At 43.3% G+C, this 71115-nt stretch overlaps 4 protein-coding genes across 5 annotated transcripts; 3 read left to right on the top strand and 1 right to left on the bottom strand.

Moving 5' to 3' along the window:
* The first annotated feature begins 19090 nt into the window (after positions 1 to 19090).
* On the top strand, positions 19091 to 28675 carry lbh (LBH regulator of WNT signaling pathway). Its single transcript, XM_084569432.1, has 3 exons — positions 19091 to 19257; positions 23833 to 23935; positions 26672 to 28675. The coding sequence occupies exons 1-3, from the start codon at positions 19229 to 19231 to the stop codon at positions 26894 to 26896; spliced, it is 357 nt and encodes a 118-aa protein (XP_084425558.1). The 5' UTR covers positions 19091 to 19228; the 3' UTR covers positions 26897 to 28675.
* A 6234-nt stretch (positions 28676 to 34909) lies between these two features.
* lclat1 (lysocardiolipin acyltransferase 1) lies at positions 34910 to 45681 on the top strand. 2 transcript variants are annotated; one of them, XM_084569812.1, is made up of 6 exons: positions 34910 to 35250; positions 39614 to 39781; positions 40174 to 40372; positions 41009 to 41155; positions 42230 to 42346; positions 43266 to 45681. In XM_084569812.1, exons 2-6 carry the CDS (start codon positions 39614 to 39616, stop codon positions 43790 to 43792), a joined length of 1158 nt encoding a protein of 385 aa, XP_084425938.1. In that variant the 5' UTR covers positions 34910 to 35250; the 3' UTR covers positions 43793 to 45681. The 2 variants fall into 2 exon arrangements, with proteins under 2 accessions (XP_084425938.1, XP_084425937.1); XM_084569811.1 differs by lacking the exon at positions 34910 to 35250 and having other exon boundaries at positions 37570 to 39781.
* Positions 45682 to 47347: 1666 nt separating this feature from the next.
* On the bottom strand, positions 47348 to 51835 carry LOC311505799 (protein yippee-like 5). The gene is made up of 3 exons (XM_084569565.1): positions 51660 to 51835; positions 49934 to 50105; positions 47348 to 49842 (listed from the first exon to the last, which is right to left on the bottom strand). The coding sequence occupies exons 2-3, from the start codon at positions 50072 to 50074 to the stop codon at positions 49618 to 49620; spliced, it is 366 nt and encodes a 121-aa protein (XP_084425691.1). The 5' UTR covers positions 50075 to 50105; positions 51660 to 51835; the 3' UTR covers positions 47348 to 49617.
* Positions 51836 to 56656: 4821 nt separating this feature from the next.
* Positions 56657 to 69744, top strand: plb1 (phospholipase B1; the record flags this gene model as incomplete). The annotated part of the gene is made up of 43 exons (XM_084568510.1): positions 56657 to 56835; positions 57448 to 57491; positions 57616 to 57679; positions 58095 to 58158; positions 58302 to 58336; positions 59033 to 59099; positions 59186 to 59234; positions 59628 to 59693; positions 59776 to 59841; positions 59928 to 59983; positions 60117 to 60183; positions 60265 to 60372; positions 60520 to 60573; positions 60886 to 60954; positions 61037 to 61123; positions 61216 to 61276; positions 61396 to 61454; positions 61664 to 61740; positions 61833 to 61876; positions 62094 to 62202; positions 62320 to 62371; positions 62466 to 62546; positions 63037 to 63102; positions 63218 to 63318; positions 63420 to 63501; positions 64389 to 64493; positions 64588 to 64683; positions 64775 to 64846; positions 64949 to 65026; positions 65116 to 65176; positions 65252 to 65310; positions 66042 to 66109; positions 66216 to 66259; positions 66382 to 66481; positions 66589 to 66640; positions 66779 to 66859; positions 67641 to 67706; positions 67838 to 67932; positions 68688 to 68769; positions 68850 to 68954; positions 69060 to 69155; positions 69283 to 69357; positions 69475 to 69744. Exons 1-43 carry the CDS (start codon positions 56775 to 56777, stop codon positions 69742 to 69744), a joined length of 3294 nt encoding a protein of 1097 aa, XP_084424636.1. The 5' UTR covers positions 56657 to 56774.
* Positions 69745 to 71115: the final 1371 nt, after the last annotated feature.

The following is a 71115-nucleotide window of genomic DNA, read 5'->3' as shown; positions in this document are numbered from 1 at the left end:
ACCGAGACCAGTGCGGCAGTCTGGGATGGGGGTTCAGCCTCAGGGTCAGGCTCTGATATGGGACTGGAAACTTGGAGACCCCCGTGTTAGCATTTATGTACAGGCTGCACATAAACAACCGAGAGCAGCTGTCAAGAGAGTATGCAGCGTCCTAGTGGTACATGTTTATTATCGATGTCCCCGCTGAGCGCTTGACATCATGGTTAAGAATGCGGCTATGAAATAGTTGGCTACCTACACTTTTGTAAATAAATACGTTTCGCATGTAGGTCAGATTACGGACAGGTCATTGGCATTCTAGAGGGAGACTGGGGATTACACTTATTCTCAAATATGCATCAGTGGATGTTTTGTGCTTTGTGTTTCTGTGGGGTCCGTACTTTGTTTTTGTGGTTTTCGCTCGAGGGCTCACCCATACCGGAATTTATTTTCCGACAAAAATCAAAACACTTTAATGGAGCTGTCGGCAAATTCTCTTTTGCATGGTTTTTTTGTAAACACAGTGCCGATTTGCATTGTATTGTGCAGCGCTAACCCTGACCTTTGAGGGAATGCAGATTTGTTCCCACGTCTCCACCTCTCCACCAACAAAACTAGCCACAGTCAATAGTAACCACTGGAATTCAAAGCGTTTTATACATTTATTTGTCTAGGTATGTCCAAGAACAGAGACAAGAGTTTTAGCGTGTCTCCTTCTCAATATGTCATTCCCTCCAGGCGGCGAAGGAGGAGAAAAGGGAGTAATGTTGGCTCAGGTGCCTGATTGTCAGAGCACTCGCTTACATTGTATTTACATGTAGGCTAAGGAGGAAACAAATGTTCAGCGACCACACACACACACGACACAGCATTCACACACACAACCAAGACGTATCGCTCTAATTGTGTAAACAGCAATATTACTCTCAGACCTTCCACCGCACCTCCACTCCCCTTTCCCTCATTGCCATGATGTAATTACCAAGGCACTTAATTAGTCATTGAGAGACTTGGAGCGGACGCGGCTAGAAAATAAGATTTACCACTACACGAGGCGCAGGAACATAGCCCCTCTTTATTTAATGAATGCCAGTCACAACAACAAGAGTTGTTCTGAGGGCTGAAAGCTGTTTAAGTAATACAATATTTGACTTTAAGGCTGCTCAGTGAGACACAGACCAGAGAAAGTAGAGCCCTGCATGGACAATTGCGTTTAAAAAAAGCCTTTCTGAACATCTGTCGGACTTTCCTTTGAGAGCCCCATAAAATTTCACCACAGAGTTTTGTGGTGATTTTCCGAGTTGCGCTATGTATCCCAATAGGGAGGCAGCAGCTTGTCCAGTGAACCGTGCTCAGTTCAAAGCACAGAGAGGAGTTTGAGGAGTGCTGAGGACGATGATGTATAGCAAAGCGGACCACCGGGTCTTAGGCTTTGGTGTGGCCCTTCTGAGTGTGTCACTTCCTCTCACGCCACACATGCGCACCCAGATAAGAACACAAAACAATAATTAATACCGTTGCGTTGTAGCGGATGAATCGGCTTTTGTAACAACCTGGTCATTACTCTCTTAAACTATCATTACATGCTTTAATGCTGGTAAAATAAAAGCCGTACTGAAGATTAGACGAACAATTTGACTATAATTCAGATGACGTTCAAAATTACATCACACCGTCCGTGTAAACCGTGAACCAGAGACCTGTTTCACAAACCAATAAGCTGTGCTGAATAAGTTTTTTTTTTCTGGTTTATGCAACCTGTGCTGAAGGAGTACTGAGTTCAGGAGAAAGTTGAAATTTTATGGAACTGGAGTAGAGTTTAATGGGAAACTCAACAAAGTAATTTTGCACATCCATAAAGTTTGGGGATATAAACAGCGACATTTCCTGTAGGCTGTATACTTTTTGGCCAATTGAACGTGCTGCATTTGCTGGTGGGGCTAGTCAGAGAGCGAGAGAGAGGGAGAGAAATCACTCTGACTGGCTGTTCAGCTTAGTGAATCAGTGTACAAGAAGAGAAATGGAAAAAAGATCTCGTATTTTTAATCTTGAACAAGCATATACTTTCACAACAACGTGGCACTATGGAATGAAGATTCGTTAGAGGCCCACTCTGTATGACGGTTTGTGTAACAGCAGTCCTTGCCTTTCATTGTCTGCCACGAAACTCGTTCATTTCACCAATATTTTGTTATGATACACTAGTGCTATTCCCCGTTGAGTCCGGAATTACCTGTTATCATCATCCAGGGTCTGTAGATTGACCTACTAACCTCTGACCTGGATGATGTCATCTCTGAGCGCCGCGCCAACCCCGCGCGTCTTGTTTACCTGTAATTTTCTGCTGCTTGTTTTTTGCAACATGGCTGAATATTTTTCCAATGCTGAGGTTGTGGACGATGACTTTGTTTATGATGGACGTCCTTACCGTTTTGATACGCTAGTGCTATTCCCCGTTGAGTTCAGAGTTACCTGTTATCTATTCGCTGACGTGCAGCATATTTATAGGCTGCGTTGGGCTGCCCCAGTCACTCCCACTATATGGATATACGCGGCGTTCTGCTGGAGCTAAATATCTTCTGAAGGACTAAAAGTAACACCAAAGTTATATGAGTGAGTAAACGATCGTATTTTATGCCAGAAATAAGGTCCAGGTTGTAAAAAAACAGTAGTTCCCCTTTAAGGCTCATTTAAGGTACTGCGAGACTAGAAGGTAACCATAACCTACGGACCTAGCCTACGTAAAGAACGTTAGTCAGCGCTGTGTCTTTTTTGCCAGTCGGGTTAATTTTTGTTTTTTACTTCCTGCTTAACTTTCAACAATATCGACTGAAACATTCGCTGGAATTTCGCCAAAGACGAGTCATACAAAAGTTTGTATCTCCGAACCTCCTCAGTTAACCTCTCCTCAGTGTGTTCCATCTTTATTGATCCAAAACAATCAATTCGAAAATTGCAGAGATGGAGATGCAGACGGAAATTGGAAACACGCTACTACCAATCGGAACAATCACAGCTCTTGCGGTCTGCGTCACCGTGGCGCATGGTTACATTACTGGGGAAGTGCGCGTCAGCTACGGCGCTGGGGTCTGCGTATGGTCTGCGTATGCTCTGCTCTGACGCCGTAGCTACGTCATCAAATAGACACGAAAGTCTAAACCACCTAATAGATTCCAGTTTTGTGCGTCTCTGCCTTTGGAAATCCCAGTTGAAGTGTTTGAGTTTCTGTAACTCTTTGAACTCGTCTGATTCACCATCTGTGTGACACATAGCTGAAGATGAATATCTTCCAGTAAATACCATCTAAAGATGTGCACCCTTATCCCCGCACTGTCTCTGCGGATCCGTCATTGTGGTCGGCTTGTCACCCTGCCTTTGAGGATGCGTAACAGGAAACTGGACTCAAACACACAACTCAAGACACAGGTGAAAGTCTTTACTTAAAAAAAAAAAAGCAGGCAAAGAGAAGTCCAGAAAAATGACAAGGGATGGAAAAAGCTTACTTGGAAGAGACTAAAACATTTCTGACAGGAAGTACAAAGGGGGAAGGAAACACAGAGACTAAATACAAGGGGAACAATGAGGAACAGGTGAGATACATCAGGGCGGGGCAAACAATCAGGAAATGCCCAAAACGCAGAGATGCAGTTAATCAGGGCATCAGAGCTGGATGTGACAGGATGGTTGTTCAAAACATCCCTCAGCACATTTAATTCCCAATATGGTCATGTTTCATTCAAACTAATTCATTTCTAGCAACGACTAGTTCGTGTGAAACCCCCAAATAGTTCCAAAACATCGCTCACAGACATGATCAGGATCAGGAAACCCCTCTTCAGAGCCGCTGAGAACCTCTCCTCATAAACTGGATTTTATGTGTAAAATTGGTGGCACGCCTCATTTAGGAAGCTACACTTCAACATGATTTGGTGTCATGTGAAACTTTGTGTATACTCACTTTGGCTTTGTTTTGGTCACTTATTTACAATATACGCTAGTGTGGGGATAGATTAAGATTAATGAGGCTGCAGTAATGTAGTGGGGGGAAGAAAAAAAAAAAACGCCGGCCTCGGAACAACAACACAGAGTGAGAAAAGATCAAGGGATGGGATGTGAGGTTTGTCTACTGAAATCAGACCGGCTCATAGGAATCTATCACGAAATGTTTACACGGGGACGTACAAAACAAGGAGCAGAGAAGCTTTACTGTAGAGTCCAAAACCACTGCAACACATTACGTCCTTTTATTTTTTTTCAAAATGTGTCTTTTGACTTTAAGCCAGAATTTTATCGTACAAGAAGAAAACAGCCCAGTTTAGGAAACGTCAGCCTCGAAGTAAACACTCAATGCAACATCACACCCAGTTCCCAGGATGCTTTCATGAGACGTGGTACTTTTGTTGTCTCCTCCTCCTCCTCCTCCTCCTCCCCATGCAGAATCTTGTGTCTGCATGCTCTCGTGTTTTGTGAGCATGCATGTTACTGACTTGTTCGCATGCTGTTGCAGCCCGGACCTATTTTCCCATAAGAGAAAGAGGCGACTCATGCATTCACATCTGCGAGCGCCTGTGGTACTTGGATATTACTGTATGTTTTTGTGTCCTTGTTTGTGTTACATTAACCAGATTAGTGCTGGTCCGTGGGCGTGTTTGCATCCTCGGAGAATATGTGTGTATTGAACTCATTTGTGTGTCTGTGAACTCCCCACGCTTTTCTTTTCTTTCTTTCTCCCTCTAAGCGCTTGTTTGTGTGCGTCTGCTCCTAATGAATACGGCCACAGGATAAACAGCAACATGATAAAACAATTAGAACCGAGAGGCATATGCGATGTGCGGGGCAGAGAGGCGAGAGGTGGGGGGGGGGGGGGGGGGGGGGGGGGGGGGGGGGGGGGGGGGGGGGGGGGGGGAGGGAGAGGATGGGATGCGAAGAAAAATCTGAAGAGATGACAAGACAAAAGAGGAAAAGGTGTGAGAAAGCAGGGAGACGGAAATCTCCTCAGTGGCTCATGTGGGAGACTTGAGGCGCTCCCACGTCCCTCTGCTCTCTCCCTCGGACGACCCTGCTGCTCCCCTCTGTCTGCATTGGGAGAAAGGAAACGGACGAAGGATTTACTGTTGGGTCCTGACTTGTACACATTCCTGGTGTTGTTTTTCTCCCCTCGGCCCCTCGGCCATACCAAAGGCCTCTAAAACAACAGGCTGTCAGGTTGTGACAGCTGGCTTCAAACAGCTCCTACAGCAGCCCTGCACCCAGGTTCCCAGCCTCACCGCGAGGGTGTGCGTGCGTTATTTGTATCTGTGTGTGTATGTGCGTGCAGATGCTTACATGTGAGCGTATTGGCGGTTAAGTGTTTGTTTGGTCTGTACATGCAGATAGATGTATGGCTGCTCGTGTCCGTGTCTGTGTGTATCTATCACTTTAAGATAAGTAGGACTTCAGTCGCTGAGACTTAACATTTAAACCTCTTTTGTGTGTGTGTGTTACGTCCTCTCACACACACAAACACACACATACACCCCTCCTTATTCCCAGCGACGAGCCCAGGTGGCAGAGTGGCTTTGAAGCGCTGTGAGCCCTCTTATGATTCCCCTGGCCATCCAGGTGTGTGTGGGCTGGCCCGCCTGTCTCAGCCAGAGAAGGCCCTTTTTGTCTGGGCTTTGTCAACCAGGAGAGCACCATTGATCCTCGTGACCCCCCTCTCCGTCAGAGCGCTACCACACCTCCAAGATACTCCCCGGCTTCAGATGTGGGAGCTACAGGAGAAACCGAGTCTGTCTGGACGGAAGGGGTTGCGTGGGGGGCGGCGGGGTGGCGCAGGAGGTGTGGGCGGGGATGTGTGCTCCTCAAGGTGAGCAGGAGCGGCACTTAACACTAATGGGATAATTGTTTGCTCTGCACAGGTGCTCGCAGTCCAAATGAGGTCACAGCTCAAGTGTGGCTCTTCAGAAGTAGAGGAAGGTTCGAATATTTTAGCTGAGAACTGGCAGGCAGGGTGCAAATCAAAGAGATGCATTCAGGTTAAATAGACAGTGTGACATTGCTTGCAGACTCTTTAAATAATGCAGTTGATTACGGTGCATGGTTGTTGATCAGCCTGCATATGTGACCTGGAATAGGTTTCTTAATAACGCACTTCAACAAATGATTCTTCTTCTATGGTGAAGGATTTAAAAAAGACCACTTTTATATGATTAGATATCAACACAGAAAAGGGACACACTACTGTAGGATTAAAGCAAAGGTCTGGTCTGTCCCGGTGTTCAAAAATTGTTATTTAAATCCAAAGTTTAGCAAAAAAAAATAGAGGGAGATTACACACTACACTAGAACAAAATACCTCCAATACTGTCTCAGTGCAAAATCTTTCCTCTTAACCTTTATTACGAATCATCACGGGTGAGGTTTTCACATCCCTAGCCATATGGTTCAGTGTTTGTCCAATGAAATACACCTTAGATCACGTTTAAAATAACTTGTCCGTCAGAGTTCACAGATGTAGAAGAGAAAAAAAAATAGAGGGACACCACTGGATGATTTTTAATGTCTTTAGTCTGGACACCAGGACTCAATTATGACAGCAAGGCCACTGGATAAACGATACCACAGATGAGGACGAAAAAAAAGATGTCTGGTGACTGCATGCAGATAAGAATCTCTTCCTCCGAGGAGCTGACACCACCTGCTCCTCCGCTTACATCAATAGCAGCCACACAATGTAAAACTCCCCGTTCGGAAGTAAGCCATGCATTGGTAACTGTAATGCACATCTGCAGGGCGCATGTATGCACTCGCTGAAAGATAAACTCAAAGTAAGATACAACCCCCTCCCCTTCTTCTCTTGTGTCATTGTTCTGTTCCTTTGATGGTCCCATGCAGGTATTTTCCTTGTATTTCCTGTGCTTTTGTGTCCATCCTCCAATAAGTCTTTAGGAAAGCCCCTTGATTGCTCTCTTCATGATCAGGCTTAAATGCTTTAAAAAAAAAGATTCATTCTTTTAAATTTATGTTGTTTAAGGCTTGACCATGGAAGGTCAAGAATTATACAAAGTAACAGCAATCGCGTTTTTGTAAAAAGGTTCCTGTAGAAATGTTTAAATGTTTTGTGAGGTCAGTTTTGGGCACATGAATTAATTAAACACATCCCGGGTAATATTTCACATGTTTCTTCATGCATCTTCAAGCTTTAATAAACTAATACCTAAATACGTTTTATATAAAGCTCAGGAAAAAGTCTTTCTCTTTGATATATGATATCTCCCCACCCAAATTCCTGTCATGTTTACGTAAGACCGACATTAAATAAAGTCATTCTGCCAACAAAACTCTGTACTCGTAGAGATGCTGGAAAGCGTGTCTTTTTGATATGCTTCAAACTATTGTGTATGCCTGGCTTATCTCAAGCATATGGAAGGCATTCGCAGTCTGAAATTACAGCAGTTTGTATTGTAAAGAAAGAGCAGTTATTATCATTATTTTTCATCTTTGTCTGCGATTTTCCCCCTATGGTGTACCCCATGGCTCCCTCCTTGGCCCTCTTTTATTTTCATTATATGTGCTTCCACAGGGGTCTGTCTTTAAGACTTCAGAGTCCATTTGCTGACACACAGCTGTAGGCCACTTCCCTCTGAAATTAATGAAAGAAAAATGAAAGAAAAATAGAAGATCTTTGTACGGGTTCTGAAATTGTCCCTATTGGTATAGGCATGTCTTTGGGATCTATGTCCTATAAATCTAAGCACACAGGCCAGATATAGGGGGCATGATACTGTTATTTATTCATTTTAAACTGTATAGAAATATTTTTGATTAACTGTTGTTTTGTTTTAGTATAGGTTACATGAATAACTTTAAAAGTTATTGAGTTTCTCCAGCAGAAATGGTATTTGAACCAAATATTTTAAGCACTCTGCTCCTTCTTCATGTTGACTATTGAAAACCTGCAACTACTGACAAGTTTTAAGAAGGACACCACAGTCTGCTATGTGAAGGTTTGTGAGGATAGAAAGTTAAGCACTAAACATTTGTCATTATTGGACAAATACTCAAGACAACACTGCTGACAAAATTGTCCTCTATTAAACTTTACTGACTTGGTTTTGATAGGCAGATGATGGTTGTATGTTTTTTTAATTGTGTATAAAAAAAAGTGTTAAGTTTGCTATAAGACTTTCCACAATTAATTATTCCGAAAGGCCTGTAAAAAACTGCTCCACTCCTAAATGTGCACATTAACTGAGCCATTTATCTGCTAATGAAGAGCATGTGACAAATGGGTGTTGATTAGAGATAGAGTTGATGTTGTTTTAAATGGTTATGCGTAGTTTTATGATAATAGTTTAGTATGCCGCAAAAATGGCCTTAAGGAGAAGAGTTTTCACTTTTATCTGAAGTGTGTGAAACTTCACATACTCAGGAAGGGTTGTACTTTTTCTCACTGTCCCTCTTGCCACTGGGGCACTATATGTGCACCTTTGGTGCTTTCAGGTTTGTCTCTTATTGGCCGTTAAGTTGTGAGTGATTTTATGGCTGTTTTGCAGTGCTCTGTTTTCACAACGGAAAATCATATATTAACTCGCTCCCCTGTCCACAGAGAGGTCAAAGTCCCAGATCAGCCACAGATCAGCTTGCCTGGAGCTGAATGGGATTTTGTGTCTTGCTCATTGACACTTCAGCAGGGCATTTAAAGTTCACACAGGAAAAATGGTGCTCTTAAGTGTTTTCTACAGTGATTGTACGTTAAAATGTGTTTAGAGCACTGGAGTGCACTTTGGAAACTATAATGTGGAATTCAAAAACAATCCTTCAGTCCGGTCTCTCATCTGAACGGTACTTTAGGCTCGATGCCACAACGCAGACTGAAGTCACAATGGGAGACATCACAGAGTCACGGCCTGTAAATGTTAGCTTTAGTTTCTTTTACATCAACAGTTTACCCATCTCTAATTGGAACACGGCCCCCCTCCCTTCTCTTTCTATCTAAACACATAGACGCGTGCACACACACACACACACACACATGCACACACGCGCTCACGCGTTCAGATATACACCCCTGCGTGCACATACACATGGAGTTATGGGAACATCTGGAGGAGCTCATCCAATGCACAGACAAACGTTTCCTGGAGAGCACCAAAAGAACCATCAGAGCGGCTTCAAACAGCCCGCCGCTGCTAACACAAACACGCGTGCATACACACACACCTCTTGGCTGCTGAGGTAAATGCCAGATCAGATGAGCAGAGAGAACAAAGAACGTCTCTTTGCACTTGGTGCTATTGCAGCACTTAAGGTTAACTCTCCGAGCACAAGGACTGGCTTTCTTCTCCGCCAGTGTCTCATCTACACATCCTCATATATATATATTTAAATATATACCGCCCTGTCAGGGTCCTAGGCCCACCAGGACACAGAGAAAGCCAAGGGGCACAGGGAGCTACTTGTGAAACAGTTTGAGTATGTCGGGGTCAGGCGTTCTGGCTTCTGACATGCCCCTACAACACTAGCGAGGAGGGATAACTATTACGCTGTATGTGATGTGAATGTGTGATCACAGTAGCTGTTCATCATGCATCAGCATGCAGCTGGCTCTACTTTCAGCTGGCAAACATGGTGAAAGAAAGATAGACTTTCAAAATAATACAAATATTATTTCTTATTCAGATTATTTCCTCCAGACATGGTTGTTTACTAAAGTTCTGGTCTAAAGTTGAGGAATTTGAATAAGCTCTTTGAATTTTTAAATCTCACCTACTGTATGAAGCAAGGATATGTTTCTATTTGCATGACAGAGAGGCTTGACATGTGAATAAATAGTTTGACTGTTAAATATCTTAGGCATGAAGGGATTTTTGAAAAAGTTGCACATTAAAAAGTTAACGATCCATTAACTCCCATTCATTCGACAACACCTTAACTTCCATTAAACTCAAGCCTAGTCAATTTATTTCTGTGAATATGTAAATAAGAACGTATCATAAAAGTCCAAACTCAAAATAGTTGCTGAAAAAGTTACGGAATTTGATTTTAAAATTCAAAGAATTGAACAAATTGCTTGTTTCTAAATAATAAAAGGCACCTTTGATGTTCTCGTTCCTCTTTCCGCTCTCCACATCGCGCTGTCAGACGAGGCAGAAAAACACAGTTTATCATTATCACCCCCTCTCACCTGAGACCTCACCTCTTGTCTCCCCTCTCGGTCTACTTCCTGACACCCCCTCCGTCCACCCGTTCGGCCCTTTCACCCTTTCCCTCCCCTGCCACTACCCATCTCTTCACACATTCTCTCCCCCCCGGCCGCCCCCTCCTCACCTCCCTACCACCTAGTGAGCACATTTCCTTACTCCCTCCCTGGCAACAAAGGGGAAAAAAAGCTTTTACTCATTAGCGGATGACCCTTGGCCCTAGGCCACATTTTAAGAGGCTCTACTTGACTCCTGACATGGCCGTCAGCAATCAAAACATGTGCGTTCAGTGCATATAGGCCTGGAAAAGGGGGGAGAAAGGCCGGTGTGTATTGATGCTTGCCTCGATGTGTGTGTGACAGCAGTCTGACAGCAGACAGACAGGTTCACTAACTACTGCACAAGCTCAGTGGTGGTTCCCCTGTCCCCGGGCTGGACTCTACCGATGGTTTCTCACAATAGAGATGAATCACGCTCTCTCTCTCTCTCGCTCTTACCCCTCATGTGGCTCGTTTGCAGGAGCCCCATTAGCTTTATCACCAGTGTGTGTGTTTACTCATTGGTTAAGGTGAAGGGTTTAGGCATAGCGTGTCAGAGTCAGTGTGTAATGGTGTTGATGCTTTTCTAATCGCTTGCAGGAGTTGGATGTGGTAAGCTTGTTTAAGATCTGATGTGTTTGTGTTTCTAATTTCACAGACAGGATGCAAACACACATATGCTGTTTATCTCAACGTTGGCCTCGCTCCCTCCACCACATGCACACATTCGCACACAGATTCAACCGCGGGAAGATGTCGGCTAAACGACTGCGAGCCAGCGACGGGAGCAGCAAGAAAATGTGAGCTAACCCGAGGCTCTCTCCTACCCAGGTCAGGCTTTTAATGACGAAGCTGACAGCATATTCCCCAAGGCAGGGTGCTGCTACTGTAGTAATAGCCCTTCATTGCTGACAGATTCATGCGCTCTCCTCGTTTGATGTGGCTCTCTCCTTCTGCTCCGACCTCAGCTTGTCTGCTTTTGGAAAGGTTTCATCCAAGGAAAACTGAGCATTTCAAAGGAGAGCAACCGAGCAATTAAGGTCCTCTTTAACCTGTTTTACTGTGTGGTAATGTGACATTCCTCTGCATGTCTCTGACACTAATATAGACATGTCTGCCCTTAATATGGCAACAGAGGCCTGGTATTGTTGCTATGTAAAAGATAAATACGCAAATATAGTGTGATCAGTGTAGATTAGAGGGGATAGATTAACCTTTTTCACCACAAAATGAATTAATTTGCAAAGAATAAAAGCACCATAATGCATTTGAAGGACATTTGGAAGTTTGATTTGCTTCATAGACACTTTCTTCAGGTGGAATATGAAAAATATCACAGCGTTCAAGTCTGTTAGCCTTAACTGGTTGGAGCTGGATGTTGGAAGCCAGGGTTGGAGGTCAGGGTCGACGCTTGGCCCCGAATGCACTGAGGCTGGAGGGCTCAGTAGGAGGAGGATGTCGGCGGAAACCTCATGAGGGACCTGTCTTCGCCGGACCACCACCCAACCCTTGTATTTGTTCAGGATTTATTTTCAGCCTCTGCGTCGATGTTTAACACGAAACCTTTGCGATGTCCAAGCGCTGAGCAGCAACGGCGACATGTGGCCACCAGACTCTCTCACTCCTTCTTCCACTCCCCCCCGCTCCACCACCCACCACCCACCCCACCCTCTGCACGCTCCTGCTGTTCCCCAGAAAACACTGCGTCCCGTGGCATGAGCAAACATGTTTGGCCATCTTTCCTATGAACCTGGAGAATGGCAGGACCCCCCTCTCTGCAAAGCCCGTAAGACACCCCGACCGCCTCTCTGTGTAACACAGAACTGGTGAGACAACAAACCTTGAAGTTGGCTTTCTGTGACCTTTTAAAGGTATTTTAATGGCCCTATCGTCCTGCTATTGAAATATTTGGTGGGGCAGGGTAATTTTATCTGTGTGAAGTGGAAAAACAGCTAATCCTGTTTGAATAGGCTACCCTCTAGTGTTTGAAGTCATTATGGCTCGCGACAAGGCTTTGAAAGTTACCTTGCTCAGTAACCAGGATTAATCCTAGCTCATTTAGCTCCACAATAACAACCTCACAGCAGAGCTGCATCTCTGGGAACCGCTGTCACAACATTACAACCTGCTGCTGGTTGAAGGAAATCACAAATTACTGAACCTAAATAAGATTCACCATGTTTGTTCCTACTTGCAGTAACAGAGAGGACACGGCTATTAATTATAAGGTTTATTGTTTCAAGTTAGTGCCCTTGTGATGTGGATGCAGAGGAAGATGCGTTTTATAACTTTGTTTTTATTCCTGTTTGTGAGGTCACCTTTCCCTGAACCTTGCCTCACTTTCATCCTCCCACTCGTTGTAAAAGCGTCTGCCAGGATTGCTTTCCAAACTCGGCTATTTACTCATATCCAAAATAGCCAGCTTTCAGACACTGAGAAGCTATTGTTGAGAGGACCTCTGTTTTTTTCCGTTCCTGTAGCGTCGGCCGTAGAGAGCGGGGCATATGATGGAGCGGGAATAAAGGTCAAGCTGATCGTTAATGTCACATGTGCGTTGCACGTTCTATCACAATAGAGATTAGCTCCTCGTTTTTCTCACGCGCATCCGTCTGAGACACTGAGGGATGATCAAGGTAGAGAAAGGGAGTGCGTTAATGTTTTAATGTGAATCTGTGGTTTGAAATGCAAACAGCGTTAGCACTCTTTCATCAGTAATCACCATCCGTACTGCACCCCTGAAGACACATGGCCCTTCAGATAGCGTCGACACACATTCAACGCATTATTTAAATAATATTTTGCCTCCTGCTAATTTAGGTCAGCCGTTGCATGATAACACGCTGAATTTAACCGCACAGCAACTGCTAGCAAAAGCATCGACGCCGGCAACACGTGTAATTTATTATACATGTTGAAAAATGGCCGGTAGTCCACGCGGAAGTTTTTGTTTCCTCCTCCCGAAAGCAAACATAGGGGCATAACGAATCAGGAGAAGACACACAGTAACTGCTAAGAAGCAAACGTTCATTATCATTTCAAGATCTTCTCAGATCTTCTGTCCACCCGGAATAAAAACACGAGCCCAAAGTTTTCACCAGTAAATGGACGCTAGGTGTAGATGTAGCACAAATGTATTAATGTGGAAGGCAAAAAGGTGTTTTCAGAATGAGATAGTAATCAAGTGTCTGCAAAACTACTCTCCACCACAACCTATTAGCTTGAAAAATGTTCCACTTGCATGCAAAACTCTCAAAGTCAGTGCACGTAAGGAAAACACTCCCCATAATTTGAATAAACTGGCATTTAAAGATAAATTATGTCAACTTTTGTCCACCTCTGTTGAGATTTTTGGTGTCCCTGAAATCTTTAAACCATAAAAGTGCTCCTGTCCCGACATGTACAATGTGTACCGGGATCTAAAGTGTTAAAACCTATCCCTGAAATTCAGAACAAATGTATTAAAGGCTTAAAGAACTTGTGCCATGTGGAAAAGTCCGCGCACTCTGCTTCGTGTTTGCTTTGGTCACTCTCCCATGGACCTGCTCTCCCGTGGACCGTGGACCGTCGTGTCACACCATCCAGCCTCGGCTCTCAAAACCAGGCGATGACAGCGTTATGGCGGACGGGTCCCCAAAGGGTTATGGTGAGTGTGTTAAAACATTATATAGTCCCCGACGGTTGAGAAGTGAGCGGCGGCTCCTTTCACCTGCTCTGCTCGCTGCAGTCTCTGGAAGCTGGATACTCCCACGGACGTGTGAGGTCTTCATTTGTCCCCCTCACCAGTGATAGCGGAATACAGTAAATATTTGAGAGAGTTATTGCAGGGATTGGATTAATTACATGCAATCTTGGGTTTCTGCAATGCATCCTTTGTTCCCATGGAAGTCACACAACATTAACAAGCTGTCAAGCTGTGAGCTGACATGGTTTGTCTCAGTGACATGTTGTTGGTTTGCCTAAAAATTCTTTGAGTGCGTGTTTCTGTACCTCTATAGCGGCACACTGGTTTCGGCATTCAAGACAACACACTTGTGATCACGTGTCAGAATATTCTCTATGTATGTAGGTGAGACAGGAAAGAGAAGCGAGGAGGAAAGGGAGGGAGGGGTGCTGGAGGGGGGGTAATGGAGCTTGACTAAACCAAGCGCTTGTACATAAATTGACATGTGCAATTAGGGAGATGTACACAGTCCCCCTGGTCTGTTTAAGATCTGGAATAGTTTCCTAACAGTTTCAAGATGCCCGGTTTTGGCTTCGGTTTCAAATCTAAATCGGGTTTGACCTTGCTGAATAATGGTGTTGGTGAAGTTCCTTCTGTTCTCTTTGGCCGAGGTCCAACTCCACACCATACACGACGGCTAGCACGGAACAAGGCCGGCCTGATTGGAATCTGATGAATGGTGAAAGAAATTCTGACCTGAACTTGAATTCCTAACATTGGATTTTGCGAGGTGGTCATAAACACTTTTGGTTTTGGTTTCCTGTTTATATGGTGTATCGAGGTGGAGGGGGCACTAAAACTGGGCTGAGGGTTTAGCATGAACGCTCGGTCTGGAACCTCTCAAAATGAAATGCTTTGGGAAAAATCGTGCTGTTTTCTCTTCCCTCCTTTCTTTTCTTTTTTTTTTGTGCAACTTTTCCTTGCTTTCTGCTTTTGTTTTTTTGCCTCTCCCTCTGCACAAGACCTCTTCTCCCAGTAAGCCGGTGCAAGTTCTTACCTGACCTTTACCAGCAACCTCTAGCAGTTTACACTTTAAAGAACAGCAGACTGGAATAACAGAGTGGAATCTCATGGGTTAAAGACAGCTGCCAACATCTGTAGCCGTGGTTAGCTTTTAATTGTGAGGCCCAGCAAGTGAGCGAGCAGCATGGTGGAGAGGGGGCTGGCAGGCCCGCATATTTCAGCCGAGTGTTCACAGAGCAGCTTTCTGGCCGGCCATGTGGACTCAATGACGGCGTCCAGGGGTGTGCTGCGCTCCTATGAAATATTAAATCTGCTCGGCCCCTAAGTGCGGACGGACCACCTGCAAGCGAGCGTGGCGTGCAGCGAGCCCGGTGCTCAGATGTCCCTCTGCAACACACATGCACAAACACATGTATGCATATGTAAAAAAATATATATGTACGCTCACCGGCACAGGATAAACCTGCAGGCCTGCACATGCTTACATTAATGGACATAAACACATACAGCAAAACACAATGTGAACATGGAAACACTCATGCTGATGTATGGGGAAGGATTTCCTGCCTGTAGTAAATGGAACCGCTGCAGATTCTTTCACAATGAGAAGTACATTATTTTTTTCCTCTTGCATGATGCTTCTCCGATAAATTTCTGTCCAGATTTAAATGGCAGCAAAATCCTTTACGAGCCTTATGATGAAAAAGAGGAAGAAAACAAAGGATACAGCATTGCTCGGTGTGATCGCAGTCCAAGAGGAAACCTAAGCCTGCTTTGAAAAGCAGCCAGGAGGACAACGGGTGCTTGTCGACTGTCGTCCCCTTCAGGGCCTCGTTCATTTACACGTTGTGCAGTCGGCCCTCGGCCTCCCCTCTGCTCCACCGAGACGTCCCTGCCGGTCCAGATGTGCAGCTGTTTGCGTGGAGCTCTAATAAATGCAGCTGGCCTGCACGTACTCAGCATGAACAGAGGGGACCGCCATTCTCACGACATGTGCTCAGATGATCTTGCTCTCAACAGATTGAAATAAAACCGTTACCATTTAAAATACCAAAGCAAAATTACGAGAATAGAAATTTGCTGTAATAATGGCTATGATGTGTAATTGGCAGGAAATTTGGCGGCGTCCATCACATTTTTCAATTGCATCTGCATTCCCCTCAGTTCTTTGATTAAAAAAATATTCACTGCAACTAAATCCTGCACATCTTTACTCTTAAAATCTGCGTAACGTTGATAAAGAATGTTGAGTTTGGTTCATAGATCCTGCAAAATTATTCATCTGCAGTATAGTGAGCTAACTTTACTGTGATCCTAAAGCATTTCGGTTTAATCATGGGAAAAAAATGCATAACAATAGTAGGAAAAGAGTTAAATAATGTCCTCACGCATGTTTGTCGAAATTACTTCTCAGTCATTAGTAAATATCAGTCTAACCTTCACACCACAAGTTCCACCAGGCCTTCCTGCCCCTCATACTGTCCCTCCTGGGAACTTCTTAGACACTGGCGACATCTTGTGGTCAGTTCATGTCAACGATTCTTGTATGTACCCTAGTGGCTTGCACTGATGATTCACAGCAAAAAGCTCTGCATGTTCTCCCTGTGCCTGGGTGCGCTCTGACTTCCTCCTTCCACCAATGGTGGGTGTGAGCATGAATGGTAGATTATCTCTCTGTGACAGGTTGATGACCTGTCCAGGGTCAAGACCCCGCCTCTTGCCCAATGTCACAGCATGGTGAATCAGCTGACAGACAGAGAGAGGCAGCAGCTCATCATGACACGCTGCGATGATCTCACTGAGTCACACACCAGCCTTCTGCTAACAATTTGCAGTGACACTGAATAAAATTAAAAATGACTGTGCCACTTGTGAAACCATACACAATATGCTGTGATGACACATCTGTCAAATGGGCCACTGCTAATTTCAGCACCTTTATCCAGAGTTCTACATTTTAAACTTCAAGGCGACAAAGCATCAGATTGTCTCGCTTTCACATTCTGTGAAAACGAGATAATCAGGACAGTAAAACAAACCATTTTAATTGCTTCTGAATTCCAAAAGGAAATGATCTAAATGAGATCAGTATTTGGACAGATTCCTTTAGCTCTATGTTTCAGAAGGGCAAAGTTTCAGCTTTAGCCACCCCTCATATCAACACTATCACCATCACTTTGGCTCAGGCGAGCGGACAGCTAATGAGGCTCCGTCCCAGCAGAGCAGCCAGCCCAGACGGAGTGTCCCAGCAATTGCTCAGGGCCTGTGCTTCTGAGCTGGGGGAGCCCCTTCAGCATGTATTTAACCTGAGCCTACACCTTAGGAGGGTCCCTCTGGAAGACACCATGCATCATCCCTGTCCCTAAGAAGCTACACCCGGGGGAGATGAACGACTACAGACCGGTTGTCCTGACATCCAACATCATGAAGACCATGGAACGTCTGCTCCTCCATCACATCAGGCCCCAGGTCAGCCATGCAGTTTGTCAACCAGGAAAAGGTGGGAGTGGAGGACGGCATCCTCTACCTACTCCATCGGACTCTCTCACACTTGGACAAGGGGAATGCTGCTGCGAGGATCTTTTTTTTTTTACTTTTCCAGCCCCTGCTGCTGAGAGACAAGCTAACAGAGATAAGAGTGGACTCCAGCTCACTACCTGGATGGCGGACTATCTCACTGGGAGACCAAAGTATGCCAGGTTGGGGAACTACGCGTCTGGAACTATCGTCAGCAGCACTGGAGGACCACAGGGGTCTGTGTTCTCCCCTGTCCTATTCACCTGCATAAATACAGTCATTTCATATGCACAAGTTCTCAGACGACACTGCAATTATAGGGTGTATCAGGGATGGACAAGAGCAGGAGTACAAGAATCTGGTTAACAACTTCGTCTGTAACCATCAACAGGGAGTGTGTAGAGGTGGTTCAGACCTAAAAGAGCCTGGGTCTACATCTGGATCACAAACAGTGAAGTTTAGGTTGTTCAGCTCTAACACTCAGTCCACAGGAAGTTCCAAAAACAAGATCAACAGGAAGTTTCCAAAGCAATCGATGCCCTTTAAGGCCAAAAGTCTCACTCGTGACCTATGCTCAGTCTGGCTTCACATTTTCAGCACTCACTTATTTTTATTTGAACCTTTGATTGTTCTCAGTCAAACCAACCCACCCACATGTCCCACCAGGGTGGGCTGTGGTACAGATATTTTCACATACTGCAGCACAATATACTAGTCTGAAGCATCAAGCTCGACAGTTTGAGTCAAGCAAACCACACAGAGTTGCATTTACCAGCAAAATTAAAACCTCTTAACGAGTTTGATCCACATAAATACGACAAGGAAATTTCTATTTGGAATGAGGCGTCTAAGCGCTTGTTCCTAGTTGGTCACGAGGTGGCAGTGTAGGCCTACTTGCATTATAAAACAGGCCCCTAAAACTGCAGCTTGTCCTGTGCACCTGCTTTTCCCCCCCGAAGCCAAATGTACAGTACGCTCGCTGGGTGCAGGTGGGGGAAAATAAAATAAAAAGGCAACTGGGCGTTTTAGGGTATGAAGGTGACCGATGCGCAAAAGGTCCTGACCGTGCCATGTCAGAAAAAAAAATTCTGATTATGCTTTGCTGGGGTAATTTTGCCATTTGTGAAGGAGGGTTTTTTTGGTGCATAATATGAGCATGCATTGTTAGATGATGCTAAAAATGAAAAACCCCTGCTGCATGACTAGTCACTGTCCCTGAAATATGCAGACATTCACTTGCCCTTGGAATATATTTGTGAATGAGCCCAGTTAGAGAAGCTCTCCCTCTCCCTCCTCCTCCTCCTCCTCCTCCTTCTCATTTGGATAAATGTCACGGCTTACCTAACGGGAGAATCAGTGTTTTTTTTTATTTATTTTTTTGTCATTCAAGGGGAGGTAAGACTGTCATTTTGTTGCCTTGGAGACTACAAATCAACTGCATAGTGCGGTATCTTTTTGCCCATTCCCAATGAGATGGCTCGGCCGCTGCTGCCGTCATCAGGGCCTTTGGGGGGGTGGGGGCGGAGCTGCGAGAGCCACCTGCGCTCTGATTGGCCCGTGCCGCTAACGAGGTGCCATTGAAGATTTTTGGCTCTTGCGGAGGGGAGGTGTGTCTCCGGCGGCGCGAGTGCACGCCTCCCGCATAAATGCTCTCCACGGCTGAGCCTCTGATCAGACGCACCAATTGGAAGGAGCTGCGTTCCGCTCACACTCGACGTGCAGTTACTTTCGTTTTGCGTGACTGGTGGAAACAGAGACAAAGAGTAGAGAGAAGTCAGTGACAGTAATTAGATCCCATCAGCAGAACTGACAGCAGGTGTGAATTCATGTCTGTATTTTCACCTCAGATATACTGGTGAGTACTCTTATCTGTTCACCTGATTTCATGACATGAGTGGTTTGTTTTGTGCTTGTTCTTTTATTTTTTAACTAAATCAAATATGAAACATTACATTTCCTGGCTTCTTTGCATCTGGCATGTAGGGACAAAAAAAAAAAAGAAAATATATGGAAAAATATGTTGGTGGTTTGTTTTGCTTGGTGATTTCCCTCAGAATGAGCCACCTTGGTTTGTTACACCCACTCTTGTTTCCTTTGAGATGTTCTGTGGGGTGTTGCCCCTGAAATTGGAAATGTCACGGCACACAATTAGGAAAAAAAAAAAAAAAAAAAAAAAAAGAAAGAAAGAAAATTCTAGGTCTCACCTTTTTTTCCTCCCAGATTTGAAAGCGTGGAGTTGCAATTGGTTTGTTCTGACAAACACTGTTGCATGTGCCAGGATGGAAAGGTCACTCTGGTCACACGGTGTCTGCTTCATTTTTACACGTTCTATTTAGGGATGTATGCGCTTTAATCCTCTTTTCGGGACATTTTTGATCCTCGACACACATTCAGGCTTACTTCGCCGCCTTAGAACGGAGTAAGACATCGCTTTCATCCTTTTTGGTCTTTAGTGCTGCAGGTGCAGTGCAGTTGAAGGAGGATAGATGCATGCTATCTATCTGTTATTAATATCCCTTTCCGTTATGTTTTTTTTTTTTTTTTAAACCTGCATTGACAGTTGTTAACAATTGGCATTCTCCTTAATCCACTCAGCAATAAATCTGTTCATTTTAGCATTTCTGTTCTCCGAGTGTTTTTTCTTTCTGTAGAGAGGATATGCAAGCCGCTTTGAAATATTGTTTTGCAAGCACTGTTAAAACCTCAGTAGGCTTCTGTCTGTCTCTACCAGGAAGTTGACAATCGACCTCTTTACTGTAACCACACTTTGCTTTCTCGTCTGCGCCTGCTCACAGTTGGCTCATGTTTTCCCTGCACGTCTGTGAGATGCCTTATTAATAACAGGATTTTTACCTTGTGACTTTTCGGCCGTTTCATTCAACAGAATGACTGGAATGAGATTTGCATCTCCCACTGTATCTTTGTGTCCATCTATCTCTGAATGAGCAGGAAGACATTTTTCCAAAACAATGGCTGGATCCTGTCCAAAAATAAGTCTCTAGGACATTAAGTTGAGATTTTATCGTCCGCACACACAAGGTAGCCGATCCATAATGTGTCTTCAGTGGCTGAGTCAACCTACAGGAATCTCGATACAACCTATTCACTCCTGCTCCCTCCAGGGGGTCTTGCTCAGTTCCCCCTCCACCACCCACATCCCTGCAGAGCTGTGTGGCTCGGGCTGGTGGAAAGCACAGAGCTGGCATGGAACCCCAGCAGCAGATTTACGATAGTAGTAGTAAGAACTAGGGGTTTGGCAGAGGGGGGAAACAATGTCGATAATGCACGGTGCAGATTCCCTTCTTGTTGCAGAGACCGCTTTGGCTTGCTGTCAGCACCACTACAGTACACGCGAGCAAGGGGTGAGCAATGCCTTGGCCTTTTCATAGTCCCGAGACAGACAGGTGGAGGAAACGCTTATATAATTACATAGATCATAGATGGCTGCAAAGACGCAAACAAATTAATGTGACAACTGTCTGCCGTTCTGTGGAAAGCTGCAGCTTAAGGTCAGGGTAGTTGGAAAACAATCCATTTCTCCACTGATCACAGGTTCAGTGCATTTGTCTACGTTTTTCTGTTGCAACTGAAATAGAAAATATCATATTTAGTTCTGTTTTGTTGATGGAATGATTGGAAATCTTTTTTTAGTTGGTCACACAGTCATTTGTTGTCTCGAAACACATCATACAATCATAAAAAATGACAAATGTATCTGAGAAACTAACTGAATAACTGTTTCAGCTCTAGACTTTAGTAGTTTTGGTACATCTTGTTAGGTGACCTTCTGCCCATCTGTCTGTCTGTGGCATTAGGAAGCTGGCAGGACCAGGTCTGCATTATGATGACTGGGTCAAGAGACAAAGAAGTTTACTGCCATCTGCCACGCCACCCTCACCCTGCAGTCACATGGCTTTTTGTCTCTCTTGCCTATAGAACTTTCAAGTGTTTTGACTCAGACATGGCCGTCAAACATGCCATGCCTGCGTCCCATAGAAGGCAGTTACCTCGTAGCGGTACACGGCGTGCCTATGTCGTGTTTTAAAGGTCGGTTGGAAAACTATCAACACGTCCTTGAGGTATTCCACTCAGGGAGGGACATGTCGTTCACCCCTCCTCGACACTCGGAGCAGTGATAGACGGTGCATGTTTGTTTCCTCCCAGGTTAACTTGTTACTCGTGCACCCCCACTTCCTCCTCATTGTGCCCCTTTATGTTTTATTAGGCCGATGTTCTGTTATTCTTAGCCGAGCAGGATGTTTATACGATCCCCGAACAGAAATATGACTGGCAAGGCCCGAGTGTTTATCTTTCTTTCCCTTCACTCCCTCCGACCCCTCTTCTCCTCTGCTCAGGTCTTCACTGTCACCGTTCTCCTCCTCCACTGCTTTTTGCATGCCTCCTGCCTCACCCTCCTCTGCACCCCACTCAAGGATGAAATAAGTTCAAGAGCTAGTTCCAGCTGACATTTTTTCCATGTTAAACCTCGCGCATATCCTTCAAGCTTCCTTTTTTTTTTCTTTTATATTTTTGGATATCCGGCTATTGTTTCGGCCCGGCATGCCTTGTCGTCTGAGCCTTGCGGGAGAGGTTGCTTGCAGAAGCTTTTAGTGTTTTCAGGGCCACCCCGCACCCTGCTGCGATGTCAGGGTTTCCTCGTGAGGTGTGTGTGTTAACCTGAGGATGGAAAAAGTGATAAATTGCGGCTGCTTTAGGGGTTAATGATCTCCCAAGATTGAACGGCTCGTGTCACATGTTTGAGTCCACCTCAGGACGAACTTGTGTTAGTTATACTCCATAAATGAAGAATGCAACAGAAACATACAAATTAAAACTTTGGCCGTGTTTAAAGTTGTAGATGATCTGACCCCTATTTCTCACAATCTAGATAATGTTCAATGCCAAAAGGTTGTGTAACATTGCCACTGGTATTTGGATGAGACTTGAAAGCATTCATCATAATTAAACAACATTAGCTGTAGTTAGCAGCCACAAGCTATACCGGAACAAGAAAGGCTGTGGCAGGAAATCCCCCTAAACTGAGTAATGGTGTATTTGACTGCACCTGAATTCCTTTTTTTATCTATAGGAAGAGGCGTGTGGGGTGTAGTTTCAACTAAAACACAGAATTCAAGTCTTTTTTTTTTTTTTTTTAATTTGAACTGTTATGTATTTGGCGTTCAGTATGACAATCAAGTTTAAACCTGGAGATGCACCTGTGTGAGTCATAAAGGGACAATAAGACAGAAGCGTCTTCCTCAGAAATTCCACACAATATTTTGCATGTTGTAATTGCAGATGAAGTGAAAGCAGTGCAAGTTCTGACAGGGTTTATTTTTGAAGCAGCTACTGTTACTGTGTAACTCGCCAAACCCTGAAATGATTCAGAATTTTTTTCCAGTGTTATCTAGTAGGCTTTAATGCAAGGGTGTTTTGTTATCGTAAAGACTGTAGGAGACTAATTTGGCAGAAAGCGCGTTTTTACGTAATCGTCCCTTATTTTTAAAACAGCGTTTTAATCACCGCGGTGGTGTAATTATTCTCCATTCTGCTGTATCCAGAAATAATCATTTTTATTTAAGATTCTAAGTAGGTCAAGCGAAGCCCACACGTCTCGAACAATAAATAAAATAAACAAGTCCACTGGATCAGATAATGTGAGTGAGCTTCTTGTCATGTTCTCTTTCCTTTGTCCTATATAGCCAGTGACCACATAAACCACGAGCCTGTGGCCAATGACCACCAGGCACCATGCTTTAAATAGAGAGCGTGAGAAGGCCTCTCAGCATCTTGTCTCAAGACGCCATCCCATGTCAGTCCTGGGACCTGCTTCAAGTCATTTTTTTTTTTAAACTTTTACTGCGACAATGCTGGATAGCGAAATGCACTGAGCATGGATAAACAACCCCTTTTTACTTTCATCTAAAATGGAAAGTTTGGCCAAGCTTTGATGGAACTGAGTGCATCAAGTTCCTCCCCAGTCAAATACCACAACACGCCCCCAGCACACTCTCACAATGACTGTTCTCTGGTTGCTAGTGCGAGAGCACACCATCCTGTATTTAGAAACGGCCACCTTATGCAAGCCGCACCATGAGCTGTGCAGTTTTGCAGTGCATTAGCACAGTAGAGCACGATCTGGATGATCAGTGCATTGTGGTCAGAGTATAAACAAAACAGGCAGTACAGGAAGATAAATAAACCATGGCTTTCTGACTCTGACTGCACATATATAGTTTGATGGGTATTTTTCCAGTCTCCTCTGTATTACTGACAGTATTATCACAGCCTTCAACATTTGTTTTTTGTCCACACTGCATACATGTTTCCTGGTATATTTAGTACAAATCAATCCGTTTCTCTTCTCATATTCCCCACGATCATCACTGTACCCTTTCACATATCTTCTTCTCCTCTTTCAACCCCGCAGCCCAGTGTTTGTGCCCAGCCGAGATATGACTGAGGTGATGATCAGCAGCACCCCCATGGAGGACATGAGGCTCAGCCCCAGCAAGGACAGACTCTCCTTCCAGGTAGGACACAACATTCGCAGACAGCCAACCGCCAACTTCCTCCCTCCCAATTCCCCGCCCGTGCATTCTGCTGCGGCATCGCTATTTTACACCTGTCTTAATCCATTCGGTATCATGAATTGGATTGACGTCAGCGCGGACAAGAGGGAGCTGCCGCTGCATGTTGTGATTGTGATTAAGCTGCATTTTATGTGTGGTGGTGGTGGAAATGCCAGTATGCTGTGTATAAACACAAAAGAGGGAACTGAGATTTCGATTATTACATTATATTTTTGTATTTTTTTTACATTTTAAAAAGAGCATTCATCAAAAAAGAACTTTTTTTTTTTTGTATAAAAGCCAAGATTAGAAAAATATGTTGTAATTGAATACCATGATTTATGCATCTTCCTGTTAAGTGAGATTACCAGCTGGTAATTTTAAAAACTAGAAATCCCAGCAGCATTTATTTATTTTTTTCGTCCTTAGATATGTTGAGAGAAGGATGTTACAGATTATAGTTGCTAAACCTTTAAGCTCACACAGAAAGGGCATGTTGTGGATATTGTAATTTGCCGTGGTCTGTCACAAAAATAAACCCTGCACATTCGGAAAGATGAGAGAAGCGGCCATCAGGTGGTCTTGACAAGCTGTTGCGTGCGCCTTTGTTTTACTGTCAGTTCAACAGTGCCATCTTGGAAACTAAACTATTTAAGTGCACAGCTGCTTGCTTGTTTAAGTGTCACATTAGTCTGTTAACCGCTTTACTGTAAAAAAGAATGATCAGATTAAGTCGCAGTGACAGTGAAGGATCCTGTGAAGGGAGTTACACCATAGTCCATTTTCTACAAGATTATTTATCATTCCATTATTACTATTGGGTACATTCATAAACCTTATTCAGCCGCCTGCTGTGTGCACAGACTCTGAGAGGATGTAGACTGACCCAGAGGAAAAGGCTGGCTTCCTCTTTTCTCAGTTCACACCCCAGCTGTGATTCTGTCTGAGAAGATGAGACGGGTTGCCAAGAGAAAAGGACTTCTACACTCCACTTCTACACTCTTTCCGTCCCCCACTCTGTATTTCCTCACCTCGGCCTTTTGCCCAGGGTACCCAGGCTGTCTTTTGAGAAGCAGCGTATGAAACGGTGATGCCACACCGCTCACTTCCTCCATGTAGTTTCCGGAGGTTTTGAGTCAAATGACCATAAAATTCCAGATGCTCTCACAATACGTAGACATGAATGTGACCTTTTTAGTGTTAGAAGAGCAAACTGAGTAGATACATGGTGACTACTTGATTATCATATCAAAAGGGCATTGTCACGATTCAGGCGTCCCAATATAGCTAGCGCTGTTCCTGGACGATGTCGTCACTTCCTGTCTCTGGGAGTGAAAGAAGCCGTTATTATGTGTTGGCTGGAGGTCCGAAGGCAAGGTCACTCCCTGCCCAGCTCCCCGGCGGCGCTGACGCACAGTGCGGCTTGGTGATGCAGGCCAGAGATGCAGAGACACTCGGGCATTACGCATAAACAGATACGCTCACACACGTATAATTAGACCTCCTGGCACGTTTCTATACGCAGCTGGGAGCATAAAAGGCGACTGACGGACACATACATGCTGTCCTAACCTGAGAAATTCTCACGTTCGCGGAGCATATTTATAGCTTTTTGTCTTTCCTCCCTTCTCATCTGTCTCCTATGGAATTCATGGAAAGATTTGGACACAGCTGGATCCCCTCTATCTCTTCTCGTCTCTCTCTCCTGCTTCATCTAATGCTTTCTTTCCACTCGGCTCTTTGCCCAGACAGCGACATCGCCCCCCCCACCCCACCCCCACTCCCTCTCAAAATGTCGTGGAGTGAAATATGCAGGTCTAAAAATATTCATCCACTTTATCCAAACAACAGCAAAAAAGAAAAATGCTGTTCTTGGACCAGGAGTGGCAGGCCTTTCCCCCTGGGCCGTTTTCTCCTGTTCCTGAGAACAGAGAAAGTTGGCGGTTGATGTCCAATCTTGCCAGGATAGGGAATGCGTGTAATCTCTGTTGTCAGAATGTCTCTCATGCCCTTCGGTTCACGTCCAAACATTTGAACGAGGCACACTTGTGTAAGCGGACATATCAGAGATCTAGATTTACAGATAATTCAACCAAATTCCTGTTCTTCCCTAAACCTGTTTCTGACTAAACCCCCACAGAGCTATGCGGTATTCGAAAATGGATATTTATACACATCACGTCCCCGTGCATCTCACTATGCTATGATTATGCTCTTGTATAATCCTCTGACTAGTCGATGATGTGGATGAGTTCCTATGCAGCCACGAGCTGCTTGGCACAACGCCTTGCAAGGCCTTTGCGATTAAGCATGATGCAGCATTTACCACAAGATGCCTTTGTATGCGGAAAGCCAGTTTAACTTGAAGGAATGTGGGATGGGCAAGATCAGGTATGCCACTGGGATTTTAAGCAACCAGTTCCCATCACAGATGTTTAGTCTTCACGTCACTTCCTTCATAGTTGTTTGGCATTGTAATGGTGCCTGCAACTCTTCCACAAGATTCAAGACTTGCGCTCTGGTATCCAAGAACCGCTCACACTGATCAGAAATGTGCTCACAAATTATTCTCTGCCTCAGAGGTACTGACTCTCGAATCTCGTAATCTACTGAATCTTGTTATGGCCTGCCTCGCATTCCAGAGGCTGATTTGTGCCAAGTCCTGAGAGATTAACAACCTTGTCTTTCCTCTTTTAGATATTTCCAGACCCCTCAGACTTTGACCGTTGCTGTAAGCTGAAAGATCGCCTACCATCCATTGTGGTCGAGCCGACAGAAGGGGAGGTCGAGAGCGGGGAGCTTCGCTGGCCACCAGAGGAGTTCCTGGTCAGTGAGGAGGAGGAAGAAGAAGAGGAGGAGGAGGAGGAACAGAGTAACGGCATTATCCAAAATGGACAGCCAACACAGAATTCCCAGCACTAGAGGCTGTGTTGTAGCACCCATACACTTGTTCTGTCTCTCTCTCTCTGTCTGGACTTTCCCTTTCATACACTGGTTACACTTCACCTCAGCACTCCAGCGGACTCCACTGAAAGACAAGTTCGGTGTCTCGTGATGCCGTGTCTTTGCTCATGACACCAAAAATCACTCCCGCAAGAGAAGAAGCAATACACGCGCACACTTTCCCGCACTATAATTTATCCCCTTGGACTCCATCTTAACTGACTTGAGAATATTGGACACCTCTAACCCACGCCTACTTCCTACCAAGTCCACCACCGTGTGTGTCTCAGCCCAAACCGGACGTCTCGTTAGACAACGGCAGCTCAGTGCTCCATGGACAGCTCTTACTCTGCAGGGGCCCAGTAACTGCTCTGTACTTTTCTCCCAAATGGCTGGCGTCATGACCCCAGAGACTTCGCATTTGCATACGGAACTATTGTGGTACCCACGGAAATTATTATTATTATTATTATTATTGTACAGTGCCCTGTCCATGTTTGTGTTCAGTTTCTGGATTGCTATGTTAACCGTTGTGATTGCCACCGACGTCTGTGGATCCGTTTGTTTCCGAGAAGTGAACGTTTCGTGACTTGTCTGGTTTCTTTTGGGAAGTGGGTGTTTTGTGAAAAAATGTTAACTGGGATTTTTTTTTTTCTCCTCTCTCTCTCCCCTCTCACAGGATTTGTCTAAATTATTAATTTTCTTTGAGCTTATGTCAGGCATTCATGGTAAAAAAAAAAATGAAAATGAAAGGGGGAAACTTGAGTTTTGCTATGATCCTCTCATCACAGCGACCTCCTCGAAGCCTTACGGTGAGCAGGAGCAGATGACAAAGCAAAATGGCACGACTCTGGGAATGAAATTCGACACAAACGGGTTAGTGTTCAAACAGGAAAGCTGAGTAAGAATGGAAAATTTGTCCTTTTTTTTTTTTTCTTAAAAAAAAAGCAATGTACAGGTCCAATGAAGGATGTGTAAATACTTGTTCCCACAGTGAGCCAACCCCTGAGGCCTTGTAGAGCGCTGATCTTATTTGTACTAAGGGTTTGGCTTTAGAAAGGCAAAGATTGAGAGTCACTCTAAACCGAAGGGTAAATGTCTTTCCTAGTCTTCCTGTTCTTTTTTTTTTTTTTTTAAGAAAAAAAAAAACAGACATACCTTTGACACAGTAAAGTCACTGAGAATTCAGACAAGGATGTAGGCAAAGCCCGAAGCAGTACTCTTTATTCACAATTTTATTTTTTTTTTTTAACAAAAAAAAAATGGCTTCTGATGTTTGCCAAAAGCTGTTGTATTTGTTCTCTGGTAGTGATGTCTGTCATCTGCTTGTATGTAATTTCAAAAGTGGTTGTTCTCTCTTTTCGTTTCTTTTTTTCACTCAATCATCACAACCTACTGTTTGTGTAACAAGTCTGTGGAAAAGATTTGACTTTTCCGTGTACAGTCTGACGTTACTGTTGTAGAGACATGAGTGAGATACGTCCCTTTTTTTGTTGTTTTTGTAATTTCTCATTTTGAGTGGCATTAGGGCTGTGTACAGAGCATCTCTCTCTTTCTCCTGTCTGTCATCTACAGGTCCCACCACGTTGTTTTTGTAAAGCTCAGGGAGATTAGCCGCCATGTTTGTTTTTTTTTTTCTTTTCTTTTGTATTTAGACCACTTTTCTCAGTGAAGGCTGTAAATAAACATTTGAATTTGCTATCCAACTGCGTGAGTCTTATGTGTGACTTTAAAGGGTTAAGTCTTCTTTTTGTTTGATGAACAGAAAGGGGTAATCCTCCAGCACATTTTGAAACACTGTAGTTTCCAAGAGAGACTTTACTTGTGTGTTTACTTTCATTTTCCTTTGTTGAACCCCCCCCACCCCACGCTCCTCTCTCCTTTCCCCCACTCATTTCACCTGCAGTGGTTAAAGAAAAGCAGAATTGCTTCCTGCTCTGCATTGTCGCGCACAGAATCTCTCTCTCTACGAAAACAGATGCGTGTATGAAATATGGGTATATATAGAAGCGAGAAGCAGCCACATGCAGCTTCCTGTCTTCAACTTGCACACGAGCTCACTCCCGGTTACAAGAAAAACTGAACACCTAACACACTTTCATTTTTAAGTTGGTGAAATATTAATAATGGCATCCAGCAGCATGGAGAAGAGTGGTTTGACCCGTTAGGGTTTGAAGGCTTTTACGATTGCCAGAGATATTAAGGATAACACGGGGTACAAGCCAATGGAAGCAACTCCTCACGCACTACCCATAAACACATCACAGTGACACTCATAAAGTGTGGTTTAGTGGAAATTCTCTAATGGGTAAAAGGGGAATTTATAGGAAAAGGAGAACACTGCCTGATCACCGCTGCAATGGAAACTTCTCAGGTGATTTACTTGTGACCCAAAAGGTCAGGTTTTAATTGCCTACATCAGAGTTGCTGCAGTAGAGCATTTGAGGGCCAAGAGCCTGATGGATTGTCCAAGGTGGTCCTCTCAGAGCCTTATGGTCACTTCCTGGAAGGGGAACAATGACCTGCCCCTCTATCCTGCTTCCTGTTTCCTGGAAAGAAAAATGGAGCATTAAGAGTTATTAATACCCCCCCAGCTGAAAATGGTGGTCAGCAATAGAGTAAGTGTGTGTGTCTGGCCCAGGGAGCCGGTGTCTCGATCTGAATAGTCTAGAAAACAAATGTCCTTTGTGACTGCCTTAATGACTGTTCTTTGATCTCAGTGGAAAAAGTCATGAGATCATGGAAAGAAGAAATCACAAGAAGTTTGGAAAGGACAACAGCAGTCGTTAGACTGGGTGAACTTTCATCCAGCCGCGCAGTCACGTGACGTCAGCCGGAGACCTCCAAACCCTGTGTCGTCTTTCAGATATTGCCGGAGAAGGCAATATACTTCGGTTTTAATAAAGAAAGGTCCCGTGTTTCGGAGACCAGAGCAGATATGAAAGGGAGCCCTGCAGCATCTTTCTGTAGCATTTTGACATTTTGCGCAGCTCCTGTCTTCGGCCACTTTGCTCAGCTGATTCACTCGGCACAAAAACCTTTGCGATTGTAGACTTTTTTTGCAACTCGGGCGATTAATGTTTGCTTTCCCCCCCTTTCAAACCTGACTGCTAAAGCAAGACAGAGACGGAGGAATATTAACAGAAGCACCTCATAGTCACATTTATGGTGATTTTTTTCTTTCCAAACGTCATCTGTTTGGACAAGTCAAGGTTTAACTGCAGCTTAGTTGCATTTTAACTTTCCGAAAACATATCTCCTCAATTATCTTTTTACTGTTGACGGTTTTGTTTGCTTTTGTTTCCAAGCCACTGTCGTTCCAAACTACACTTAGAGCTGATATCGCCCGGCTTTGTTCCTCTGTAGAAAAACCCAACAATCAGCATCTCACAACATAACAAGCGCATTACATATTGCTATTTTAATGAGTTTAGAAACTACTGAGGTAAGCTAACCTGCGACTGGCTTCAACTTCTTATGTACTGTATTTACAAGGGGCAAAGAAAATCCCTTGGGCAAATAAGCAAACAAACATATGTCCCAAAATGACTATTCCATGAACTCTAATAGATAAACTATAGAAAGCCGTTTCCCGCTTTAATTGTACATCTGACGCTTATTTAACCCTGACTTCAAGATTATATATCACATTTTTAGACCCTTTACTCTTTCCTTCCCCTCTGAACATGCCCTCATATTTCAGCTGAGTTCACTGACCAGATTTCAACCTCTATTATATCTCAAATCCCTTGGGTCAAAGTAATTTCTCGACTGTAAATCTTTTCTTCAACCGGGCCCCCGCCGGTGTTCAGAGGTGACAACATTCATTTCGCAAACGCTAAGACGAGCACTCATCGAGAGAACTCGGTGACACGGGGCACGGAGAGCGTCTCGCACGCCATTGTTGGCATGGGGCGCAGGGATCTTTAAAAGTGTGAGACCGTGTGTGCCTGGCTGTGTATTAAAACTGTTGTCAGAGCCCTCTGAGTGAAGTCACTGATAGCTCTTCTAGCTCATTCTTGGAATTCTTTCCAGTGGAAACAATCCCATTGCTGATCCCAGTGTGTCAGCAGAGTCTGACCTGCCAACCCCCGAATTCTCTCCCGACTCCCAACTATAGTCCATATTAACACCGTTTCACTGTCACTCCTCTTCATGTAAACTAAGACAAACACTTGATTTCCTATAACGTAACCCAGGTTTCTGAGGAGAAAAAAAAACAATGTTCAGCCCTTTTTTCCACTCCCTCTTCACGTTTCACTTTTTCTCCTCTTTGGGTTGTTTTCTTGAGCTTTCTATTTTTTGCTCCACCAGACTTCTATCCCATTCTGTTGTTTCAGCAAGTTTCCCATACTTACACAACAGCAGAAATGTCCTCCGCATTCCCACAGTGCAGGTTATGTTTCATTATAAACAGCGCCCCTGTTCTTATAGCCTTACTTAATTTAGTGCCGCAACCTTACGGCATAAGCCGCCGAGTTTTATTCTATGTGTTTATGCGTATCTGCGTCCGTGTGTTTGTGCTAAGCTTGCAAAGGCGCGCGTGTGCTCGGAGGTTTTATGTATACCCGTGCCTGTTATTATGAGTGCCATGTGCGTAAGGGAAAGATTCTTTTCCCATGGTTCCTCAAGTGTGAGAAGAAAGTGGAGCTCTCAGGACACGGAGCAAAAAACTTTGATAGTTATTTATAACCTGTCTGGAGACGGCCCACCATGCGTAGACACATATCTGGCACTGTCAACAAGGGAAGAGCTAGAATAAGATACGCTGAGAGGCGTACAACATGAAGGGAGGATTAAAAGGTGAAGAAGTCAGACGAGGAAAAAAAAAAGGATGTTGAGGAGGTAAAGCGTAAATGGAACTTGCACTGTGACGCTGCTAAATCATAGATTGTAGAGACTGCCTGTCTCTCTTGGTGGACGATTTAAATAACACTCGACGAGATAAGATAAAATGCAAAAATGACACTTGTGAACGTGCTCAGCGGCATCTGCTCGAAACGAATGCAACGAAAAACGCAACAAACTTCACAGATGGAAAAGAAAATTGTGCTGTGAAAGACAGACACACTCATTTAGTCAGTTTTAGATTTTTAGAAAACCTGACGCATTTATATTTAAACATAGCCCCCCTGCTACGTTAGCACACCTGCTTTGTGGCGGTGTACCTTTGCATTATTCGTTGTCACAGATCTTTTTACTGTGTGGTGACCGTGACCACTTTTCGGCACAGGGGTCATCTTCCACGCTCTTTCTTCCACGTTTGAACTCACCAGCTTACTTCTTAAGCTAAAACCGTTAAAACCATGTCCTTGCATGACACAAGCCAGCCCTTGTGACCGAGGTAGCAAACTGGACAGGATGGATATTTGTTATTTTTCACAGAAAGTGCAGAATGACTAGAGCTTTGTAACTCATCTCCTGCTGCCTTAGGCCACAAGCCTATCAAACACCGTTAAGTGTGTGAGGTAACGCCTTCATAAACCCCACAGCCACCTGTGATATCAAGAACAAAAGACTGCAGGTCGCTATTTAAAGCAAATCTTCTACAACTGTACAGCAAAGTGGAGTCGATACTCGACTCGCAGAAGCAGCACATACGTACGGACGAGTCTGAACACCCTGGGACTCATTCTCTGCTTAACAAGGTGATGTAAGGAGCATCTCCAGCTCATCCTCAAGCTTTTAAAGCTTTGATCAATACAGCGCTGCTGGCATCCGCTTTGTGCTGTAGTTTGGTGCGTTAATGTGCTAAGCCACAGGCTGCTGCTCTTCCATAGGCTGTTGTTGTTATAAATAGACAGCTTGTGGTCCCGCCGCTATAATCCTTATTGCCTAGAGACCGGGGTGGAAAAAGCGAGGAAAGGGAGAGGGTTATAGCACCGAGGACACAGACGGGGATAAGCAGAAATTAAGATGCAAAACTGGAGCAATATGTTGTTACAGGTGTAAAAGCTGAGGTGTGTCAGTCTGCGCGAAGAGGAAGTGAAGCGAAAAGGAAGAGGGATCAAGTTTAATCATCCATGCCCCCACTTTGAACTACCGCAAAAAGCACAAGAGGTCATTAGAGGCAAGAATGTTAAATAAAAAACAAACCAAATGGGTTTTTTTTTTCAGTAAAAACCTCATTAAAGTGCTATCAATAGACTCCATTGAAAATAAACCAAAACATAGCTTACAATGCCTGAAGAAAAGTCACCCCGTCTCTCCCACATGGACTTATGTAAGCGGAAAGGCATTTCTAACATAAATGAATGTTGTTACCGGTGTCAGTCTGATCTTAACTTGTACAAAGGTTGGCTCACCTCCCAAATCATCTTTTATCAGCAAACGTGTGTGTGTGTAGGTTTTCCACAGATTAAAATAATGTTGTTGTTTTTTTGGCCAGATCAGTTTAATATTTGGAATTCTTCAAATGGAATAGGATTCGGTGCTCTTAATCTTGTACGGATTTTGCTAAATTATTTTGGACAGTTGTTATTAATCTTGTCGATGGGCAGCCCTAGTGAAGGTGAGTTGGCACCAAATTGGGGGGAAAAAAATAAATAAATAGATAAACAAACTGTTTCCAAGCAAAGTTTTTCCATTTCCCTCTGAAGTGATGGGCTGACCCTTGAGAAGTTTATACTGATAAAGCTATACAGTTCACTCAGTCTCTCAGATAGAGTGCATGCCACAGGGAGCAGGTCATGGAAAAGCCTTGAGTTTGACTAAGTGCACTCTCTCTTTTCCTCTGTCTGTCAGTCCGTCCCTACCTCACTCACTCACCGTGTGCGCACACACGCAGCCACATACATGCGCGCAAGGCGAGTACATGCTCGGCTACGCTCAGACACATTGACCGATCTACGCGCACACACATCACTGAATGCTGAGGTAATTTGTAACAGTAGAACAGCTCATAACTGTGAGTAAAAGAAACAAATGACACATGCTGGGATTTACACTACTTTAAAAGGCTATGTTGGAGGACTCAGTCAAGAAGTATATCATCAATACCGTGCTGAATGAGCCCTGACACATTACTAACATGGGGAAGAACATTGTAACATGAACGAGACCCCTTAAGCCCCGAAAAGAGGATTAGCGAGCACAAAAGTAGTGACTGGAATGGACATACCGTTCCAGTGGACGTTTGTTTCGGTCAATTCAAACATGATTTAAAACCACGTTAAACTCCCTGCAGTGTGTTGAAACTATGTGAAGCCTACTGCTTGTTTGCTCTTCAAACATTTCAACTAAGGGCCAGAAATTGTGAACACCTTCTCAGAGTAGTTTTGCAGACTTGTCCTGTTCATTTTTAACCTGTTTTCCCCATTCTCACCTGGTTACAAGTGTCAAATAAAATCATGCTGCTCTGACACGCTGAGCTTGAGAGACACTGATACAGGACTGAACACGAGTTTCACCATGTTACAACACTCCACCACATTTTAAAGGGAAATATTGTACTTTTCACTCTTTTACAATAACTACAACATATCATCAGTATTGTGTTCGTATGGCGGTTTGTACGCAGTAATGTCAAGTAGTTAAAGGCTGCAGTTTCACCTTTACGAGGCACAACGGTGAAAATGACACTAATAAAACCATAACAGCCAAGTGATTAAAGGATAAGCTGTATAAAAAAAAAAAAAAGCACTAATTTGTCTCTGCAATTAGTGCTTCTTATGATTCCAGCACAAACAATGCATGGCCAATACTTGTCATGGATTATTTGTAGATACTTTTGCATGAGTAAAAGATCTAAATATTTGATTAACTTGCATCACATGCCCTCTACCCTCTTCTCCTGCACATGACTACTGACTCTGTGTGTACAAACCAGTTTAAATATGACCTATAAAACAAGCATAATCCACATCAGCTTGTAAAATCTACATTGCGTTCAGCATGAGGGCACCGGGGCATGTTTTTGCTCCACATGCCTTGTCTGCAACTCACGGTGAGGCTGTCTCTTACTCAATGAACGCAGGTTGTACAAACAGCACTCCCTGTCGGTGGCTGGGTGCAAGGACGGGTGAGAGGTAACAAGTTGAGAGGTCGTCTCAGCTTGCAAAACGGCGGGGCGGCTGCACTTTTGCAGCATTTTTAAATAAGTAAAGGGGCTCAAGTCAAGCGAAGCTGTTTTGACTCCGCGGTCGAATCAGCTGACACGCCAAGAAGAACAAACACCGCCCGACAGCTGAGTTCTTGTAGCGCTTGTAAGCTTCGCTAGTTAGCTGCTAGCTGGCTTGCTAAGTTAGTATGTCGCAAACAGGCGTTTGGACTTAGGCTAACGTGGCTAGCACACCTAAAAACAAACTTTGAATCGGCAGGGAAAACCGCGAAAGGTGGGTATTTCGTTGCGTGACAGTATGCAAAATTGCAGTTGGTGCGTTAAACAGACCTATTAAATTAAGCTAGATAAGGTATGCTAACTTGAGCTAGCCGCTCATTTACGTTACATTTGACTTGCTAAGTTAGCAAGTTAGCATTCTCGGTGTTGTTTGCGTTAGCCCGGCTGTGAGTTAACGTGCATTTTAGCCAAAGACATCGTTTCTTTTTGAGGTGGACATCATAGTTTAAGGGAAGTAACACATGTAAAATGAAGCTTTCTTATTTTTTTTAATGTAAAGTTAAGGTTTTGTGCGTTACCGCTGGCGCATGCTCTGTGCTGGGCATATTCGATGCATCAGTGCGGCCACTAGGTAGCACAAGCTGTCATAACATTAACCATCATAACATTATCTTTTCCATTCGTTAAACCATTTTGTTATTTCGCTATTGTTAATTTACACGAATGACAGGGACAAAGTAATGATTTGCGATGCAGCAGTCTATCAAAGGAAGATAATTTACAGAGAGAACATGACACATCGCTTAAGTTAAACGATGTTTAACCCTTGTTGCCTTTCTGGCTAAAGTCCATTTTTTTTTACCCCACCCAGGCGTTATGGAAATTATATGATGCATGATACTTACTGGCTCTTGTTTTATTGCATTAACGAGGCTTGATTGAGTCAGTTTTTCCTAATGAGGGCTGATTAAATCATAGATAATACCAAGCCACATTGAGTTAAATAGTATGGTAGAATGGAAACGTCCACAAAGCAGTCACGGCTTTGCACCTGCTTAACAGTGGGCTTTATGTGCAGTTGTAACTGTGAATAAACCCCCACCAGTTCACTTTGTTATACACTCAGATCCATTCAAAACATTGTGATTGGAAGTGTCTCCTTATCTGCTTACAAAGTCTTGTTATGCATTGATTGTTGTCATAGTTGCTGGTAGTAGTAAACCGATACTGCGACTTCCTCACGTGTGTGCAGGAAGCATACCTGCAAAGAAAATCACCCTTGTCATCTACATGTGGGCACAAAAGGAACCTGATTTTCCACCATATCTAAATTGTCGACAAACTCACAAGCTCACTCTCTTCAATTGTCTGTATTAAATTAGGTTATCTTTGGCGTTTCTCTCCCAAACATTAGTCTTGTGTTCGATCCCCCCCCCCCCCCCCCCATCAATACTGTTACTTTTTCTGTCCTCACAGGCTTAAAGGCCTGTTGCTCTTGGCATCATTGACTGAAGCAACAATTGAATGTCCTCTTTAATATAATCAAAAGGACACTGAAGTTATTTAAGGGTTTCTGTGGAGCTCTGTGGCAGCTGTCGGGAGACTTGATTCCCAGACGTTTCAGTTCATTTCGCAAGCTCGGAGAATTGTAATATGGTCGGTGTGTTGCATGTCGCAGCGAGCTGGAGACTTGTTCACTTTCACGTTTGACCTCGGTGTTCTAAAAGAGACCTGTGCTTAAATCTCTGTGTTATTAATTTTTCTGTTTTACTTACTATATTCTTCCGTTCTCTTTCCCTCTCCCTCTGTCTCTTACATAAACGCACACATACACACAGCACTTAAGCTCATTGTTTAGCCTAGACATGCTTGACCTCTTAACTCTGCTTTGCTCTGCTGGGATGTCTGGTCTTGGCTTAAAGTTAGGAATGCAAAATGATTGCCAGAGAAGCCAGACTTGGACTATGAGGGGTGTGCTGTTCATTACATGCGGTGTTTGGGGAAGTGTTCTCGAGATCATTACTATGGTGAATAAATAAATGTTAAACCAACCAAATGAACGGATCTAAAACAAACTCACAACTGGTGCTAGCTTTGGAATATGAAAACAAAAGTCTCTAAGGATGCTGCGTATAAATAGCCGTCCCTGGTGTCCATGCCAAGCGGAAGAAAAACATGTTTATTTAACACTATAATTTTCATAATTCCATTCACTTATCACATCCCCGGCTCCAGGTGTGTCGTCCATCTTTGCTGTTTGTATGAATAGGCGCATCTGGTTGTTCCAGAAGCCACCCAAGGGTGTGTTTCCTTATGTGTGTGTGTGTGCGACTGTGCGGGGACACCACCTAATTGTGGCGATTGTGCTGAGCCAGCCTGTTTTCTTCACCTCTCTCATGCCTCACATTTTCCGTTGTTAAAACCAGTAACCCTTAAACCCTTATTGCCAGCATAATCATACACACAAACACTTGTGCATTGCTTAAATGCACCTTCAGCTGCTTTGGTTGCTGGCGCTAGACTTGCTGCGTCATAGTGACACAGAGGTTGTCAGCGGTGATATGATGGGACCGCTGGGGTTGGTCAGTCTTGTACAGTCATAACAATAATTGAGAAGGAAAAGGTGTGAAGCGAGGTTCATATAAGAGGAGAAAACACCTCCTGGAGGAAATCGCTCCCTGTAGCACCAGCTCAGACTTCCTCCGTCAGCGAGGCCGGGGGCGTAATCAAATCAGGAGTTAGAATATTTCCCCTTTAAACCTTCTTCTTAGCCGACTGCCTGTATTGACTTTAGTGCTAACTTTAAGACAAGTGAATCTAACGGTTTGTCAAGAGTGTTTTAAAAATAAATTTGGATGTTGTTCTGCCTCTTGTGCGTACATTTTAATTCTCGTAGTTTGATGCAAATTATGATTTTCAAGGCCAATTTGCGTCACAGCCTGTAAAAGTGCAGCGCAACAAAAAATAATCGACATTTAAGTGATTTCCTCAAGGTCTGCTTGCTTACTTGGTTGCTACACCGAGGAAGGTGTGTTAATGATCCACTTGCCCTGACTTTGATAGGCTCGTTTGAGGTGAGACAGGCTTGTGCAGGACTGATCTGCAATATTCCCTGGAAAAGAAAGTTTTGCTGCTTGGAAATCTGTTCGAGTCTCAACTAGATTTTGCCACCGTCCACATGATGTGGGGAAAAATACCTGGCTCTCACCTGATCTCAAAGCTGATTGAGTTACATGTTAGGTCGACAACATGACGTTTTAGAAGCTTCTACTATTTGTGTAACTAGAGAACATTTGATTTTACTAGTAAGCTTCAGTTTATATTCCTGATTATTCTCAAGGCCTGCAGATAATCAGTGATAGTTCTAGTCTACAGTACAAATATTACGGATGTAATTAAAACTGTAAACATTTTGATAGGTTGGGTGTGAAAATTCCTAAACGATTACTGAATGTTGGTATGATCTCAATGTGTGCAGACCGGAATGGTTTCATTCTTACTCTTGATTATCGAGTCTCGTAAATCGAATCTCTACCTCGACTGTGAGAAAGGCGCAGAGCTAACCATTCGCACGAGTCACAGGTTAATTCTTGTTGCCAAGCCCGTGTGTTACTTACCGAAGTGTAATGTTGATATTGAAACCTTTAGTGGTCACCTCTGACACCTCTGAAATGAAAAGGGATCTCCACTGCCATATCCCGATGGGAGCTTTAACGTACCCATTACTTATTTGTTTAATTTTAGAAGTATTACAGGCTCACCTCGCTCAGGGGTCCAGTGACCAATGGGTATTTCTGCAATGTTGCAGCTACTGTTATGTGTGTCAATAATATGTGTTCCTCTTAATTTGTGTGCATAATTGCCTCGTCATGCATATGCCCATGTGACAATTAACAGTCGGTGTGTTGGCTATTAATCGATCAAATAATTGTGATCGAGTAATTCTGTGTAGTGCCACCGCAACAGCTTCAGCTGCTGGTGGGCAGCCTGGTGGGAGGTTTGATTTCCATTTAACTTCCAGTTTAAATGAGTACAACAATTAAAAAAAAAAAAAATGTCAGTTGCAAATGAGTATAATCAGATTATCATACCATCTATACATAAAGAAAGTCTCGGTCACTGTAGTTTAAATGTGAAAATGTCAAAGACCTATTGTTTTAATTAAACTTTGTTAGATGTTGCGATAACATTTTGCCACAGTTGCTATGTTGAGAGTGTCAGGAAGTGTAATACAAAGCTCATTCGGCCGTTTGTGCAGTGATTAATTCCACAGCTCCACTTGATTTAGTGACAGTGCACCCACAATTTGTCACAGAGAGTCAAAAATATTCCCCTATTTACATTCCACCGTCGGGAATGTCTGCCCTGGATTTTCCACTGTTTGTGGGGAAAATGTGTCAGAAGAACAGCGGTCTTTTCTACTGATGAGACCTTTGATAATCACATTAGTTTCACATGACTGAGCTTCTCCCTTTTCAGCTGCTTTCCATAATGGTGCTCCAAGACGGGAATAAATTCCATATATGTCATCATGTTTTATCTTACGCAGTGCGAAACCTTTTGACTTGACTGCTCAACAACATTATATTTATCTAGCTTCAGTTTACACTCAAACTTGTCTTCTTCATCCCTCACAGATGGCTGTGTCGGTGCGGGGCCTGTACTTTGTGGTGACCCTGTTTTTGGGTAGTTTCTTTGGAAGTGTCTTCATGCTGGGCCCGTTTTTGCCCCTCATGCTGCTGTCTCCTGCTTGGTACCGCTGGATCACCGATCGAATCGTTGCAACCTGGCTCACCCTGCCTGTGGTGCGTACACCTGCCTGGTCTTTACTTAACCTACTTCTGTGTGTGCCAGATGGTCTTAAGTTACCTGTGTGTGAGACGATGAACATTTGCGTCATCTTGTCCTAATTTATGCCTCCCTGTTTTCTCAGATTTGAATTCTTCATTAGCACTTATTTATACAGATTACAGTGACCACCAGATCCGAACGTCGTATTTATTTTATTTTCCACTCTTTTCTCTCTCATCAATTCATCCCACCAACTTCCCTCTTCCCAGTCCCACCTCTCCCCTTCTTTATCGTTTTTAAATCCTCATCCTTGTCTCCCTTTCATCATCTGCCCATTTCTCACCCTCACCTCGCTATCTTTTCCGTCCTTTCTGTTTCATCCTTCCGTCATCCCCGCTTCTTGTAGTCCTTGCTGGAGCTGGTGTTTGGGGTGAAGGTGGTGATAACAGGCGATGGCTTCATTCCTGGGGAGCGCAGCGTGATCATCATGAACCACCGTACCCGTCTGGACTGGATGTTCCTTTGGTGTTGTCTGCTCAGGTACAGCTACCTTCGTCTGGAAAAGATCTGTCTCAAGGCTGCACTGAAGGCTGTGCCTGGCTTTGGTGGGTATACAGTGGGTGGTCTGCCCTTTACCTACACACAGGAAACACACTCTTGTACACTTATCAATATCATAATGTAAAGTTTGTGCAGAAGTAAACAAGATACTACTTGTTTAAACATTTTATTGTTCGATACCACTAAAGAAAAATGTATTTGAGAAGTACCGGTCTGACAAGCCTAAATTCCAAAGGTATATTAACAGAGCGTATAATCATCTGATGGAAAATTAGATGTCAGTAACCTGACAGGCCAGATGGTTTGTTTCTCAGAACCATCTGAGAAGTTGTCCCTGATAGCTGGCATGTGCCAGGTACTTGGCAACGGATTGGATGTATCATCTGTCATCACCTATCGTGTGCTACTTTTAACCAATCAGAACGCTTCTTGCTGCCGTCACGGTAGACTTTCGTCACACCAAAAACACTCTCGGCCTCTATTACACTTATTAATCTGTTGTTTGGCAAGACGCAGTGTCGTTTGATCTTATGAGAATCCAGCTGACTCACAGGCTAAGAATGTCAGGTGTTTTTCCTAAAGGTACACACACCCAGCCTGTTTAGAATTGTTGAACCAGAGCCAGTTGAACATGAGAGGCAATTAGTTAAACATGTAACAACCTCATATATGCTTTGCAGGTTGGGCTATGCAGGTGGCCTGCTTCGTCTTTATTCAGCGTCGTTGGGAGGAAGACAAGAAGCACTTGGAGAACATGCTAGACTACTTCTGTGACATTAGAGAGCCCCTGCAGCTGCTACTCTTCCCTGAGGGCACAGACCTCACAGGTGAGAAGTAAAAAAAAAAAAAACGTGACACTACATCATTCATTAAACAGTTTGCCCATACTTCACTTGTCATTCTCGGAATGTGTTACTCACCGAGCTGTTTCCAGAGCTCAGCGTGGACCTACACCTGTCTTACGCCTTCGCACCAACACTGTCATGCAAACACAATTTTAAGGTGATAAGGCGTGCCAGAATCCCACGACACACGCCCCACATGGACATTTCTGCAAGAATGCTCTGATCTTTCAGTGCAAGCAAGAGTGACACCACAGTCTAAAGCCTCTTCAGATCACAACTAAGCCTGAGTAGCTTTACAGAGGGAAGCTTGACATATGTCGCAGCGTCATGAGGGGTCCAGCGCACTTACATCATAATTCGCCGTCAGATTTAAGGCTTTGAAGATTGTTGTACGTTTCGTGTTACGTTCTGACGTCTGCGATTGTGTGTGTGTGTGTGTTCGCATGTGCTCACCGGTCTGTGTTTAAGCCTCTTAAACCTCAAGGCCTAATTTGACGCAAGAAACAAGGAGACGTATACAGTGTGTTCAGACATCTAATGTGTTCGGTTCATTACTTCCCTAATGCTTATTCTGGAGCCATACGTATGTGCCTCCAAGCTAGAGGATCAAGTTCACTGTGGACTCAAGCTTAAAAAATTTCCATGACCTCTTATGAAGTATGTAGATCTTATGTGAACTGAATGAAAGATTGTATAAGAATGACAAGTCACAGCTTTGTCTGACCCACAGAAGTCTGTCCATAGTTCTTCTGTCTGAGACATCTGTCCGAATTAGCTGCCTGTTACATAATATGATATAGTTTACATGTTCCCGCAACCAGTTCGTGAGGAACGTTTGGTTAATAAAGAGTCATCTTTCCTGTGTTTATGTCCCCCTGAGGGTTTTTACAAATGTGGAAGCATGTTTGTCTTTGGATATATTTATCAACGTGGTCATATCCCAGAACCAGCTGTTATTATTGTTGCTGCTATTTTTAATTATAGTGCATCATTTTAAGGATGCATTGTATTCAATATGTGGTCTCGTTTATTATTTATTACGTGTGTCTCCTGCAGAAAATACAAGAGCAAAGAGTGACGCATTTGCTGCACAGAACAACCTGCCGAAATTGGAGTATGTTCTCCATCCCCGTAGCACTGGATTCACCTTCATCGTTGACCGACTAAGAAAAGGTGAGGTTTGACCCATCATCATCAGCAGCTTCTGAAATTATGTACATTTAACATGGCAACAATCCACTTCAGTCAAACAGCAGACACTTATCTGTTCCTTCATTTTCATGATTAGCACGATTTGTTCAAATGGAAATAAGCAGGACACACAGCCTGCGCATCAGTGTGGAAATATTGCATCAGCAAAAAACTCTGGAAAATGACACACCGTGCTGACTGTAGTTATTCCACTGACAGTGTTTGTAGAAGGGGGATCGTACCTGTTATTCTTCAGCGTCTCAGACGTATGCTTCATCCTACAGTCAGCCATTACAACTCCCCTGATATTCTCATGTTTCTGTATGAGCTAATTCTGGCAGTCCTCCAGAGGTCTTAAATACCACCTCTGGCCCCGCTGCCGCACCCCCACCCACTCTGGATGCTGAGCAAGGCACTAACTCTCCAAGCAGGTGTTGTGAATCAGTGTGATATCATCAGCCTCGGCTACCTCCCCTCTCCCTCTCTATGCACCACTGACTGACACGCTGTTCTTGTTGTCTTTTTCCAAGTTCACTGTGCCCCTCTCAGCGCTATTTTTACCATAGGAGGGCTAAGCTACGGCTAAGCTATTTAGTTTTCCCTGTGCGTTGTAAGGCCACTGTGGGTCGGTGATGACGCTATAGAGCTCTTGATAGTTGCCGCATTAAGGTAATTAAGGTATCTGTGTAATAGGGCTAAGGAACCAGGATTTTAAAGGCAGCATGCCACATCCTAAATAACCAGTAATAATAATTGTCTCTGCAGTGGCATGTCTTCAAATGCCTCTGATTCTTTTCTGTTAAACTGCTTTGAGTGAGAAAAGTCTTGCTTCCGTATTTCAGATCATTTTATCAGTGAGTATTCTTCCATTAATCATTTAAAATTGTGTGCCATTTCCCAGGAGACAACCTGGACGCTGTCCATGATATTACAGTTGCATACCCAAAGAACATCCCTCAGACAGAACGCCACCTCATACTGGGCCATTTCCCACGTGAGATCCACTTCCACGTCCGCCGCTACCCAGTGTCTTCGCTGCCCGCCTCCTCCTCTGAACTGGAGTCTTGGTGTCGAGACCGCTGGGCCGAGAAGGAGGTCCGCCTGCGGGACTTTTACGCGAGCCAGCCTCGGGCCTTTGACAGAGACGGCGTGGCACGGGTGCCACCTTGTAAGTCAGAGCTGCGGGTGGCTCTGATCAAAGCCGCCTCGCTGCTGTACTGGAGCGGCTTCATTGCCCTGTGTTTCACCGGGCTGTGGCTCTGGGCTCCTTTCAGGCTTTACTTTATAGTCGTGGTAGGTGTGTATGTGGCCCAGCAGAAGCTGATTGGGGGGCTGGAGCTGCTGGAGTTGATGTGCCATCGATACTGGAAGTCAGTGGCTGCTGACGTGGGTGAGAAGAAAAAAGTGCTGGATGGGAAGATGCAGTGAGGATGAAAAGCGGTTTTGACTGGACAATGACATGTTTCCACCTACACTCAGCAAGGACACTGAGGACTCAGTTGTCTTGACTTGTTGTTGTTGTTCAGAGGGCTAGAGGATCCGTTTGAGGAACCAATTGTTCCATGCCTTAGAAAGGAAGTAATAAGTGCACGGCTTCTGTGGAGAAAGAGAGAGCTTTCTGTTAAAAAAAAGAATGTTAAGTACATTTATCTGTGTTGGATTTGGGAAATTCATCACACATGATGTGTCACTTGTCCTTTGTCTCTACGTGTACGTTCACTGTTACTTAGCTTGCTGTTGGCACATTTTTATCAATTTTATGTTGTTGCCGTTCATTACAATTTCAGAACCTCAGCGTGGACACGTGTAACCAAACAATGCTGTTAGTACTTGTTACTCTGTTGCCATGGTTTTATTATTGTGTTCTCGGTTGTTCTTATTTTTATGTCATAAATGGAGCACAGCCATAGTACAGAGCACCTGTACATATGATGACTTGACTCTAATCAATATTCAAATTAGCACTGTTGGGTAATCAGTCACTTTGTTTTTGTAGTGTCTAGCAAAGACAGAAAAGGAGCAAATAGGAAAGGGAATAATTCCCACAGTTATTAAGGAGTATACAGGTATATATGTGTACTATTGTTTACTGTTGTTGGGTATAATTACCCTTTTTATACCAATTAGGAAAATAACTTCCCCCACCCCATTAATCCTTAGAGATAGCATATGTGGTGTTTATTGCTGTCTTGTTTGTAGCTTTTGCACATAAAAGCCAAAGGTGAGAAAGGCAGACATGACGTTTGGAAAAAAAAAAAAAGAAACAAACAGAATGTAGTCTGTCTGGTCAGGAAGGCGTAGCTTCACACACACGACTTGTGAGGTTGCCTGTTGCCTCGGTATCCCAACGGTATTTTAAAGTAATATAATTACTTTATACCATTTATACTGTTCTGTTATCAAATCAAAATCAAAGAAGTGACTGAGATCTTACCTCCGGATTAGATATAAAAGCAGATGAGCTTTGTGCCCTTTCTGGGAAATGAAGGGGATGCCTTGTAAAGGCAGGATGGTGGGTGGTGCTGGGGTGGAAGAATGTCCTGTTGGGACAACATTACCCCTCAATGTGCTGGGTGGCACGGAGAACCAGACTTGGAGTGGAAAACTGGCCCGGAACTCAGCCTAATCCAAAAAAGCCCTGTAATGCCCACCTCTGCCTATGTCCCTCCTGGGGGCCTGGCATTGATGCGTCTGCAAAACTCAATTAGCACATGACAGCTGAGAAAGCTACTCCAAATTTGTGCCAAAAAAGGAAAAAAAAAAAAAGATTGGAGCAGTGCTTCAGTTGCACTTTGCAGCTGCTCTCTGTACCATTTTAAAGCACACTCATTCTGGGAGTAAAGGAACAATTGTTTTAGTTTAGCGGCGTCTGTAACACTGTGCAATGTGTGATCTAGCTGACTAATCCAACCCAATCGTGTGACAAATCCGTCGCAGTCTGCACAACACTTAAGGTGACTTTATTTCTTTTCTTTTTTAAATCCATGCACATCTTAAGCTCCTGTAGTTTAACTGTAAAAGGGGGCTGATCGAAGTCACTGTGATGCCGCTGTGTTTTAAAAATTCGATCATCAGCATGTCGTAGTTTACCGAACATCGGTTTCGTACAACTCCTGAAGCAGCTACTGTTTGAACCTCCGCGTTGGTCTTACTCCTGGTGTTGTTTTGTGTTGCTCATTTGACAATTATTTGCCGATGCTGGACCTCTTCAGAGTCACTGTCCTCAGGAACACATACAGTGGACACTGTTCAAAAAAAATCAGTCTGTTCGGAAATGTAGATGAAATGAATATCTAAATAAAAACACTATATCAGCCCGTTGTTGTCTCTGCTGGTTCTTTTTTTTTTATTATTATTATTTTATGGCCGGTTCAATATTGCATGTAAACTAATCCTGTGTCAAGTGGCTCATTATTAAACTGACAGTTTGCAATGCTACAGTCACCACAAAGACATGTCTGACATTGCTGTAATTATATTACGTGGTATTGTGACTAGAGTTTTATTTATTTTACTCATCATTCAGCTCATGTAGAGCGGCATTTCCATTACGCCGTATCGTATTTTTTTTTTTTTTGCGCTGACATTTTTATTTGCCTCGGGCCGTCTAGTGTATTGTCTCGGGCGTCCCTTTTAATCTAGAATGTACTGTAACAATCACTGCAGTGAATGAGTCAACAAGACCTTGAATGCTCATATTACACAACACCCAGGCCGAGGTTTGCCTTCTCTGTTTTGCACACACACACACACACACAATTCCAGTCTGCCACAGACAACCAAAAAGGTCAGGAGCTTTGAAGGTGAAGTGCAGTCGCCATAGTAACTCATGTTGACTCCCCTGTCTCCCGGCAACGGGATGTGGAGTGATGTCAATGGAAAGCATGCTATTTTCTCCTGGTGACAGAATGATGTCACGCCTTTGTGTGTGTGTGTGTGTGTGTGAAGAGAGTGGTGGAAAGAGAGAAGTTTATTTCTATGTTCTATATCTCTGCTCTCTCCTGAGGGGTTATAGAGAGGGAGGGGGGTTTTGGAAAGGGGGGAGTAGGCGGGGGGGGGGGTGATGATGGTGATAACATGCTGTCGAAAGAAAGAAAGACAAAAGGCGAGGATAAACTAAAATAGCTGTCCGGGAATGATGAATCATGGGCCAATTAATAATGCAATTATGCTCCCGCTTCTTTTATTTACTTATTTATTTTTGGACCCGCCCCCCTCCAGTTCATCCCCTGCATCTGAATACAATCTCAAATTTGCTCTGACAGGTTTGGCAGTGGGTGGAAGGAAGACAGATGATGCACGCAGGCAGACTCCATCATGTTGTATGAGACACATTTAGAGCATCACTTCACTAATGTGTCTCCCCCCCCCCTCCTATTATTAGATTTGTTGATAAAAGACGGACTCTTTTTTTTTTTTTAATAGGATACTTGGATGAGCGTGCAGGGGCCGGAGGTCACAGTCCCAATTCCTTCCCATGAGCCAGGGGGAAGCGCCGGAGCAGTTGTGGAAATGTAGCTCTCTTTTGAGAACGCTCACGTAAAGGAAGTCGCATTTAGATTTGCGCCATGTCTATCCAATTGCACACAGACTAATAGGATCAACAAGGCGGTGGGTGTAATCATCCTTATCTGGCCAGATGGCTTTTTCAGTGAAGACAGCAGACAATCGTGGGGTTATTCTGGGGCAAATTCAAAGACTACTGAATTATAAAGTAGAACACTGAGTTCTCTGGAGACAAAGATACCTATTTTTTTTTTTTTTTTTTTGTCTGGCATTTAAATGGCCCCAGATAGGGTCCATCATCTCTGTCCATAAATGGCCAAGATCCCTCCAAAAAACGCAACTGCTGTGCATCCCACAATAGCCGTGTCCAGAACAGTCGGTTGTGTTCAGCAACCTTAATTAATATTTGTGCGAGCTAAGTTTAGCGCTCAGCCTCCAGAGGTGGCCGCAGAACAGCACGGACCCTCGCAGACACACCGACAAAGACGCCTTCCAAACAGGACCGGGCGCTATAAATAACTCTACGGCAGCACTGCAACATTAGTGGGTGGATTAGGAGTGAGTCGTCACTTCCTATTTATAAACCCGAATGCAGTCAAAGCTCTTCGCCGTGGGTGAGTCACAGCGAGTGCAGAATAGTAAGGATGAGAATGGGACATAAGTTTTGATCTGGTGCATTTTTTATTTTATTTTTTTGCTCATTTTCTCTTAGAATTAAGTATTTGCAGTTTAAATAAATGGGTGATGTGTGTTTTCAGAAAGCAGTAAAGATGTACAGATCTTGCCAGGCAGGTAAATGTCAGAGGAAGGCGAGGGATTCAGCATCAGTCCTCTGAGAGAAAACATCTTCACCATGTTTGCCAGTACTCTGCTGCCACCTTGAGGTCTAAGCCTTTGGGTTCCATCATCATCCACAACAGCAAAGCCCTCTTTATAAAATCCAAGTGCTTAAATTTGTCACGAGCACCAGGAATATGTCGTCTCCTATACTGCAGGAAAAAGGGGATTTGGCCAAAGATTTCAAACGCTGACATAAGAATTGAAACCAGCAGGACTGCATCTTTATTTAGAAACCACTTCAGAGAAAACCTTGCCATAGCCACAGAAGTTTTTTTTTTTTTTTTCAATCCTCCAATAAAAAGAAAATGTTCAGTAAGATATCAATCGACAACATAATAACCATATTTAATGTAAAGCAAATAAAAACAATAAGCCTAGCAATAAGATCCTATAGGTCGAACAAAATGATAATGATACTCTGTTGTGGCCACTGACTCTGGGACATGAACGTTGTCAGTGTTTCTAATTTAACCTTGTTTTGTTCAATCTTGCATGAACTCGTAAAGGCAAGCAAAATATTAAAAGTGTCACCACTGACGGCTCGACCATTTTGGCTGTTTGGCGTTTTCGACCCTACGTGAGTCCAAAATTAACCTCAAGTGTCATGAAAACGACCCTTTTACAATATAAAATAGAGGCCTAGTCAAAGGACCAGGGCTTGACTTTAACGATAAATACGCCATTAAAGATGGCCCCAGCTTTGTTTTGTACGAAACAAGTCATCTTATGACCAAATAAGCCTACGATTATAAAAAAAGAGTGGGTCAACACTGTGAGTCAGCATCTGCAGTGAGCTGTTCAAGTGAATGTAGTACAGCCAAACACAGGATTGATATATTACATCAATATCTTTAGGTGTCTACTGTGTTTTTTCGTTTTTAGTTATTCCTTCAGATGCTCGTTTAGAAAAAAGACCCACCCTCTCAAAATCTTGTCTGGAGAAGGTCTCCATCACGTCTCAGACTCATTCTGACGCATTGGCTGAAAGGTACATGCACCAGAGAGACATGCTGCTCTTCACGCGGCGCACACACACACACAAGCACAGGATCCATGGTAACAGGTGTAGATTGATAGAGCTGAATTAAACTGTGTGATTGTCTTTTTATGGGATATAATCTCTTATGAGACACTTGCGCCACCTTGTGTTCATTTCGAGAGTGTCGATCAAAATAAATGCAACGGATTCAAAAGGAAAACTGCAATGACTAGTAAAATATGACATCAGTCTGTGCGGTCTTCAACGTGTCGTCTGGATGAAATGATCTGAAACGCTACTACGTGCATCACGCTACAAGCTAAGAAAAGGTAACCGTTACAGAATTGACGACTATCGCGGCCTTAATTGCATTCAGTGACGACGTTCACTGCACAGAAGCACAAATACCACAAAAACAATACACAGAGTGACATCTCATCTGGCTCATTTGACAGTGCCATGTGGAGAGGGCCGGTTACTTTGCCCACGTCTATTTATCTAGATGAATAAAACAACCATGTTTTTGAAGCTGATCATGCATGTGTTTACCATGAAAGTGTGGTGCATGCCTTGTGCAGTGACGATGAAAATTCTGTGTGCGTGCTTGAACATTTAAGTGAAGGTGCAACTCCCTAACAGTGCTCCCAGGTGTTTTTTTTTTTTAGGGACTACCTTGTGATACATAAATCAAAGGAGCATTTTTGGGGAAGCCTATTCAGCACGAATAGATCCGGCACACCGATCTTCTAATCAGCAGAGGTCTAAGGTCACAAGTCAAGAGACAGGGAAGGGATGTGGTGGGTGAAGTCAAAACTTCACGAACCACGAAGTCTGCATGTGGTGGCGTGCAGCGCGGAGGCAAAGGGGTTAAGGAGAGAGAAAGGAGGGCACAGGAGTGAGCCTTCGCGGGTCATCCAACATCAGGGGCTCATGAGTTGTCAGAGGGGATATGCTCTTCGAAGCCCTCGCTCTCTCTAACCAGTGCCCTCTCCAGGATGACGCGCCCCTCCTTGTACCGCTGACTGTCCTCAGTGGCGAACTCATAGATCCAACCCAGCTTGCTGTTGCAGTTCTTGCAGCTCACGTCCCTCACCATGTGCCTCCCGGTAAGCATCACTCTGTCCTGCACCTCGCTGTACTGGAGGTTCACCACCTGTAGGGGTTGGGACACACTGTTGAATGCGAACATGTCACGGCTACAAAGCTGTCAAAAGCTGCGCTCTTTGTGGCTAATTTAAGAGCACCTTATTGAAGAGGAAAGCTCGGCCTGTGGCTCCCGTGAATCGCGTGGAGATGAGCTCAGAGCGATTAGTCAGGATGGTGTCGCAGTTGGCACAAGAGAAGAGGCGGGTTCCGCCAATGTGGTCCAAGAAGATACGTCCCATCGTCTAATCTCTGGGAGGGGCTGGACAAAGGCTAATGCACGAGAGGAAACAAGGGCAAAAGTTAAATACAAAGTTGTGACACCTCATAATAGAACACCCTACGACTGGCTAACAGGACAATGTATATCACAGGGTATAATACATTTATTTTAACAGTATGCATAATTGTATTTTAGGCAGTTCTGTAAATGAGTAGAAGCTTCTCGTGTGCAACTGGTCACACATAAATAACCAACAAGGAAATACATACCATGTGATTTTGGTTTCCTCCTGTTTCTCTTCCTCCTTTTTTCTTTATCTTATTTACACTGTAGTGACGATTAAGCGTGTCACAATTATTACATTTGAGCTGACTCTCCGTCATTTTGCAGAATCGTTACAATAACAGGAATTTCCCCTTTGTTTTCCACTATTTTAGGTTTGACTTGGGCTCTTCTAATGACTTCCTCACATTCTTCTGCTATACTTTAATGGCACCTGCGGGAGGAATTAGTCCCGCTCACTATTTATCTCAAGACACGTCTAAAATAAGCATTTAAAGAAAACAAAGGCAATTAAATTGTATTTCGTGACTGTTTGTAAGGGAATTAATAAACTAAAATCACATGCGGTGTGTCTAGTGAGGTTTGTAATTGCATTTTAGAATGATAAACAGAGAGAGCACACAAACAAACTCCATCTTTGTCTTAACCACCTTTCCAGAGTTCTTACTCATATCAATTCAGCAAGTGAGCCATATAGATTACCAAATCAACAAACAATGTGTCCCTGCCGTAAATGACCTTGTATCATGTTGTTTATCATGATATCGTGACATGTATCTTGATAAACAACTTAATGTGATGCAGGATTTGATTCATATCACTGGCTTTAACAGGCAAACCCTTTAGTATTTACCAAACGGGAACAGGTAATAGTAGTTGGGTTCAGAATCAAATTGGCACTTTATTTTAATACTTTGCATTGTGGTGATGATGGATGTCAGTGTTGGTGCAGAATGATTTTTGTGCAGTTTTCTTGCATGATGTACTCATGTGCAGGTTCTGGACTATAATTTGGTTGATTTATCATGCTACAGTGAAGTAAATGCATTTTTTTTAACCAAATAATCTATTTTACAAGCAATTATCAATACAAAAAAATGGTACAACCATATCATAACATACAAACCCAGCAGAAATCCAAACAGTATGTGCTCAAATTGCTATTTGCCAACTTTATTTTTAAGTGTTATTGATCCTTTCTCTTGTTTCAGCATTTCACTGGTTTCAACAAGTACTTCATGTTCCTGCCTGTCATGAGTAATGTTGACTGTAGATGGCAGCTGGGATTTGAATGGTGCCGAATACAAATTCTACATTGAACACTTAAAAAGGGCAAAACCGTTTTCCAAAATGATAAAAAAGTAACATATGAGCAGCTTTTGGGACGATATATTTGAGTGGTTGGGTATAAAAACCAGTCAAGTCGAAGGAAGCTAACGACGAGCTAGCCGCTGCGCTAACAGCTAGGACAACAAGCTAGGATCAAGAGAACGACAACAAGACGCGTATCTGTTGGGCAAGTCCAAGCGACGGCGTCCTACCTTTTTTTTATTGATTCGCTTTGGCGGAACAAAATGCCTCGTTCGGCGATGGTGTCACCGAGTTTTAAACTATATTTCGGGAGAACATCAGCTGTTTGTGGCGTCGTCGTCGTCGTGGCTTTGTTATTCTTTTTCAGCTGTTCCTGCCTCAACTCGCTGCGCTCCGAGCTGCTGTCAACATCCGGTTATGACGTAGCGCGCCCTGCCGCAGCGACCAATCAGCGGTCCGCCAGGTGTCAGCAGAGGGGAGCAAAACATTGAACATGTCCGAGCAGCTGCACTCACACGCACAGGTGCATAAAGTATCCTTGAAAACAGCGGAATCCTTTTTTTTTTTTTTTTTTTTCACATTCAGATTCAGAATCAGAAAACTATATTTGTCCCCTGAAGCCAATTTAAGTCACATGTCAGCTGGCGTGGAAAACAAGACACTTTTGGAGAAACAAAAAGACAAACATAAAAATAAAACAATAGCCATTCATTCATTCAGTTTGCCTGTGTCTGCCGGGCTCTCTCCGGCTACTCCGGCTTCCTCCTGATGTCCAAAGAGATGCTGTAATTTGTGATTCTAAATTGGCTGTAGGTGAATGTGAGTATGAATGGTTGTCTGTCTCCTATCCCAGCTGACATCGGGTGAGAGGCGGGTTACACCCTGGACAGCTAGGTCACCAGTCTATTGCAGGGCTAACACAGATAGACGGACAGCCATTCACGCTCACATTCACACCTACGGACAATTTAGAATCACAAATTAACCTACCAGGCAATTCGGTGCCGGCTCTACGCAGGGGCAAGCCCCCTCAAATAAATGTCTTGCCCCCTCAAATCAAAATTTTAGAAATTGAGAAAGCACATTTTAATATACTCACAAAATTAATATATTACAAGTTGATAAAATTATCTGCATTAGCGGAAATTCGCCGAAAAAGGGACACACGTGATACAGCATCTGCTTTCCTCTCGTATCTCTGTGTGTGTATTCACATGCTACGTAGCACACAAACATCCAGTCACTGTTGCAGTACGCCGTTACCGACAATTAAATGTGGTGCGTTATGAAACGTGAAGTGAAGCAACTAATAGAGCTCCGTAGCTGAGTCCCCCTGCACCGCCAATCACAACACCACCATATTGGCAGGAAAACGCACTACCCGGTTGACATCTGCAGCAACTAACTAACTTGTCCTTGTACCAGTTCCATCCAAAAATGGTCGTCAGCTGTTGTGCCCTAGGATGTCAGAATAGTCGGGACAGGTAAAGGGGAAATCATTTTATAGGATTCCTTAAGATTCTTCAAGCCGGTAGATGTGGATTACTGCAATAAAACGCTCAAGAAGCAGGCACGAGAAATCCCTCAAGAAACGGATTTGTCTTGTGTAGCGATCACTTTATATCAGGTACAGAATCCAGCGTTTTCCAGGTGTAATGTTTATTTAGCATGTTTTTAACTCAATGTCCAGCAGATTTCTTTTCATAAAGGTAAGTTAGGCTAATGTTAATAACGTGGATTAGAAAGGAGTGTTGCTCATTCAGCACTAAAACTACTCACAATGAGAAAGAAATTCTGGATTAAACAGTTACTTGTTATTGTAGTTGTGTCACAGTCATGAACCTCCGGTTTTCCTGCCAATAAGGCAGTGTCAACAAAAAAGTAATGCCCGGAGCTCTATTGAAGATTTCCGAGTTGGAGAGCTGCAAAAAATCCAATTCTTAGACATATAAATGTAATGTGTGTATATACAAGCAAGTTTTTTCAGGAGGAGTTCCTATTTAAACCTCAGACTTCCCACCAGTCCCCTAGAACTGAAGAAGCTACTCGGATGAGTGGTGAAACGTCTTCTCTTAAAATCTACAAGTCCAGTTGCCTTTTTTGAACCTTTTTTGGATATAATGTGTGTAGTCCTACTTTAGGTTAAAATTTATTTGGGAATTAGGCCATTTTAACCTTATTTATCCCCCCCCCCCCAGGGATTGACACCTTATTGTGGTCAGGGGGTTTGCGTGCCTCAGTGACCTTAAGAGCTATACCAACAGGAGCTTAGTCTTTATGTGGGACACCCAAGTTGGACAGGTCTGAAGGTAGAGGCCTGACAAAGTGCAGTCCACTTCTCCAGGCTGGGGTTGGACACATAGTTAACAACCCAATTCAATAAAGAAAATCCTGTTACTATAAGCAGAGGAAAAAAAGTGTATGTGTACACATGATGCCCCCTTCACATTTCTGACTGCCCCCTCATGTATGCCTACCTAGAACCGGCCCTGCCAGGCATGTCTTTGGACGGTGGGAGGTAACCGGAGTACCTGCAGAGAACCCACGCAGACACAGGGAGAACATGCACACTCCACACAGAAAGGCCCCAGTTGGCCTGGATTGAACAATAGATTAATATTTGAAATATATAAACCATCCATTTGGGTGCAAACATGGTTGTGTGAATAAAGTTAATAAGTTAATAAAGTGCACACAGGGTAAGTGTGAACAGGAATTACAGGGGATTATATATTAACACGTTGTTGCAGAGGTAGTGATGGATCATAAATATCAATAAATAACAGATGCATAAAAAAACTGTATGGTAGATGAGAGTCATGTTGGCTTGGCATAGCAGGGAGAGGAAGGTCCTGCTTTTGTGCAAGCTGGTTAACGACCATGATTTACCTCTTGAACAAGGTCTTTTTGTCACTGCGCAAACATCACAGGTGTGTTGGTAATGGCTGCGTTCCACTTTTAGAAGATGCCGCGTTTGTGCTCGCTGGATATACATCAAGGCAAGCTGAGGCACTTAATGGAACTGAGCCAGCATTAATACACCTGTGTTTCTCCCACTGAGACAAGTCAAGACGTCTGTTGTGAAATAGGTCCACACATCATAGGTGTATTAATGACGGCTGCATTCCAATCGGGAGAGTTCCTGCTTTTGTGTATGGGAGTTAACTGCCTTACTGGGGCAACCAAGCCATGGTTTATACACCTGTGATTCGCCTACTGAGGCAAGTCAAAATGCCTGTTGCAAAAACATCAGAAGAAGAAGGTTCAGGGTTTGAATCCGTGGGCCGACTGGGACCTTTCTGTGTGGAGTTTGCATGTTCTCCCGGTGTCTGCGTGGGTTCTCTTTCTCCCACCATCCAAAGACATGCTCATTAGGTTCATTGGTGATTCTAAATTGGCCGTAGGTGTGAGTATGAATGGTTGTCTGTCTCTCTGTTTTAGCCCTGCGATAGACTGGCGACCTGTGCAGGGTGTACCCCGCCTCTCGTCCGATGACAGCTGGGATAGGCTCCAGCCACCTCCCGCGACCCTTTCATAGGAGAGAAGACGAAGAAGAAACATCTCAAGTGTATTAACTGAAGTCCACTCAGGGGAGCTTTTGTTTTTGTGAATGACGATTAACTATCATTGATTTCTGGGACATTCACTGGAGCCAAAGCTCTTATTTATATGCCAATGCCTCTTCTGCTGACATAAGCCAACATATTAATATCTATTTTAAATGGCAGAAACATCAAATGGCTGCATTCCAGTCAGGAAATGTTCCGCTTTTGTGCATGGCAGCTAACTGGCATAATGAGACACGTAATAGAACCTATGGCCAATATTAATACACCTGTGCTCTCCCCACTGCGACGGGTCAAAGTGTCGTGAAATAGGTTTATTAGAGAGCAGCAGTCCACAGTCTCGCTTTTGTGAATGATCATTAGATACCATGGCAACTAGGATACTTCAGGGATTTCGCCATCGTCTCCTAGAAGACAAGATCGCCACTTCCAGACTATCAGGTACCGACTGAAAAAACAACCCCGACACTGCGACAATGGAATAACAGTAGTGGTAATGACTGTAACAGTCCCAAGTGACGGCGCTCTCTAGACGCAGGAGTTTGTGACGACACTTTTAGCTTCCAATATCTCCAAATTCCCAATCTCACCGTCCTCTGGAAAGAACTGAACTTGCCATGCTTTATTATGGGCTTATGCAACATGTCCATGTGCTTGATGAATATCTCATAACTCCTCAACATCAAGATATCTTGTTGTCTTACTCTGCACTGATTCCAAGGGTCAGTTTATCTGCAGAGCCAATCTAAGCAGGAACTCATAAACCGTTAAGCAATCTAATCATATCTTGACACATCTCCATGAGTGAACCTAAAATAATTACTGGTTAAGGCCCACGGTGTACACCCAAAATATGTCGCATACACGGCAGCATATAAAACAAATATTATTCATTTTGTTCTTCAGCGTTTAAAATCGTCACTGAAAGCTAGAGAACTGGCACTTTGTTAGGTTGTTTGAGCCTTTTCACGGCCAAACGAGTTTTATTGCGAATCACAGACGCATTAATTTCCCTCGAACATCTATCAGGTCCTTATCTCTGTGTCCACGAACCACGTGCTGCTCCCAGAAGCAGCTTCTGTTTATGTGCAATTTCCATTTTACGAGAAAATAAATCATTTTAATTTGCCATTTTGAGCTCAGACCGATGCTCTATTGTTACGTGGTTTCTGCGCCATCAGTCGATATATCAGATCACCTTTTATTTACTATTTTATTACCAGTAATTGAATTATCATCAGAATAAGATACGGTGGCTTTGATAAAGGGCTGTGTGTCCTTCAACTGTTACATGTATAAAGATTTATTGATGATTTGGTGTCATGTGATGTGACTTAATATCTCCCTGGCCTTCGTGTTTTGACAGATTGCCAGACACGATGGTAGTCTTTTGATTCAAAGAATGTAATCTTGGTGACAAGATACACACTGACAACAGTCGAGATAGGGAGGGGGGGCTAGTCATTCGGCTGATTGCTATTGGGGTAGATTGATAAGAGGGAGATATAAAGGAGAGGAAAAAGAATTGCCCTGATAAATATTTCACATCTTTTTGTTTCACACAAGAACTTGCCCCTCTTCCTCCTCCACTTCTTTTCCATTCTAAAGCATTGCTCTCTGGGGACTCTCTGCCTTCTTCCACACCCTTCACAGGTGAAGTGTACTTTTACAGTCTGTAAAAGCTCGCAGTCATTCTTTCTCTGAGGCTGAGAGGGGAAACGAGGAGGAGGAATCACACAAATCCCTCAGTGTGGAAGGCTCTCAGTGTCTCACCACATCATGGCTAGATTTGCACTCCTGATTCTGGCGGTCCTTCTTGGATCCTGCGCTACAATTACAGGTAAATACATGACTGAATTTACTGCGCTGAAGTGGATTTTCAGTTCAAGGCAGCCGTGTGATGAGATCAGAGGGATTTGGGGACTGAATAGTGAGCCTGTTTTGTCATGTTCACCCTGCTTCCTGATGCATGCTGTACTTAATTCAGCACTAATCAGTCATTTTGCCAAAATGTGATTGAAACCAGGTTATATTTTACCATGTGCGTCAGGGTTTAAATTTTCACTAGCGTTATATGATGTGTGTTGTTTGCTGATGTGCACAGTACTTTCACTGTTAGTTAGGTATAAACATTCAAGGACTCTTGGTACCGTGTTACACAGAATAACTAACACAGGAACTGATTAATCCTTTTATATGAATACGGAGCAGCCTCTAAGGCAATGTAAATGATGAGACGTCAGTGACTTAGAAAATGTCCTGGCATGATTTAACAAAACTGGACTTTTTTAGATCTTTACAACGACCATTGTATTAAATGGAAAAAAGACAAAAGGCATTGAGGAATATTTTTTTTTTAATTGAAATGATTTAATGTATTTTTTTTCCCCCCTGTATGAGTTAATTTCATCCTAACTGAATGTTTTATGCTGTTATTTCATGTTACGTTTAGATGCAGCTGGAGAAAATGAACTTTCAGCAGAAAAATCTGAGAAGGTACCGCATGCCAGTGATAACCCATGGGTGTTCGGTTAAAATATATGCATTACTATGTCTCCACATATATTATTTTTATTTACTTTTAATACTCTATATATTTCATTCCTTTTTTGTGCAACAGACCGACCGTTACATGCCGATACTCTGCTCACCAGCACCTGCACCTTTGTCACCATCCTCCTCAGGTAATGCAGTGGTGGTTAGCACTGATGCCTCACAGCAAGAAGGTTATGGGTTTGAATCCGCTTGCCGACCGGGGCCTTTCTGTGTGGAGTTTGCATGTTCTCCCTGTGTCTGCGTGGGTTCTCTCCGGGTACTCCGGATTTGTCCCACCATGCTAGTTAGGTTAATTGGTGATTCTAAATTGGCCGTAGGTGTGAGTGGTACTAGACTGGCACTAGACCTGTTGAGGGTATACCCCACCTCTCGCCCAGTGACAGCTGGGATAGGCTCCAGCCCCCCCGTGACCCTCCAAGGACAAGGCGGTTGCAGAAAATGACTGAATGAATGAATGATACTACTCTAAGCTGTTAGGTGCTCACTTTAAAATGTATTATCACATTTTATAAAACTGCCCGATTTGTGTTTCCTTGTTTTCAGTTCACGCTCTCAGACCTGCTGATATTTCAACTGTTTACACACTGGGAATGCCCCCTTCACAGAGGTAGATGGCAAAAAAAGACATGATTCACGCACATCCTTCAGTAATGCAGATGACTGTACAAAGAATATGTTGTTTCCAGATTGCCTTTGAAGCTAAATAGTGAATATATTCACATATTGCACTCTGTCTGTCTTCATTATTAGGGACGAAGCATCCAGAGTTGTCAGAAGACTAGCCGGTAAGTTTAAACTGTCACTTACAGGTAGTCTCATCCATTTTAAATTATTACAAATTTAGATGCCTGCTTGTTTTTTTGTTTTGTTTTTAAACTACCATTTAATGTTGCCCAGAAATTTAGCACTGGCTTTTATTGGCGGGGTATTTTTGTCCTCGTTTTGTAACTGCTTCAGATAGAAGACATGTTATGGCAGATAATTATATTGATAACATCTTTATTTTCCATATTGTTCAAGCTGTATCTTGAACCACAAATCAAATACACGCCCTCAAACCAAGTATCCCTGCTCATTGATTTTGTTCTAGTCAAACAGTGAGTGGATCTGAAGCTTAAAACAGACGCTTTTTACACCATTTTGGTCTCTTGTGATTATGTAATTCAAAGCGTTCCCAGTAAGCAGAGAGTTCAGTCTAGGGTCAGAGCCCTGACCGAGTTGCAGGAAACGCCAGATACTGAGCACGCTTTGTAGAGAAAGCCGTTAGAACAATATACTTTCATATCGAGTTTATCTGAGAGGATAGGATAGTGGGCCATAAATATGGTCCGTTGACCAACAGTTCACATTTAAATATGGAAAACTGACAGCATAAATGTCCCTTTTCACAACCGCAATGATCTCGTAATGTACATAATGTGGTTTTAAGGGATAGTTAGACACGTATTAAAGCCTCAATTGTGTCTGTGTGGTTTGAACAGAGCTGCTGTCCATGTTTAATCCTGAGGTGATGAACTCACCTGTTGACCAGGATTCATTGCAGCCGAGGTAACAGGCACACACATGCATGGTCACACATATAAATAAATACTGTATGAGAAGATGTAGGATTACTCACACGTCTTGTGTTGCAGGAGCTTAACACAGGAAGCCGAGGAGCTGTCCCTCTCTCTGTCACATCAGGTACGATTAAACCCCTCATTAGCATTTTTTATATGTTTTAAACATTTCATAAAGACAGTGACCCACTTTAAGTAAGCATGCCCATTATAACCATGAAATAAACGCACTAAGATATGCTATAAAATTGTGATATAACTCTTGGCAAACATCTGAACAATCACATGACATAGCTTCCAGGATACCCACAGGGTTAATTTTAACTTAATTGTAAAACACCTGTCTGCATTTGTTGACTGGAAATTGCATCAGGGTGGCTGCTAGGTGCCCTTACCCCCCACATATAAACCAGAGAAATTGTTCTTTTACATTTTCTCTGGTTATTCTATGTCTGTTTTGGAATATGTAAGTTATCTCATGAAAAACAACTCATCTGGCTACTGTGTGTCGCCGCAGGTGACAGACTGGAAGCTGGTGCTGCTCTTTGTCCCCGCAGATTTCCCGTGTGCCTGCTCACCACATGTAAGATCCCTTGTTTCACGTCTATTTTAAGCTGCGGTAGTGTTTTCAGAAGGAGAGGAAACAGTTTTCTCTGTGCTCTCAGGATCCTGCAGATGTTGCAGCCGCGGTGCAGGAAGTGGAGGCATCTCTGCAGATACTGCAGAAACGGGTACGGTGCTTTTGTTGAACGCGGTTTTGACCAAAGACAGATAGAAAAGTAGAAAAGAAATTAATGTGTTGAGTGTTGTTTTGCAGTTGCATCGCACTTTAGTTCACGCCATGGTCTGGAGCGGAGATTATCAGCAGGACACGTGAGTGTCTTAAACTAATAAAGAGACACAAACTATGCATTTTACACGTGTGCATCATGTGCAGCCTGTACTGTTACTGGTCAGATAATTGTAAAGGCTCATTACAGTCATGTGCTTGACTTATATTTCACAGAAGCTGTGAGTGTAAGAAGTTCACAAACCAAGGGCTACACAAAGCAACTTTTCTGAAAGCGCTTCAGGTACTTGTAAACACACACCTGTGCAAACCTGAGCCACATTTTGTTTCTTGTTTTACAATTGTCCGTTTGGCTTGATTTCAGGACTCCCTAAGTCTTGTCTTGCAAGAACCGAAGTGGCACAGCGAAGGTGTAGACTTCGCCGTTGTGCTGCAGTCCACCCCAGTCATCCTTGATCCCAGCTCAGATTCTGTAAGTAAAGAAAAGCTATTCCCAGATGTTATGGAACAGTACTGTTCCTGTCAAGTGTAAGTTAATCAGCCTGTGTTCCGATAACAATGCATGAAAGTATAGTAAAGGTTAATGTGTAACTTGGATGTATTTCCTGTTGCTTTGAAGGAGGACGTATTGTCTGACCTTAACCGACTAGCTGTTCAACTATGGACAAACCTGGTAAGTCCTCATTCAGCAAAGTCACACATGACACATGTAAAGAAAGTGCTGACAATCTATGTTTTAGAACGAGCCAGAAAAGACTCCCAGTGATCCAACAAACCAAAAGTCAGATGGAGCAATGATTACGACAGTAGATTAGATAAGAGATGTAAAGTTTAACCACATGAGACTATCTGCAAGATCTTATTCTCCCACATTGTTCACCTTGCTCGTTCACATGCACGGACGAGTTGTGCAAGCACTACGTCATTGGCTGCGCACACTGACCACACCTGATCCTGACACCAATCACAACTTTTCCTCCTCCAGCTCCAGCCATCAACAGAGCAGTCCAAAGTCGCGGACAACAGCGGCATCACGATCCCTTGCCCTACTCAGGTGAAATTAAATTTGCTTGTCGCTTTCCAGCCCATACAGTCGAACTGTTCGGGGTTGCTCAACCTGACTTTTCACCTTTCAGGAGCGACCGTTCCTGCGGACACCCGTAAATTCCCCCGCTGAAAAGGAGGGGGAGTTTCATAGAGAAGCCTCTGCACTAGCAGATTCTGTAAGAGTCTTTCTTTTGACAGATTTAAAACTGGGGTGCAGGGCAGCAGAGTGCGTAATAAATTATATTGAAGCATGCTTTATGTTTTTTAGCTCATGGGGACAGAGATACCGTGCCTAGACCGTAATCCATCTCCTGTTGTACCCACTTCAGGTAAAGAAATAAAGCAAATTAAATAAAGAAGAATTTCACAAACTCTTCTCATAAAATTTGGGGAAATGCAGTTCATTTAAATAAAGCTCAAGCGCCATTTTGTTCTTTACCCTGCGTAGTTCATGAGGTCAGGCCTGGAGACATCAAGGTGGTGGCAGCTGTAGGCGACTCTCTGACAGTGAGTGTTTCCCTCCTCATACTTCTTCGGCTAATGGTTGTACTTTTTTTCTGCAAGCAAAAAATATAGTTTGTCACTAGGTATAGGTATGACAAATATATATATTAAAAAAAATGGAGTAAATGTGTTTTTGATGTTCATTTAATTAATGTTCCCTCCATCTCCACTGGTTCTGCTCTCACTATCTCACATGTGATGTTTTCCTGCAGGCAGCCAATGGCGTGGGTGCAAAGGACCAAAACAACCTCCTCTTGGTGATGAATCAGTACAGAGGCCTGTCATGGAGGTGAGACAAGTTGAAGTGCACATTTATTTTCATTCATTTTCTGGAGGGAGCCTCATTTAAAACTAACTGGAAACTGTTTCTGCCGCTTTCAGCATTGGCGGCGATAAAAACATCACCACCGTGACCACTCTGCCAAGTATGTCTGTCTCTGTTTTTTATTTGAATGACATAAATATACATTTTAAAATGATTTGACACGAAATGGGTGTTTCTTTCCTGAAAAGAACCAAACTGTAGATCCACTGACCAGCTGTTTTCAAAGCTTTTAACCAAATACCACCAAATAAAATACAAATGCTCTAATTAAAATGATTTCATCTACAACAAATGACTGAATCTGTGATTGTTTGCAGACATCCTGAAGGAGTTCAACCCCAATGTGACCGGATTCTCCAAGGGAATCGGTAACGAGAACAGTATTGGAGCCTTTCTCAACCAGGCTGTCCCAGGAGCAAAGAGTGGGTCAGTCACACTTTATTATTTTGACTATTTATTCACCTTTAAGGTCTTAAAAAAAAAAAGCAAAACCTTTGCACAGCTTAATGGAACACCGTAACAAAGTATTTTCCCCTCTATCAGGGATATGGAGGGACAGGTGCGCATCCTAGTGGACAAAATGAAAACGGATCCGGTAAGGCAGCAATGCACTGCTGTAGAAACACATTTAGTTGCGAGCGCATGTGAACCTTGTAACAGTAGTAACATCAGAACCTTATCTCTTTCAGCGCGTCGATTTTCACAACGACTGGAAAGTGATCACCATGTTTATAGGCGGCAATGACATATGTGACTTCTGCACAGACAGCGTGAGCAATCTCCTTTTTTTTTTTTTTTACAGTAATATAATATTTCATGCTAGAACTATGGTTTATTTATTTTTATTTTACTTTTGAAGAATTATGTGAGAGGACAAAATGCAGTGGTAGTATTTTCATTTTGATCTGTTGACAGTTTTTCTTCAAGATCTCCATTATAATTTCTTTTCCAAGCTGAAAGCCTGACCACTGATAATCTCACCATAATAATTTTTATATAAATGATACTGGCTGCCAAAAGTGGCAAAATTGCTTGTGTATTTTTATAAACAGGCTAAAACCATCATAAAAACTAGAAACCCTTGTAGATCCTTGCACTTATAAGAAGCTGGAGCAGCAAATGACCCACATATTATCACTATTAATTCACTAACTGTCCAAATGTTTAAGTTATAACTGCTTTTTAAGACATGCATGCACAGGTTCTGTTTAAATTTTTACATCTTTTGTATTAATGAGAAACTTCTTTTCATTTTCCCAGGTGTTTTTCTCATCCAGAAATGTGGTCAGTCGTATCCGCAAAGCTTTGGACATACTCCACAAGGAGGTACATTTACATTTTCCAACCTCATCTCTACACAATCATACAACATCACTGCACGTTGGTGGCTGCGCGTCATCCAGATTGCAGACGACCCACAGACTGTATTCGTATCTTCCAGGTTCCTCGTGCCATTGTAAATCTGGTAGAGATGCTACACATTGTACCGCTGCGTGATCTGCACAGCGATAAAACCCTGAATTGTCCCACCTGGTTTGTGAGGTCAGTGTTTTTTTTTTTGTTTTTTAGATGACGAACTGTTGGCGCAAAAAAGATTTACCACACGGCACTGTTCAACAGTTTTGATATTTGTGTTTTTTCAGTATGATTTGCCCATGCGTACTGAGGCCTACAGAGGGATCGGCTGAAATCGAGAAGATCAGATCATTCAACAGAGCTTATCAGGTAAAACAAAGAAAAAGAAGTGTGGGTGGTACATTTCTGCATATACGTAACGGCTGCTTAACATTAAAAAGGGGAAAAAACAGAAATGAGCTAAACGGGATGAAAAAAATTCCCCTGCTTCATCTGTGTTAACAAAAAAAAGTGCCATAACCATGACATTCTCAAAGGCAGATATGATTTTTTTTCCTTGCTTTTTACTTTGTTCAACTGACGAAATGATGACGACTTACACTGATCAGCCACAACATTAAAACCACTGACAGGACAAGTGAATAACATTGACCATCTTGTGACAACTCAATGTTCTGCTGGGAAACTTTTGGACCTGGCATTCGTGTGGATGTCACTTAGACATGTAGCACCCACCTAGACCAGACCAGGCACCCCCACCCCATAGCAATGACACTCCTTGATGGCAGCAGTCATCCCCAGCAGAATGCAGCCTGACACAGGCGCACACACAAAAACACTTTAGGAACAACTTAAATAAAAACAGCACAAGGTGTTGACCTGGCCTCCAAATTCACTAGATCCCAAACTGATCAAGTAGCTGTGGGATGATCCACAGAGGCCCTCCCCTCAACCCATAGGACCCAAAAGGCCCCCACTAACAACATCTAGACACCACAGGACACCCTCAGAAGGTCCATGTCCATTCTCTGATGAGTCACAACTGTTGTGGAGGCATAAGGGAGACCTACGCAATATTAGGAAGATGGTCATAATGTTATGCCTGATCGGTGTATATCTATAGCTGCTAAACAAAGACGAAAAGAAAGTTGAACCCAGACAGTTTAAAGGCCAAAGAGTACAATATGACTGTTATGCAGTGTGTCAACTCAAAATAACTGTCCCTTGCTTTTTGCGTGGCCTGTTTTCCTGTCCAGAATGATATGAGAGAGCTCATTGACTCGGGAATATACGACACACACGACAACTTCACCGTGGTGCTGCAGCCTTTCTTCAGAGAGGTCTTCCTTCCTAGGTTGGAGGTAAAAAAACAAAACAACAAATCCGAAACATTAAACATGTATAATGACGTGTTCATTTTTAATTTCGTGCCTCCTGTGTCTTCTATGTAACAAGGATGGACGTCCTGACCGCTCGTACTTCTCACCTGACTGTTTCCATCTCAGCCAGAAGGCTCACACTCTTATGGCTCGTGCTCTTTGGAACAACATGGTAGGATTTGCTTTAAAAGAAGACAATTCACATCTGCATTTTGATGCATCTGGTTCTTGTTGCATTTATAATGACTTGTCCAATCTCTCAGTTAGAGCCGGTTGGAAACAAGACTTTTACACAAGACTTCACAGTAGGCATTGACTTGAAGTGTCCGTCTGAGGTAACAATTTATTAAAAGTTTCTTAAAAATGCACATCACAAGTTTTTGTTTTTAATCATTATTTTGTTTACTAATGTTTCTTAATGATTTTTTCTTTACTAGACCAGCCCATTCTTTAGGACCGCCGCCAACAGCGGCTACACCTTTCCTGGCCCTCCACCCACTTCTCCTCCAGTTACAGTAAGTTTCTGTGTTTCATGAAAAGCACGGCTTCAGAATGACAAATAATTATTAGTGGATCATAATCAGAAACCTTTGCCAATTTGTAGAACTGGGGCAGCGACTTTTCCTGTGCTAACACGGCTCCATCCAGCGCTGTCCCCACTTCAGGTATGCATCCGAAAGATAATTCAGTTATTATCTAAAGTAAAGGATTAAATCTAAAATGTGTTGAACTCTGATTAGTTCACAGGCTACGGCCAGGAGACATCAAGGTGGTGGGTGCCCTAGGAGACTCTCTTACGGTAAGTTTTTGTCCCAATTAATCAGCTATTTAGAAATATACCATCTTTGAATTGGATTCTTCATCTTTTGTGTAGAATTTATGCAAAATCCTCGATGTAATATTGTATGTCTCTGAGATCTCCATTTCAAGGACTAGGACTAGCAAGGACCACTTGATCTGGGCTTAGAGATGTCGGTTTAATGAGCCAAAGGGGGAAACTAAGGAAGAAAGTGTGGATGGAAATAAACTATAGTCTGTATATATATGGACAAAGTGTCGCCACTTCCTTGCATTGGCCAAACTGACGCTATTTTCCAGGGGACGCGGACAGCGCCATCTTGCGACTTTGTAGACAGAGTCTGTATCACGATATCGATGCTTTACGAGGGGTTGGCATGGTAACTGGTGGTCGCCATTATGTTAACTTCCTGTTTATATACCGTCAAATAACTAACTAAAACGAAACCTATCCAAATAATTGACACTTGACCATGCATCAGCATTATATTAACTACTTAAAATGACTGAAAAGATCATTTAAAAATGTATATTTGACGTGTATTTTAGTGTTTTAGTTGTGGCCCAAGTCCCATCCACTAACATGGATGTGGTGGAGCTTATGACCTATACTGCAGCCACTCACCAGGGGGAGCTCTACTTGCTTTGGCTTCACTTTTGAGGAGCAGTTCATATTCGTCCATCCTTTATACAGTTTGTGAAATAAACCAGTGGTCTTTTTTCTGCATGTAGGCAAGCTTTGGTGCTAAGGCAACGAATCTGCTGGAGCTGCCAATTGAGTACAGAGGGGTGTCATGGAGGTGAGGGGCTCATAATTCATAATTGGATGAACAAATTCCTGTATATTGCATAGTAGAGTATAGTAAAAATCATATTAATTTCTTTTTTATTTTATTTATTCACAAGCATCGGAGGTGATGAAACACTGGAGACTGTCACAACTTTGCCCAGTAAGTCAGTCTGTTGAGGTGTAATGCACAGCAGCACCACAAGATGTCAGAGTTGGTCTGAAACTAAGCTACTGTTTGGTCTTCAATGCAGTAAAGCCTTTTATTCATTGATTTTACACCAGATATCCTTAAGAAGTTTAATCCTAACATCAGGGGAATGTCAAGAGGGCAAGGGAAAAATCAGACTGGCTTCAACGTGGCTGTGTCGGGGGCTAAAGTAGCGTGAGTTCTAACATATACATCTGTATTCAGGTTTGAATGTTTCTGTGTGGCTGTGTTGTGAGTGTTGTGTGTACTAATGACAATTTATTTCGTGTAATTATATGCAGAGAAATCCCAGAGCAGGTGCATCGCCTGATTGAAGCCATGAAAAAGGACACTGTGAGTTTTTTTATTGTTAAAATTCAGAATTGTTGTGACACGAAATGATACTATTCAAGCGTGAAAAAGATGATCATTTAATCTTTGCCCTGTCTGTTTGTTTCCCTGGGTCTTTCATTATCTGTTCATTGGAAATAGACGGTGGATTTTCAGAATGACTGGAAGCTTGTGACCCTCTTCATCGGAGGCAATGACCTGTGTCAGTACTGCAATGACCGGGTGAGTTCATGATGACGATCCAGTGCACTCCCCCTCAAGAAAGGGAATCTTACGCTGTAGTACGGTGGCTGAACATCCCTTGGTGTTGTGCGATGCCCTGTGTAGCGCTGTCTCATGATATCACTCCCCGAATAGAACTGAGCACTGGAGCAGAATAATCAAGCTTTGTGAGCGGCCCTCCCCTTATTGTTTTATTGTGTCAGAGCGAGATGAGAGCAGACATGGTTTCTTTTCAATGAGCGCATTCTGTCACTTCACCCCTCCAACACTGATCGCCCCGCCCGCCCTCCTCTATCTCGGCCTCTGTGTGCATTAAACAGGCACACACAGGAGCACAGTGACAGGCCTTGTCCTCTAAGAGGCATAAACAACACCGGAGTCAACCCAGACTCTCTTCATCCTGTCTCGCTCCCTCCTTCTCTCTTCCCTTCTTATTTTGTCTCCCCTTTATTCTCCCCTCTCCATTACTCTCCTCGTACCCCGCTGACAGGGTAGTCTCTCTTTTAATGTTTGTGCTTTGAAGCAGAATATCAGAGTGCAGCATCAATTTAAGATGAGCTCTGAGACTGTGGTAGTGACAGCTCAGGGTTGGCTGTTGCCGGTATGCTCTTACATGTTGCACTGCTCTCTTGGTCGTCACGCGCTTACGTTCAGACTAGTTTCCCTCAAATGTGCTTAAATTATGCTGCTTTTCTCCGCCCACGACAGAGCAACAGTTTGCGAGCTTGTGCATGTGTATGTGCCTGAGTTGATAAACAGCTTGTATGTCTCAAAACTGCAGGTGGCTTTGTCACCTAAGAACTACAGCCATCATATGAAGACAAGCTTGGATATCCTGTACAAAGAGGTAAGATGATGTTATCTACCTTAAAATAAAAGCGAAAACATTTCCTTGTCTTTCCCGAAGTTTATCACTAATTCAGTCTTTTTGAATTTTAAAGCTTGAGTCTGAGAAGTCATGTTTTCTGGTGCTCTTAGGTACCCCGGACAATTGTCAACGTCTTGGGGATCATGGAAATTGAAGGCCTTCGCAGGATCAAAAGGGACAGTCTTGGGTGCACTTTGATCCAAGAGTAAGTTCATCGATCCACTAGTGCCAAATCAATTCTTCATGAACCAAGACCACCGAATCCATGGCAGAATGCTCTTTTGAGTCAAAAGCACTTCTCTTGATATTGATTTAATACATACTTTAGCCAGCATGAAAATACACCATTCAGCCACAACATTATGACCTTAATATTGTGTAGGTCTCCCTTGTGCCTCCAAAACAGTTCTGTCTCTTTAGAGAATGGACATGGGCCTTCTGAGGGTGTCCTGTGGTGTCTGGCAACAGAATGTTGTTAGTGGGGACCTTTGGGTCCTATGGGTTGAGGGGAGGGGCCTCTGTGGATCAGGCTTGTTCCAGTGCATCCCACAGATATCAGTTTGGGATCTAGTGAATTTGGAGGCCAGGTCAACACCTTGTGCTGTTTTTCATGTTTTTATTTTTTAGTTGTTCCTAAACCATTTTTGTGCTATGGGGTGGGGGTGCCTTGTCTGGTCTAGATGGGTGGTCTAAGTAACATCCACACGAATGCCAGGTACAAAAGTTTCCCAGCAGAACACTGAATTGTCATAAGATAGTCAATATTATTTACTTGTCCTGTCAGTGGTGATAATGTTGTGGCTGATCGGTGTATATAACAACTGGCTGCTTAATAAAATACCTCATCCTCCCTGATTCAGTCGGAAATCAAAATAAAATATTTAGTCATCTGAAATAGGTCATGTTGCGAGCAGTGATAAACGTACATTTTCTAAAATTAGCTGTTTATCTTCACCACAGGACTGTGTGCCCATGCTTCCTGTTGCCATCGGAGGATTCAATAGAGCTGTCTGAACTAAAACGGATCAATCGGGAGATACAGGTTAGTAGACAGGAACACTGACAGCAGAATGTGTGTCGACGACGTTAGCTGTGATATAATGTGCATTTATCTTTCATCAGATTGAGACCGAAGACCTGGTGTACGGAGGCCGCTATGATGGCAAGGAGGACTTTGCTGTGGTTCTCCAGACTTTTTTCAAAAACACTGTTGTCCCTTTGAACGCTGTAAGTTAAACTACACATAACATTTATCTTTAGGACGGTGTTACGCCCGTCTCCCCAGAGGACGTTAAACCCACAAACAGTGATGTTATATTCGTTCTCCTGCAGGATGCCAAGCCTGACACCACCTACTTCTCCGAGGACTGTTTCCACTTCAGTGAGCGGGGACATGCTGACATGGCTACAGCTATTTGGAACAACATGGTGGGTCTGGCAAAGCAAACAGTAAAAGACTAACTGTGTGTGACAGGAGAGGGGATTTTGGATGGAAGTCTATATTACCACATCGCGCTGCAATTAGGTCAAAGATGTATTTCTGTTTTATCTCTAGTTGGAGCCAGTGGGCAAAAAACAGACATACAACAATTTCACGAATTCCAGAAATAACATCAAGTGCCCCACTGAGGTAAGAAAAGCTGCCGCACAAGCACTTCCCGCATGCTACTGCTGGCCTAGTTGTGTGAATAATGACGCGTTTGTGGAAGTGGACTCCGTTTAAAGACTTCTTCTGTGTGTGTTCTAGGAGCATCCTTACATCTTCACAAGGGTGAACAGCCTCGTGGGTGACACCACCACCCCCGCCGCCCCCACCACCACCACCACCACCACCAATGTTGAACCACCATCGGATTGCTCGGACGGCGTGCAAGTGTGGCTCACAGCCGTGATGGCTGTTGTAGGCCTTATTATTGGTCTTGTGATAGGCGTGGTTTTCGCTTGCCTCACCATGTCCTGCAGAGGCAAGAGCAAGAAAAAGGGGACGAAGGCTACAGACCCCGCCACAATGTTTTAAAGCGCCGCTTGATGTATTTTTGCTCTGGATTGTTGGAGGAAAAATAGAAGAACAAACCACTACCACAGAGCAGTCACACCATTTAAAGTTGAAAGCACATTGCCGGTGGTGATAATTAGTCCTTCATTATTGCCCCTGCACCACAAATAACATTACAAGACACTAAATAAATGAGATGTCTTGCATTCAGACCTCATGCAGGTGAAAGCTCTGACAATCATTGTTCTTATATAAATAATAATAAATTATTTAATGTTAATAATCAGGAATATTTTCAGACTTTATCACTGTTTTCAGCGGTATCGCATGTTTCAGGGTTGTCGCTGGTCTAACAACTAACTTAATGAACCAATAAAATTACCAGCCATGACGAACCAGACTGCAGGTTTGCTTTGCAAAATTACAGACTGCACATTAACTTATTCCTGCTTTGTATATTTTATTTAATTCCAATTAATATGTATTTAAATGCATTGCTTTTAACCTGTGTTTCAGATACCCAGCACTACTAGTCTTACAACTTGAATGCTGTTAACTACTGTGGATATAACAACATGTAAATATCGTCATTTTTTTGCATAATCATGCATACGTAAAGAGGCAATGTAATTAGGCATAATTTTCTTCTGTTTTATCTTTTATTATCTTTTATTTGTTTTTGTTTTTGTATGTTGGAGTGTAATTAGGAATAAATAATTTGCATATAATCCTGTAATCTAGTGTGACTGCTCATTTCCGTCTCGACGTCATGTGGTCTGTTTGTCCAGGAGGTCGCTGGAAGTACAGAATCTAACCATATCGCAACTTTCATCGTCTTAATTAATTAATCATTACCTGTTACATAAACTTTTCCGATAATACATAAACTTTTATGACCACTTTGCAGTGATCAAAGCAATGACAGCTTCTGTAATTATGTCTTATAATTTATTGCGGTGACAGGTACATTTATTCGACTTGTGAAATAAGTGGGGGCAGGGCAGTTTATGCAATCTTTGTACATAAGATTTCGAATGCATTAACTCCACTTGTAAATTAGTGTTTTTTCAGGGTTGTAGGAAAAGTTAAGTTCAGTTATTATTACTTACTTGGCTGAAAACATGGGCACAAATTGTGTTTTCCTAAATAGCAGTGTATGCTGGATGCAATTTAGATTAACAGAAACAGACAACCAGCAATGACTAGCTTCTCATTTCTCAAACAACCATGTCTAAAGACACATCCCGTAGTTTGTTTGAGAATGGTTAAATTATTGGCATGCTTCAAGCAGAGAAAATATCTATATCTATATCTTGTAGAAACTACTAAAATTGGGTTAAGAACTGTCCAACGCTGGAAGGATAGTGGGGATCCAGCGTCTTCAAGGAAGAA

This window comes from Chelon labrosus, assembly GCF_963514085.1.
Source record: "Chelon labrosus genome assembly, chromosome: 20".
NCBI lineage: Eukaryota > Metazoa > Chordata > Actinopteri > Mugiliformes > Mugilidae > Chelon > Chelon labrosus.
This window is presented reverse-complemented; position numbering and strand designations above follow the sequence as displayed.

Bases quoted from the DNA above. Each gene is read 5' to 3' on its own strand.
- lbh (XM_084569432.1), top strand. From the start codon at position 19,229: ATGTCTGTATTTTCACCTCAGATATACTG. The intron at 19,258-23,832 runs GTGAGTACTCTT...TCAACCCCGCAG, and splicing joins TTTTCACCTCAGATATACTG to CCCAGTGTTTGTGCCCAGCC. The intron at 23,936-26,671 runs GTAGGACACAAC...TTCCTCTTTTAG, and splicing joins AGGACAGACTCTCCTTCCAG to ATATTTCCAGACCCCTCAGA.
- lclat1 (XM_084569811.1), top strand. From the start codon at position 39,500: ATGTCATCATGTTTTATCTTACGCAGTGCGAAACCTTTTGACTTGACT. The intron at 39,782-40,173 runs GTGCGTACACCT...CGCTTCTTGTAG, and splicing joins CCTGGCTCACCCTGCCTGTG to TCCTTGCTGGAGCTGGTGTT. The intron at 42,347-43,265 runs GTGAGGTTTGAC...GCCATTTCCCAG, and splicing joins CGTTGACCGACTAAGAAAAG to GAGACAACCTGGACGCTGTC.
- LOC311505799 (XM_084569565.1), bottom strand. From the start codon at position 50,074: ATGGGACGTATCTTCTTGGACCACATTGGCGGAACCCGCCTCTTCTCT. The intron at 49,843-49,933 runs GTGCTCTTAAAT...CAACCCCTACAG, and splicing joins GAGCTTTCCTCTTCAATAAG to GTGGTGAACCTCCAGTACAG.